The sequence below is a fragment of the Hemibagrus wyckioides genome, linkage group LG09 (genome assembly GCF_019097595.1).
Source record: "Hemibagrus wyckioides isolate EC202008001 linkage group LG09, SWU_Hwy_1.0, whole genome shotgun sequence".
NCBI lineage: Eukaryota > Metazoa > Chordata > Actinopteri > Siluriformes > Bagridae > Hemibagrus > Hemibagrus wyckioides.
The window spans coordinates 1,557,612-1,613,520 of record NC_080718.1 but is presented as its reverse complement, the minus strand read 5'-3'; the positions used below and the strand labels follow the sequence as shown (position 1 = coordinate 1,613,520).

Sequence of the window (55,909 nt, the reverse complement as noted above, 5' to 3'; positions counted from 1 at the left end):
ATTATAAAATACTAACAAAGTATAGAAATCTATAAACGAAAAACTATCAATAGTTATATTATTAAATATAGATTTAATAATATAAATTTTAAAAAAAGTTAAGGATATTCGGCTTTCGGGTGAAATTTCAGGATGCACCTAAAATGCACTATAACCTTTACAGGTGAACTTAATTTGACCACCTCTACACTTTTGAATGCACATGTCCAACTGTTCAGTGTTTCAGTACTTTTTGCATAACTTGCTGTTTTCTAACAAGGTGCTTAACGGCAAAATTCACAACTGGTGTTTGATCCATGAATTGACCAATACATTTTCTGGTTCAATTAGAATTGGTATTTAAACAGTCCTCTTCATCATGCTGTTTACATTTTGACATCATGAGACCAAGACCACACCTAACAATTGACCAACAGTACCTCGCCATTGCGAGGCTTCAAACAGGATGTTCTCAGAGGGAAGTGGCCACTGAGCTTAGAGTGTCACAGAGTGTCATCAGCAGGTTGCAACAGAGATACAGAGAGACTGGAAGAAACACAGAAAGGCATAGAAGTGGACGTCCTTTGTCCACATCCCACGTTGATGACCGCTTCATTGTGAACAGTGCCCTGTGGAACCGGATGATGAATGCCACTCAACTCCAGGCACATTTAAGGGAGGTAAGAGGCACCCAAGTGTCATGTCAGACCATTTGAAACCGTTTACATCAATGTGGTCTGCATGCTAGACGACCTGCAAGGGTACCTGACCACACCACCAGGCACAGGCATCGGGCCAGGGAGCATTTACGCTGGACAAGGGACCAGTGGACCTCAGTGCTGTTCTCTGATGAAAGTCAATTCACATTGAGCAGAAATGATGGCTGCCAACGATGTTGGAGACGTCAAGGAGAGCGCTATGCATCAGCCACTGCTGTGGTGGTGTTACAGTCTGGGCAGGTGTGTCTACTCAATACAGAACCTCCCTACATCTTGTGAATGGTACAGTGACAAGCCAATACTATCTGAATAACATCATTAATCCAGTCATTGTGCCCCTGCATGAACAATACAGGCCTAATTTCTTCATCATGGACGACAATCCTACAGCTCATCGAGGTCGCATCATTAGGGAACAGCTGCTGGAGGCTGGGGTACCTCAAATGAAGTGGCCTGCACTTTCTCCAGACCTTCTGGAAATCTAACAGCAGCAGACACTCCCCTATTTACATCAATGGGTCTGAAGTAGAGCGTGTCTCCAGCTTTAAGTTCCTGGGTGTCCACATCTCTGAGGATCTGTCCTGGCATCTGAACACCTCAACTCTGTTTCAGAAGGCACAACAGCATCTTTACTTCCTAAGGAGACTGAAGAAAGTTCACCTATCCCCCAAGATCCTGACCAACTTTTACCGCTGCATCATTGAGAGCATCTTGACGAGCTGCATCACAGTGTGGCATGGCAGCTCCACGATGTGTGAAAAAAAATCTCTGCAAAGGGTTGTGAAAACCGCCCAATGCATCATCGGCACCCAACTACCTGCCATTGGGTCTCTTCACCACAGTAGATGTCTACACAGAGCACACAAAATAATCAAAGACTCCTCCCACCCGAGTCACAAACTGTTCAACCTTCCATCCAGGAGGAGATACAGGTCCATCCTCACCAGAACCAGTAGGTTTAGGGCCAGTTTTTTTCCTTCAACCATAAATCTACTGAACTCTACACTACACCACTAGGACACTCATGTCTTTCTACACTTACCACTTTACAGTTCTGCTCCACTCTGTACATTCTGTTAATATAATATTTTTCACTGTTAAACATTCTGTTGTACATTCTGTTATAATATAATTTTTTCTCAGTGTGTAATATAATTATTGTACATATTGTCCATTTCATAGATTACACCTAGTATTATCTATTTGTCTATCTATTTATATACATTTACATATACTATATTTATACATACTATATAATATATGTATATTATCTGTTACTGTTGTACATACATTTTACATAATGCACACATTTTTAGCACAATTATAATTACACCTGTCACTTTATCTACTGTAAATATTACTTGCACATACTTCTCTATGCACACTCTGACATAGCCTTATTTATCGATGTACATATTTACATATTTATCTGCACCTGTTCATTGGCAGAATTTCTACTATTTGCACTTCTGGTAGATGCTAAACAGCATTTCATTGCTATGTACCTGCACTCTGCAATGACAATGAAGTTGAATCTATCTATCTATCTATCTATCTATCTATCTATCTATCTATCTATCTATCTATCTATCTATCTATCTATCTATCTATCTATCTAATGCGGGTTTCACGCTGTCCACCAGGCGCCTCAAAAGCGATGGGCCAAAACCTTCAGATGTGAACGTTTGTGTGCTTCGCTGCACGTCAAAGCTTTTCCATAGGACAGAAATACCTGTTCTCGTCTAGACCTGATCGGTGAGCAGTACACCCTGCATGGCTTGCCAGCTCATCACTGTGCAAACACATTCACGCACTCGCTCATACCTAATAGCAATTTGTTTCAGCCGATCCACCTACTGGCGTGTCTTTTGGAGGTGAGAGGAAACCGGAGAACACCGGGTGTACACACACGGGGACTCCGGACAGACTGCAAACTTGTGACCCTGCAGCTGAGAGGTGGGACCTCTTTTAAGTCTTTTGAGACAGTCTGTGCAGACATTCTGTTGATCTTAAAGCGAATTTGTTTAAACTGCTGTTTCCTCAGGTGTAACTCATCCGGAATTGCCGTAAATCGGCACTAGAGGCCAATCCTGGGTGCTGCACCCAGCCGCACGAGCCCCAGATACCTGTCTGCGTCTCCCTGGAGGTCTAGCGGCTAGGATTCAGCGCTCTCACCGCCGCGGCCCGGGTTCGATTCCCGGTCAGGGAAGCGAGCTCTTTTTCGTGCCCGGCCAGAGCTAGCGGCTGCAAGAGGCAGATGCACTCAAACGGCGCGCTTCCCGGAGGCTGGTAAAAGCCGTCCTTCGAGCCGGATTTGAACCGGCGACCTAAGGATGTCTATTTGTAAGCACCTACAGTCCTCCGCTCTACCAGCTGAGCTATCGAAGGGAGGGCGCAGGGCCACCTTTGGGCAACAACCTGGCAAACGGGACCCCTGGTGATTTTTGTCTGTTACGAGCCACGTAGCGCAGCGGTTTCAGGGGCCCTAGGCCAGATTTACTGGGGCCTATAAACTTTCTTGTCGATGTTGGACCCTTCTTCACCGTTACAATCTCGTTTGCAATCTCGGGTTTCTACGTGTGGGTGTCCTCGCCGGTGCGTTGACTTAAACTAAGTAAATAGAGAGGACGTAATGCGCAGGGTTTCACTCTGTCCACCAGGCACCTCAAAAGCGATGGGCCAAAACGGTCAGATGTGAACGTTTGTGTGCATCGCTGCATGTCAAAGCTTTTCCATAGGACAGACATACCTGTTCTTGTCTAGACCTGATCGGTGAGCAGTACACCCTGCATGGCTTGCCAGCTCATCACAGGGCACTGTACAAACACATTCACGCACTCGCTCATACCTAATAGCAATTTGTTTCAGCCGATCCACCTACTGGCGTGTCTTTTGGAGGTGAGAGGAAACCGGAGAACACCGGGTGTACACGCACGGGGACTCTGGACAGACTGCAAACTGGTGACCCTGCAGCTGAGAGGTGGGACCTCTTTTAAGTCTTTTGAGACAGTCTGTGCAGACATTCTGTTGATCTTAAAGCGAATTTGTTTAAACTGCTGTTTCCTCAGGTGTAACTCATCCGGAATTGCGGTAAATCGGCACTAGAGGCCAATCCTAGGTGCTGCGCCCAGCCGCACGAGGCCCACAAACCTGTCTGTGTCTCCCTGGTGGTCTAATGGCTAGAATTCGGCGCTCTTGCCTCGGCAGCCCTGGTTTGATTCCCGGTCAGAGAAGCAAGCTCTTTTTTGCGCCCGGCCAGAGCTAGCGGCAGCACACAAACGACGTGCTTTCTGGAGGCTGGTAAACGCCATCCTTCGAGCCGGATTTGAAACGGCAACCTAAGGATGTTCATTTGTAAGCACCTACAGTCCACCGCTCTACCAGCTGAGCCAAAGTTCAATAGTCTGCTTCGGGTGGGGAAGAAAGGAAAAAAATGGGGAAGGAGGGGAAGGAAGAAAAGAGAGAAGAGAGAAGAAAAGAAAGAAAGCAAAGGAGAGAGAGTGCCACATGTGATTTATATGCACCTGTTTTGTAATTTTTTTAATTAAAACAAAAACCTACCAATATTTATATTATTAAATATATATGTTGAAGCACACACCTAAATAAACTTATAATGATAAAACAAAGAATACATTCAAGTCAGGTCAAGAATCTTTTATTGTCCTTTTGACCACATATAGCTGATGCAGTACACAGTGAAATGAGACCATGTTTCTCCAGGACCCTGGTGCTACATAAACAACATAACATAATTACAAAACACAGAGCTAAGGACGGAAAGTAAGCTGTCCTAGCTTCATAAAGTACATCGTGTGTAACTTGGTGCAAACAGTGCAAGACAAAACACAGTGCAAAGAGACAATACAGTACGTATAGCAGCAGTTGAATAATGTGCAAATACAATTCAAATAATACATTATTTAATACATGTACCCTAATAATAAATACAAGTGACACATTATAAAATAGCAATATATTAAACTATAAACAAAACAGAAAAATACTATTTAAACATCAAATATTTAAATATAAAATACATGTAACTTTGTAAGAATACAAGTGCTATATGCAACATATCTATATTTTCTTTATTTTTTTGAGCAACTGCTGTTCTGTCATCATCTCTGTTACTGGACAATAAATTCTGGCCTTGTCTTGGCTATGTCCAGTTGCTGATGTCCTAGAACAACCACACTTTCTGCAAGTGTCGGCCTTCACCTAATGTATGCACGTGGTTGACGTGGCACAGGCGGTTGAAAAGTAATAGCACACATAAGCAGCATTTTAGCGTTGGAAACATTTTTCTTGCTATTACCGTTTACGCGATATGTTGCTTAAACTATTGCAAGAAATTCTGAAATAATATATAAATACAACTCTGAGCGTGTCTCGACCTGGGAGGCGGGCGCACTAACAATGTACCACAAGCAATAAAAGCTTTCGTTGGCAAGTAAACTTATTAAGATGAGGTTTACATCACAGCACGTAGCACTACACTCCGTTACAAATATAAAAGCTATACATGCTTAAACTATTGCAATACATTCTCAAATAATATATACAAACTAAAGTCACAGTTAAAATATGAAATCTAAACTAGTGTGTGCGCTGGGAACAGTTTAAAGAAGATGCGTCCTTTAAAAAAAAAAAAAAAACTCTTCCCTCACTCTCTCTCTCTCTCTCTCTCTCACACACACACACACACACACACAGTAGCGGTCTGAAGTACGTATTGCATTTAAAAATTAATATAAAATAAACTATAATACGTATCAGCATGAAAAGTAATAGCATACCTAAGCAGCATTTTAGCATTGGAAGCATGTTTCTAGCTATTACCGTTTAAGCGATATGTTGCTCAAACTATTGCAAAACATTCTCAAATAATATATAAATACCACTCTGACCGGGTCTCCAGCATGGGAGGCGGGCGCTCTACCAAATAAGCTAAACTGCAGCTTGTAATGTTATTGATATCAGTGGTACTAATATTTTACAATATTTTACACGGGTCTCCAGCATGGGAGGCGGGCGCATTAACAAAGTGCCACAAGCGATGCAACCCGGAGGCGGACGCTCTACCAAATAAGCTAAACTGCAACCCATAACATCATTGAGATACTAATACTTTACATGCATTACCACTAGCCACCATCAAGTACACAATATACGATATACACGCTAAATATGCTTAAACTATTGCAAGACATTCTCAAATAATATACAAACTAAAGTCACAGTTAAAATATGTCTATTATCGTATTATCAGGCGGTCTACCAAATAAGCTAAACTGTAACTTATAACACTATTGAGATCAGTGGAGTAATGTTTTACATATCTACAGATAACCAAAAAAAACCCTCATCCCTCACTCTAGCTGACGTGTCACACACACACACACACACACACACACACACACAGCAGCGGTCTGAAGTCCGGGAATAATACATTTACAAATCCATATAAAAAACTATAATACTTATCAGCATGCAAAGTAATAGCACACATAAGCAGCACTGTAGCGTTGGAACCATGTTTCTAGCCATTACCGTTTAGGACTAGTAACCTTTTACGTGCTTGTTTACGACATCTACAGATGCTCGTTTACAGCACCTACTGAAAATCTCAGAGAAAGACCGAACTGTACAGAAACCAGGAAGTGAAGTCTGTGAAAAATGCATGTACAAATTAATATAAAATAAACTACAATACTTATCAGCATGAAAAGTAATAGCACACTTAAGCAGAACATAACCAACATTTTAGCGATGGAACCATAATTTTAGCTATTACTGTTTAGGACTAGTAGCGAGTCCAGGAACCGGAATAATAATAATAATAATAATAATAATAAAAAATAGTGACGATAACAAGAGTGTGATTGCGTAAGCAATGTTGCAATGTTGCATTTCCAGGAGAAAATGCGAGTGTGATTGCGAATATGTTGCTTAAACTATTGCAAGACATGCTCAAATAATATTTAAAAGCTAAAGTCACAGTTTAAAAAGTTTAAGGTAGTTTATGTGGCTGTAGAGTAAGAATTCAAGCTGTAGGAACAGTTTAAAGATGATGTGTCCTTAAAAAACACCTCTTCCCTCACTCTAGCTGATGTCACACACACACACACACACACACACACACACGGTAGCGGTCTGAAGTCCTTGAAAAATACATTTAAAATCCATATAAAATAAACCAATATTTTTTTTTCACACCAATTTTTTTGTTACGTGTTTTTTAAATAAGAAAAATGTACTTTATAAATAACAAATAATGTATAAAACAATAATAATACATAATAAAAGAGAATGTAAAGAAATAAACTGGTTTTATTAAGTGTATTTACGTTGAAGATCAGACGAAGATGATGGTGGAGGTGGAGGAGATTGGAGGAGGTGGGTGGCGTTTTTCATTTCGTGCTCTATCACTTAAGTTAACTTACTCGCTACACACTTAATGCTACAATTAATTGCGTAAGCTCGCTCGCTCGTAACTCAGATCTCGGCTCATATCTTAAAGCAAAAAATTGAGCGAGTGACGGCTCGTATCTCGGAAAACTCGTAAGTTGAGTCACTCGTAAGTCAAGGTTTCACTGTATATATATATATATAAATATATAAACTGTTGCGAGAACTTGAAATAATATATAAGTACAACTCCGAGCAGGTCTCGAACCCAGGTCTCCAGCATGTGAGGCGGACGCTCTACCAAATAAGCTAAACTGCCACTTGTAAAGTCATTGAGATCAGTGGTACTAATACTTTACATGCACTACCACTAGCCACCATCAAATACACAATATACGATATACACGCTAAATATGCTTAAACTATTGCAAGACATTCTCAAATAATATACAAACTAAAGTCACAGTTCAAATATGTCTATTATCGTATTATCAGGCGGTCTACCAAATAAGCTAAACTGTAACTTATAACACTATTGAGATCAGTGGAGTAATGTTTTACATGCTTGTTTACAGCATCTACAGAGGAATGTTTACGGCTTCTACCAAGAAGCTAAACTGCAGCTTATAATACTACTGAGATCAGTGGTGTAATGTTTTACATATCTACAGATAACCAAAAAAAACCCTCATCCCTCACTCTAGCTGACGTCACACACACACACACACACACACACACTAGCAGTCTGAAGTCTGTGAAAAATACATTTAAAAATCCATATAAAAACTATAATACTTATCAGCATGAAAAGTAATAGCACACATAAGCAGCATTTTTAACCGCTCCGAATTTTGCGCCGCCACTAACGAGGTCAAATCCGCTTCCGGGGCGGTATCATCCTCAGAGTCCATGACTAGCAAAATGTTTGGCCTAAAGCTGCTAACTTGGCTGCCTCATCCGCTGCAGTGTTACCACTAGTTACGAACGAGCCGTCTGTTTTGTGTGCCGGACATTTGACTATGAGAAGTTTAGCTTCTTTAAGTTTATATAAAGTTATAGCTAAAGTTTAGGGTCTTTTCAGAAAATATTGTTTTCTTTCACTGCGGTCAATGAGCTCTGACAGAGCATGATTTCTTATAAGGGTGGGCGTAAATGCAGAGCCGCTTCTTGTCAGAGTTCACTATAAACATGTCACCATAAGCTCATGCCCTAGTACCGTCGTCTATTTATCGTCTTTTACCTTCCACCTGTGAGTGGTCGTTTCAACACAATATTTAACTTCATTTTAAATCGGAACCATTCCAATAACACCTTCAGCTTTTCTTCATTACCTCTACGATATATCTCCAAAATATACGTTTCAAATTCAACCTGTATACACTCCATACCCCGCAATGTATTTACACAACGCAAGAATTACCAGTGCAATCACTACTTCAATCCAGCTTCATTTCAAATGCAGCACAATCAGCAAAATATCACCCCCAGATTCAGATCACACTTCACCGTTACACAGTGATTTTCTCAGCATCCGAGAATAACAAAGTCAAGCGTGTACACAACTAGCCATACAATACCATCACCCAGATTCAAAGCCACACAGAAGTTCTCAGATACACCACAACAACAACAAAGACAAACACACCTTATTTACAACGGGGCCCCCTTTTTTTTTTACTTCCGTTTTTTGTCTTTATTTTTTCTCTCTTCACTATCACCTGGACCCGGGAATTTCTACTCAGCACTTTTTCTCTTTGTTTCTTTTCTCTTTCATCACTATCACCTGGACCCGGGAATTTTACGTCTTATTTCTCTGTATTTCTCTTTATTTCTCTGTATTTCTCTTTATTCACTTTATTTCTCTTTATTCTCTTTATTTCTCTGTATTTCTCTTTATTCCTTTCACTGTATCACCCGGGATCCAGGAATTTTTACTTGTTACACCTGTTACTTGACTCTTGATTTTCTCCCATTGACAGTGTTCTTGTTCACAGAATTTAATTTCTGCTACTGAACACTCTGTTTGCTTCCAAACAAGGTCTTTTTCACAGAACTTTCATACCACCTGGAACCCACCAGGACTTTCGATCATATTGAACCCTGCAGGGACGTTTTTTAGTTCTTTCACACATCTGACACCATCCAGTCTTTATCATGCATTAATCATGCAATTTTATCATATGATTTTATGTAACTTTAACTTACGATTACTCTATCAAGACAAAACAGAGCTGATCCGTCCTCGGAACGGGCGCCTCCACCTCCCCAGACCACACACAACTAATGCAGAATTTCCATTAAACAGGCTTCTGCCTTACCTTTGTCCTAGATGGCCAAGTGTCTGGTCTGTGGGTGGCAGCTGCAACCGCAGGTCCCAGGTCCGGGGCTCCGTTGTGCTTTGTTCCAGTCGCGTATATTCTATCACGTCGGGGTCACCAAAACAATGTGGAAAATATTTTTACCCCATACCCCATATTTTTTGTCCCATACTATAATGTACTACTTAACACTACTCCATTAATACTTCGCTATTATCTGACTCCAAACTCCACATTGACCCGACAGCTCAGTCAAGCAAGACTCTAACTAAAGAAGACGAATCATGCAGACTGGATGAATGCAGATACAAGGTTTTATTTGCGATCAGCGCTGCTTACAAGAATTGAGCTGCTCATGAATAAACATCCCAACAACCTCTGAAATAATCATCACAAAACATAGCCTTTTTATTCTTTTCTCTTATCTTTTCATAATATTCAATCCAAACCCTCTTCACTGAGAAAGTCCCACCTATTTTCTTTTTTGGAATATCGGGTTCTTTTTGGACACCATTATATCTTTAATTTTAACTCTTTCACATTCCATTATAATTGGACTTTTGAGATCAGTCATATAAAAAATAATGGGCATCTGTGCTCTTATCAGTGGCACTTTCTGGCTTTTTTCATTTAGCAGTTCACTCTGACCTCTGAAGACAGCATGGTTGAGTTTCGGGGCCTCTGCTCCATCTATGATTGCTTCAGTTTAATTCATTGCTCTATTTTTCTTTACATTTGCACCAGCCTGCAGTTTTAATTGCGTTTTCTCTCACGTACTCTCAGCCATATAGCGGGGCACGATGACCCTGGGCACAGCTCCAAGTTTCGTCTACCACTGAAAAGGCCTACCAAACTGATGTTACCCTCACTGTTTCTCATTCCATACCAGCTATGTAATCTCAGCCCAGAGTTAACAAGCATTGCCCAAACCCCTCATCCCGCACGTTTGTGTTAAACCCTACATTATTAAACCTGTAAATAGAGGTGATCAATAAATTGAGGTGGTGCCTGACAACCCAATCATGCTGTCCTCTGATTCTAATTGTTTTATACATATCCAAACAAGAATGCATTCATATACACCTTAAACACTCTAAACCATTCAAATACACTTTAAACACTCCAAACCACTTTGAACACTCTAAACCAGTCAAAAATTACTCCCACAAGATGTAGGAGACAGTGAGGTATTTAGCAGTTTCAGCACAAGGATCTGTAAAGGTGGTGTTTGAAGCTTCTAAAGTGCATGTCCTCTTTCCATTACAACTTTAAATAGAAGTAAAAAATGTGAACAAGTATAAGTAAATCTGCTTCTAATTCCACAGCCCATCCTTAGATTGCATTTCTGATCCAAATAGATTCATCTCCTGCACAGAGACACATGTAAAATTGCTGTAGCCCAATAGCAACATCAAAAGAAGTAAAATGCTCATCAGCCCAACCATAAGGAAGCAGAGATCTTACTATGATCCAGCGTGCTGTAGCCTTGCTCACAGATCACAATGTTCTCTAAAGAAAGGAGACAAAATTGAACGTATTCAGTGTGTTGATAGCAATGTACCATGGGCAGTATATTAAAATGGATTTGAAATTGTTATATGGACTCAAACAACAAACAAGAACCTCTAGATCCAGTATTATAGTAGTGTTTAGAACAAGGTCATCTGGCATTTAAAGAAACAATCATACAGTACCAGACAAAAGTAATAGAAAATGTAACTATCTCCATAATCTACTACAATAAAATATACCTTCTAAGGAGTCCGGTTGTCTATTGGCACTTGACCATCTTACCCATATGTGCTTTTTTGACTCTAACTTTAACTTTAGAGGAGATCTAATGGATACTGTTGTGCAGGTTGTGTCTATTTTTGATAAGACTTGCAATACTAAGTTAATGTTAATTTATTATCTACACAAAGACTATTCATGCTTAACAGACACACCTAAACAATGCACCCTTCTTGTCTTGTTAAAACCTTACTTCATCAGACCAAAAACAGAAATGGTGTTCAAAACTACTCATGATGCTACCTCATCGTTTTACAATGACACAAATTCATATAGGCCTAAAATATTATCCCACTCCACAGTGAGCCTGTTGCTTTTCCCACTGTTCTCTCTTACTTTAAGCTTTCCACTGAATCTGAAACCTCAAATTCAAGTCAGGGTTCCGTACTAAACACAGTACGGAAACTGCTTTACTGAAGGTCACTAATGACCAGTGGTGGGCAAAGTACACATTATTGTACACAAAGTACACAATAAAAGTACAGATACTCTAGTTAAAATGTTATTCTAATTTTTACTTGATTAAAGTATTTATCCCAGCTCTAATGTTGTCATTTTGTGTATGAACTATTCATTTTATGTCAGAAGAATCTGTCACTCTGCTCACACATGCCTGTTAATACAAGGTCTGAGAAATGATCATGATTCAGATGTCAGTTAACATTATTGTTATTATTGGGAACATGGGGGCTGTAGAACAGCAGGACTTTAGATAAGTTAGGTTTTCCTGTTAAGACTTATGTTATACTTAAGATAGTAACCATTAAAACATGATAAAACACTTTGCTGTTGAAATGTGTGTGTGTCTGTCAGTGTTTACAGGACACAGGTATTTGTGTCAGTGTTTACAGGGCACAGGTATTTGTGTCAGTGTTTACAGGACACAGGTATTTGTGTCAGTGTTTACAGGACACAGGTATTTGTGTCAGTGTTTACAGGGCACAGGTATTTGTGTCAGTGTTTACAGGGCACAGGTATTTGTGTCAGTGTTTACAGGACACAGGTATTTGTGTCAGTGTTTGCAGGACACAGGTATTTGTGTCAGTGTTTACAGGACACAGGTATTTGTGTCAGTGTTTACAGGACACAGGTATTTGTGTCAGTGTTTACAGGACACAGGTATTTGTGTCAGTGTTTACAGGACACAGGTATTTGTGTCAGTGTTTACAGGACACAGGTATTTGTGTCAGTGTTTACAGGGCACATGTATTTGTGTCAGTGTTTACAGGACACAGGTATTTGTGTCAGTGTTTACAGGACACAGGTATTTGTGTCAGTGTTTACAGGACACAGGTATTTGTGTCAGTGTTTACAGGGCACAAGTATTTGTGTCAGTGTTTACAGGGCACAAGTATTTGTGTCAGTGTTTACAGGGCACAGGTATTTGTGTCAGTGTTTACAGGACACAGGTATTTGTGTCAGTGTTTACAGGGCACAGGTATTTGTGTCAGTGTTTACAGGACACAGGTATTTGTGTCAGTGTTTACAGGGCACATGTATTTGTGTCAGTGTTTACAGGGCACAGGTATTTGTGTCAGTGTTTACAGGACACAGGTATTTGTGTCAGTGTTTACAGGGCACAGGTATTTGTGTCAGTGTTTACAGGACACAGGTATTTGTGTCAGTGTTTACAAGACACAGGTATTTGTGTCAGTGTTTACAGGGCACATGTATTTGTGTCAGTGTTTACAGGACACAGGTATTTGTGTCAGTGTTTACAGGGCACAGGTATTTGTGTCAGTGTTTACAGGACACAGGTATTTGTGTCAGTGTTTACAGGGCACATGTATTTGTGTCAGTGTTTACAGGGCACAGGTATTTGTGTCAGTGTTTACAGGACACAGGTATTTGTGCATGGACACTACAAAAGAAAAAGGACACATATAAAGACAGGGTCTATAGCTTGTAAATTGTTTCCTAAATAAAGTGCTTAAAAACAAAAATATATACATCACAACAGAAGGAAATAGTAAGCACTACAGGTGGACAGTCTGACTTGGTAACTCATAAAGAATAACTAATGTGTGCTGGACACTACTGTGTCCTGGGGAATCAGTTTTAAACAAATGACCAACGAGGATCTAAGCAGATTCACTTTAACAGAAACTTGCTGCTCTACAGATTCAGAGGAAAAAAGTTCAAATTCAGCAAAGTCAGTATTTCAGTATTTAGTAACTAATGCTTTGGTGTGTGATGGGCAATTACAGTATTTGTGCAGTAATTCTGCTTTACATAATAAAAAAACTATGAAAAAGGAATGTTACTTGGTGACTGGTCAAATATCAACAATAAAAGTTGAGTTATTGGGTTATTGGGATGCTGTATAACATCAGTAAGGTTAATATAAGCTGCTGCTCAAGAGCTACTGATTAGCTTACTTAGATAACTAAAGCGGAACTAGCCATACACGACATAATTAAGATAATGACAGATTTGTTCACATACACTAGAAAATCCTTCATTACTGAGAGCTAACATTAGATTCATATTAAAGAAAATGACCATTATGATGATTACAGCACGTGCTCACCTCTACATTTTCACAAAGATGATGTTAGTGAGACAGAGCAGGTATCTGAATATGAAAGAGTCTTTCTTCTGTTCTACATCTTAAAACAAATCCTGCAGGTCAGGTCATGGGTCATGTGTGTGCAGGTAGCGGGATGGGGTCAGGGTTTTTCTACCGAACCGTTAACACTCGCTGCATTTAATGAAACCGGAAAGATACCTAGGTTCAAAAACACTGCGCGCGCTGTAGCTCGGTTTGCTGTGCTGTGATTGGACAACTGCTTTTTATTTATTTTTTTCTAATACAAGTAACGAGAGATGTGGGATAATGTAGTGGAATAAAAAGTACGATATTTTACTTCAAAATCTAGTGGAGTGAAAGTAAGAAGTCTCAAAGAAATGTTATATTTTAGTAAAGTACAGATACTGGAAAAAGACACTTAAGTACAGTAACGAATTACATTTACTTCGTTACTGCCCATCACTGATAATGACCTCCTGATGACCCGCGCGGGGAGGGGGGGGGTCAGGTGAAGGGTGGGTAGTGGAGAGAACAGCATTGCTATGGCAATGACGGAACACAACGCATCATACAAAGAATCAGAACATGACGTAGTGTTGGTCAGCCACAGTCCAGAGCATCGGCAAGTTAGGAAAAGCAAGCAGCAGTTCACATCGCACCGCGAGAAAGTTTATTTCAGATAGAGCCAGCAGTTTCCTTGCTTTTATTATTCAGACTTGGTACAACGGTAAGTTGTAAAGAAATATGCTATGCTATGTTAATTAATAGTTTTGCTGATTATATAAATTAGCTTTATGTGCCTCAAGAGGCGAGTGCCGTTAAAGCTAACTCTTTCTCTAACTTTTTCTTTATTCAGTTCCAATCAGAGGCCATTTCCAACTTGCTGCCTACTATGGATCCTGAGTCCATGTCTGAACTACCACGGTGTCCATCTCCAGCTCCTGTGAAACTCACATGGGGTGAAATCATGGACGCCGAGGACAATGAGATGGAGAATGTAGAGCCTTTCTGTTTCTATGTAAGATTTGTGAATATGTTGGGCATACATAACATAAGGATGTTGTGTCTTTCATCCTCTAATTCTCTCTCATTTTTTGTTAAAACCAGAATCCCTGGAGCATGGATATCATCAGCCAGGTAGAGGAGCAGAAGGCAGAGGAGCAGAAGGTAGAGGAGCAGAAGGTAGAGGAGCAGAAGGCAGAGAAGCAGGCCAGAGTCCAGCAGCTGCCTGTTAGTGACAAAAAGCTCCCTAATGAACGCCTCTGCAAGAATAAAAAGGTACTGTAGTAAAGTCTGGCTGCAGATCAAGGCCTGAGAGGACATGCTTTATTTCTAGCTTTATTTCCATATAAGGACATGTTTGTGTGTCTCTACTTAGCATATAGTATTTGTATCAGTTATTGTTCAAGCTGTGCTATTCTGTTTTTTGTATGTTTTGTTTTTAATTAACAAATTGGCTTAATTAACAATCTGGATGTTGACTCTGCCCTGTTCTGCAGACAGTGAAACTACTGTTGAGGAACCTTGACTGCAATGTGGATGACAGACAACTACATGAGGAATTCCATCCCTTTGGAACTGTGATCAGTGCAGAGGTCAATTTCAATTACTACCTTCACCTCCCCATACTCCCTCTTTTAGGTTAAAATCACTGTGCACTTGTAGCACAAGAAGATGAGGGTTTTTTATTGCGAACTATTTAACCGGTTTATTTTCTGAATGTGGAAATCTATTATATTGTTACCATATAGTGCATGTAATGCTCATTCTTTGCTTTTCGCATCTCTAAATCTGTTTCCTCTGCAGGTCAATATGGAGAATGGCCATCCCAAAGGCACTGGCTTTGTCATTTTTGCATCTCCTGATGAAGCCAGAAATGCCATCATGAAGATGAACGGCAGGGTATTGGGAAGCAGGCCAGTGTATGTTAGTGTGGTTCAGAGCAAGGAGGAACATGGAGGAAGGCACAGAGAGAGGGCAGAGAGTAGCCTGAAAGAACCCTGTCCAAATCCACACCAGGCTCAAAAGAATATTCAGCCACAGAGTAAGTCACACTTCTCAATTTGTGTTAAGTTTACAACATTGTTAAGGCCTCAATAGGTCCCAATCATAATACTGATTGGATGATAAAGTGAAATGTTTGGTTGTGGCTACAGATGCATCTCCAGAATTGAGGAGAACCAACCAACAGGACAGGAACATATGCAGAGTGCAAACCACACTGCAGTCCCAGGATGCACAGGTATTTTTCTGATTATATTACAGGACTTTAATGATTTTTCCCATGTTTTGGTCACACATTTTTAGCTTAATGATTGTCTTAATACTGAGTGATGGATTACTATAAAATACTAAATCAAACGCTGGATGTTGATTTGCTCTCTGTTCTGTAGAAGAGTAAGGTGTTTATAAAACATCTGGACTACAGTGTGGACGACAGGCGCCTGCATGAAGCGTTCCTGCCATATGGAACAGTCATCAGTGCAAAGGTCACCTAAAATTACTAAACCCTACATTTTATTTCTTTTTTTTGTTTACTTCTCCTTACCTGCTCTATTATGTCAAAACCAGTGTGCACTTGCAGCACAAGGAGATGAATGTGTAGTTGGGTGTTTTTTTCGAATGGTTGCTACCTCAAATTACTATTAACACTGAAGAGATTCATATTGAATGTGCAATACCAGAACCCTGATACTAACATAATATAGCTATTTTCATTATGTTTTGATGTAATGACAGTGCTAGTTTTTCCTCAAGATTAGCCACATACAGTAGGTGTGTGTAATATTAATTTTTGTGCTTGCTGTATTTCCTTGCTGACCCCTACAGGTGACTGTGGAGAATGGCTGCTCCCGAGGTTTTGGATTTGTGAGCTTCTCCTCTCCAAATGAAGCAGAAAAAGCCATTAAGGAGATGAATGGAAGGATGATGGGCAGGAAGCCACTGTATGTGACTCTGGCTAACAACAATAAGCAGCGCAAGGCTTCCCTCACCCAGACTGAGTGTACAGGAAGCAGTGGTCCAACTGAGCCACACACAAGACCTCACAGATTCTTGCAGAGGGTCCATTCACATCGTGAGTCACAGCTGACCTTGTAATACAAGAAATTTAATGCAATAATAAAATGAAAAATATCAATAAGTGCAATGGTTATACAAACTATGATAAACTGTTTGAGAATTACTGTGATATATAACTGAATAGCTACACAATAATTCTGAACACACAGCGTGTATCTGTGACAGTAATAGGGTAATATGACTCTGCTTTTCTCTTTCAGGTCGTCCCTCTGTTGCACCGGCCGCCAGATAAACCTTTTAAACTTTATACTTCCTTTTATCAATATATATATATTGATTTATATTATTATTATAAATTTTGTTAAATTTTGTGAAACTCATTTGTTATTTTTGAATTTTTATATATTATATTATCATACTCATTGCATGTAAAAGCAAATGAACAATTTGGGGCGGGGGGGGGGGGTATTTCAGCAGTTGATCATGTTGATAACATGCAAATATAAAGCACACCAACACCAAAACTCATCAAGCTAACAGGGTTTGATTCCTTTTTACACTGAAATCTCAAATCCTTCAAGGTATTCTGTCAATAGCAATAAAAAGAACAGGAAAGAAATTAATTATGTACTGCTGCACTTAAAATACCTTTCATACTGCGTGTACTGTATGTACACTGAACTGAAGTAATTCAGATGACAGATTTTTAAAAAATTTATAATAAGAATAAAAAATATATTTCATTCATGAGTTCATAAGAACTTTATTTCTTTCCAGTTTACCCAATATTTCTGAAAAGAGGTAAGAAAAAAGAAGAAGAAAAAGAAAAAGACCAGATGCCCAGCGGTGCATGTGTAGGACACTGTGAGGTATGTAGCAGTAGTGTTACAAGGATCTGTAAAGACGGTGGAGGAAGCTTCGACAGTGCAACTCTTCAGTCCATTGCACCTGTAAATGACAAAAACAATGTTAACATGGCCTCTTTAAGAGCTGGACTACAAGTTAACCTACTAAGTAAAAAAAGCTTAAAGAACAAACTAAAAGCTTACAGTGAGGAGACAGTTGAGAGTGTGTTTGGAGCGTAGCAGTTGGTGTTCTGGGTGAAACTGTTGGGGATTCCACTTGAACAGGTTACAGAATCAGCACACCCAAAGTTCACATTCAAGATCTTAATAGTATTCACTCCTGCACAGATATACAGGTAAGCTTACTGTAGAGCAGCAGCAACATAAAAGTATTTAAAGTATTTAAAACTTGTACTGCAACTACTGTACGATGGCTGGACATTCCCATGGTGTTTTATATTTGCGTATAATTGTTGAACAGATGAATGTGGCACTTTCAGGCATCTGGAAATTGTACCCAAGGATGAAATCTTGGCTGATTTCTTTTGATTTTCCCATGGGGTCACACAAGGAAGTGTTTGAGGTGAGCCTTAAAATACATCCACGGATATGCCTCCAATTAACTCAAATGTTGTCAGTTGACCTATCAAAACGTCCATGACATCAGCATCTTGCATCTTGCTTTTTCAGCTGGGGCAGTGGCATCTCTGCTGCAGACAGGAAGAGACTGGAAAAAATCATAAAAATAGCTCTTTCATAGGATGCAGTCTCAACCCAGTGCAGATGGAGGGAGAAAGGAGGATGATGGTCAGGTTCTGGAAGACTCTGATGACTCTGGGCAGCTCCTGTAGTGGTAGGCTACTTCACCCCAAGTGTTTGAGAGAGTGGTACTGTAGGTCTTTCCTCCCTGTTGCTGTGAGACTGTACAACCAGCACTGCTCCCAGTAGCCCCTTCCACAAACTGGACAATATATTTTGGGATTTCTACTATATCATATGAGAATTGTGCAATAACACAAGATACTTTATCTTGATATTTTCTTTATTTTTTTAATCAGATTACAGTTTATTATTATTATTATTATTATTATTATTATTATTATTATTATTATAAACTAAACAAGATAAATAACTGAAATTGTATGAATGAATAGAATTGTAATGAAGTATACTTGTTATAACTTGATAACAGAAAACGTTTACAAAAATTGCCCCAGATTACTTGATGTCATTTCATCGATTCTCCAGCAGGTGGCGCAAAGGGATTGTTGGATTTGTTTTACAATTTCTCTGACAGTTAGTGACATGCATTTATGAGTACTGTGTTCATATTTACAAAGCTCTTCACACAGTTAGAGCAACAACGGTCTATAAGGAACGATCTAAGTAAGTATATATTGATATATGAGTGTAAGTAAATAAGTGCATTAAAGTGTATGTGTTAACAATAAGAACAATACAATAATAGTAATTACATTATTATTATAATAATTAATAACGATAACAAACATAAAATAATAATAATAATAATAATAATAATAATAATAATAATAATCATCATCATCATCATCATCATCTGCGTGACCCCAATCCGCATCTCAGGTATTCCCACATGGTGTCTCGAGCCGGGTGAATCTGTGCATTTTAGACGTCACGTGCGCGTGCGTATTCGCTTCTTTGAATAGTTTATTTGTATCTTGTGGACTATACAGTATGTAAACTCAGTGGCGGACCGTGCATTTCACACCTAGGCCTTCACTGGTGTCCTTCCTGAATTAATCCTCATCTCTACCATCATTATGACGCCACCATGAGCATCGCTAGGCCATTTTCTTCTCAGCCCTCAGCGATTGTCCATAAACTGTACACAAATTCGTGATCGCCTCAGTCCGCTTTAAGTTTCATATGAAAACTGCGGCAGACTTCGGCTCCTCCCCGTCTTTCAATCCGCAGAGCGAGGATCAGAGGACAAGTGTGTGTGTGTGTGTGTGTGATCAGGAAGACTAGTATTTGGCTTGTTCAGTACGTTATACACATCTATGCAATACAGTGGAATGCTGCAATAAGTTTACCATCCTACCCTGTTAGTCAAACCTTTATTTATTTATTTATTTATTTATTTTACTATTATACCCTCATTGGGGGCTGAGCCCCCCTTAAATGAAACTAGGATCACCCCTGGACGCCACGGCAATAGATACTAATCAACCATTAAATAACAAAGTAAAAAAGAAATTAGTCTACAGTATTTCACACCTCACAAGGAATAGTCAATTTTATTACAGTTACTTTTCTTAAAAAAAAACATTCTTGATGACGCATGTAGCAAACTGCAATCTCCCAAGGATCCGAAATGAGACGCAGAGAATATAGAAACAATGTATATGGGCGGTTCGCTGCCTCTGACTACTCCAATTATCCAATCAAAGGACGGGAAATTGCTGACGTAATCATATGCCTGCTAGATGGCCCCAGTGATCCCAACTCGAAATCTGATTGGTTAATGTAACAATTTCATTGCCACTTATTTTAAGCTACGGGCGCCTGCACCATTGATTCTGAAGGCCTTAAGGCAGATTTCTTTCACTCTGGTGACACATGATGTCTGCCACTGGCTGAAATATGATTAGATACATACTCTTATCATAAATATACACTACTGGAAACAGCGCAACCAAGAGAAAAGCTATGCAATGTAGAGAATAGACTATTGGGAATAATTTAATACACATTCATGGAAAAATATATTAAATATATTAAAATGCAAGTCAGTGATTCAGATCACTGCTGTTTAGGCCAGCAGAGAAGACCTTGCTGGAACTGACGGTCCACCACTGGTAAATACACTGTTTAAAAAAATTAAAGGAACACTTTGAAAACACATCAGATCTCAATGGGGAAAATATCATGCTGGATATCTATACTGAAATGGACTGGGTAATGTGTTAGAAATGAAAGGATGCCACATCATTTGATGGAAATGAAAATGATCAACCTACAGAGGGCTGAACTAATGTAGTATATTAGGATTTTCTCACAGGATTTGTTTTTGCAATCATGTCTAATGTTGTTGATGATCCTTGAAGGTTTAGTTTTCATATTTGTATGTAGTCATACATGTCTAAGTGCTCATTCAATTATACCAAACGAACAGGACATGGTGTATTAGGATTCTCTCACTGGATATGCTTTTTGAAGTCAAATGTATAGTTTTTATATTTATATGTAGTCATAGATATCAAAGTGCTGGTTCATTTATACAAAACAACATTCAATAAAATGCCAGTACGTATGTGATACTGAGGTGGAGGGAGTAACAATAAATCTTGCTGGACATTCATGGTCCTGGCATGATGAAAACTGTTTCATGGGGTTTCAGTGAAATACTTTATTAAAGCACACACCAAGAAAAAGATGCATGTAGCCATTTTATTGTATGATTTCATATTTTGTTAGCGCAGCAAGTGAAGCCTCTGAACAATTTCAGCACTTGTAGAGGGTGTTGATCCTCAGGATGTCGATGGCGGACAGTTCCTTTCTCTGTCCAATATTCACTGACGGATCAGGAATGGGAGTGATGGTGTCCAGCCCGTTAATGGAGAAAGCTGTTCTTCCATAGTGCATTACAGAGGAGTAGTCGTACGGAGTGTTGAGGTTGTTGGTGTTTTTCAGCTCGAAATTAGACTGCGTGGTTGGGTCGATGTTTTCCCAGTTGATTTTGACATACTTGTCACGGTCACTCCTAGTATGCTCGTGGTAGAAACCAAGTGCATGGTTCAGCTCATGCTCGACAATGCCATAGTAAACACAACCCAACCTGCTGAGAGAAACCACCTGAGCACCACCTGATCTGCCCACATTAGAGAAACATCTGAGAGAAAAAAGAGGGGAATCAACCATGTCACTTACGTCAAACTAAGGACACTGTACATTAAACAAAATTAGAGAACTCCAAATTCCATTTTCAGGTACAGGGATTGGTTCAGTGGTTCTCACCCATCTTTGCTCTCGATGCTAAGGTAGGAAGTTTGATTTGTCCTGGGAACGAAACGAATGCAGGTTTTGCTGTGGAAGGAGGCCATGGCATTGGCTATTACGGTCCTGTCAGAGAAAGCTGTAAAGAAAACGTTCAATACATTAACAAGTAATAAACAGAGATGTGTCATAATGAGGAAGTCTTTCACTTACAGAAAACACTGCTCAACGTGTAAGGCACCTCCACTAGGCCATTTGAGGACTTCTTCCAAAAGCAGCTGCTGTCGCTGCAGACCAGAGCATTCCTACCTCTTGGCAAGAGTATGTCTCCCTCCAACAACAGTTCACTGGATCCTTCAACCAGAGAACAAAAAGGGATAAAGACAGCAAAATCAATAAGTAGTAATGGTGGTGTCTTACAATTTCTGTCACTGGTGCCAGCAAGGAAACAGTACCCAAAAGAAATAATTACAAAAATCCTAATCTTAGAACAAGACAGGTTCTAGGCCCATATTTGTAGAATGTGTAGCAGTAATAATAGTGAGGTGTAGTGAGATCAGGGAGTTATCAGACCGTTGTTGATGGTGAGAATCCTTGACGTGATGTCCACATGCTCAGGTTGGTCGAGATAGAAAGCTTGTGAGAAGCCAAGCAGCAGGGCTAGAATGGAGAGAGACGCTATAGACTGCATGATGCTTCAGTGTGGGGAGATGATCTGGATGCTCCTTCACCGTAGCTCGGTGACTGCCAACTGTCATTTCTCACTTTTTATACACACTGACACACACAGAAACAACTTGGAGTAGCTTTCTGGGGATTAACTCTAGGCCTTAATGTCCACTGTCTAATGTGTGGAACTAAAGGGAGGATCCTCTGAACTCAACACTTTAGTGCCTCACTGAAGCATCATGAGAGTTAGGAGATTGGTTGGATAATCAGGAGTAATGGATGGACTTTAGCTGGACCATACCTCTTAATGACTGGTTGTTGATCTATGTCTCAGACAGGCTCTAGTTTTATGGAGTGCCTTGTATATTTGAAGGACTTACGAGTTAACCCAAGGTAAACATTCTCTGAATGAATATCTGAGCCATATGGCTGAAGGTCATGTGATTTGTATCCAAAATTTACAAATATGTGTATTTTTGCTCTGGAGAAGCAGGACCTGCAATTAATAATTGTTTGAGAATGCAGACAAATGACTATTCAGGAAAAGTAAGGTGAACTTGCTGTTTCATTTGGAATGAAATGTGTAGCGTCATTGGCCATTCTCAAATCAACACTGATCTGCTGGTCATCCCAGATGTTTTATCTCCAGCCCAGGATCTCGCAATGGCTCTGAACAACTCCCTGACCTGCCCTTTGGCCACTGCTCACAACCTTGGGGTAACCATGGACAATCAGCTGTCATTTTCCTCCCATGTTACTAATGTCACACGCTCATGACAGTTTCTTCAGTGCAACATCAGAAGGATTCAGCCATTTCTGTCCACACAGGCTGCTCAGGTGCTTGTTCAGTCTTCAGATAGGAGAGTTCAAAAACAGATGGCCCACCCTGTTCCTTGAGAGTGAAGTAGGTAATGTTTATTACTGTTCATGGTGTTTAATGGCTTGCAATTTGAATTTTCTAGTTATCCTGCATCCTTATATGATAGTAATTCTAATCCATTGTTTATTGTTTAAAATTTTCAGATAAATGCAGAGTTCTTGTGGATCACTACCAAGCCACTGCGATCGAAGTTCCTGTCACAGCAGGACCATTTCTCAGACAAACTAATACAGCAATCTTCAACAAGAAAGGAGGACTGAAGGGGCAGAAGATCAAGGATGTCCTGGATATCAAAGATCCTGTAAGTAAAAATCCATGGGAAATGCTTTCACTGTATTGAGGTGGTTATTGCAAGGTTTTTTGTCCTTAGCTGCTCATTTAAACATTTGAGAAATGGTAAATGGCCTGTTTATATGGTGTTTTTATCCAAAGCACTTCATTGCATTTGCATTTCATTCACCCAACTCGCCAACCAGACAACCAATGGCTTTAGACAGCCTGCTCTCCTCCCTGTTCTGCCATTGCACCCACTTCTGCTAAATTCTATCTTGATTGTTGCCCCTGCTTTAGTGTGACAGCATTGACATCAGGAGGGAATGCATCCTGAGGAGCCTTGTGATCTATCTCAATGAGGATCCAGACTCTTTTTTACAAGGAATATCTGGTAAGTTTATCACAATATACCTCCCATACGGCCTAACACAGTTACTTCGTCCATGACACGTTATTATCGAATCACATGAGTCATGAGTCCTAAATCAGTAAATACGCAAAGAAAAATTCTGTATTTGTATTCTGTAAATGTATTTTGTGGTTTAAATATAGATGATTCTCTCCACAAAATAGTTTTTTTGTACACAATATTATATATGTATTTAAAAGTATTAGCAATTTTCATCAAAAACATACAATTTTTGATGTATTTATATGAATAAAATACATATTTATATGTACATAACATACATACATACAATACATAACATATTTATATAAATAAAATAATGCTCCTCTTAGGTCCAAGACAGACCAAGCTGGCCATCGGGCTGTCGGGTTTGTACAATTGCAGTCCCGGGTCTTACACTTTTTCCCCTCTCTCACACAAGCACTGAACGTCCAGCCCTACATGTCTGTCAGCTGTTGTCTTTGCTCTGTGATCAAGCACCACTTGTTGACCCAGATGAAGACGATGTGAGACAGTAATTCTTTGGCGTCAACTTGGTGTGTCACAGCCCTTAAATTCACACTTTATCTGTAGCCTACCTCCTTCCTTTTCAGTCAGTAAAATAAGTGTAGTTTAAAAGGTGTGATTAATTGTGAACACATAGCGCCAGAAATAAGTGATTTACATGAATTATCATTTTCTATCAGTATTGCATTAGAGATTTTTAGGATGCTTTTAGACAACTCTTTTTTAAATATATATAATATATACTTAAAAAGTTGCTTTATTGACAAATTCAGTGTGTTCTTCTTCTTGATGCTTGGCTGTTGTTCTTTTAAATTACAGTTTCATGAAATCCTCTCATGGAAATGACTAAAGTACCAGGACATAGGCCGACTGTATATTTTTAGTTTTCATACATCCCTTAAAATTAAGAAGGCCTTGTGACCCCCTCTGAAACTTTGGCAGCCTCTAGTGAGGTTTAGGACCCTGCAGGTAGGGAACCTGTGCCTTAAATCACACACTTAAGTTGAACTGAGCAGTGACAGGGAGTCTCAAAACACCCACACACAAATGCAGTGAAGTTGACAAATAACAAGCACTTTGCAAATAAAGGTTCAACAGCTTATATATATAAATACATATACAACGTAGCATGTAAATATGTTTTTAATAAAAATCACAAATACTTATACAAGTTGTCAATTTCTATTATATACATTTGTGAATCATTGTGTGAACATTCATTAATATTGAGGGCTATCTTATTCCATACACTATAATGAGAAAATCCTATGACCACCATCCATACCCTTGGCTAGATGTTTTAGGCCAAATATTTCAAGCTATGGGATAGGTCATGTCTGCCTAGCAACTGCAAAAGAAGGTGATTTAGCATATTTCATAATATTTGCCCTGGCACCTGATGTGCTAAGGATCTAGTCTGCATCTCTAGCAGGAAAAATGGATAAGAGTAAGGATTTGAGCGAGATTGATGAAGGGCCAAATTGTGATGGCTAGACGACTGGATCAGAGCATCTCCAAAACTGCAGCTCTTGTGGGGTGTTCCTGGTCTGCAGTGGTCAGTATCTATCAAAAGTGGTCCAAGGAAGGAAGTGTGGTGAACCGGCAATAGAGTCATGGGCAGCCAAGGCCCTTGATGCACGTGGGGAGCGAAGGCTGGCCTGTGTGGTCAGATCCAACAGACAAGCTACAGTTGCTCAAATTGCTGAAGAAGTTAATGCTGGTTCTGATAGTAAGGTGTCAGAATACACAGAACAGTTTGTTGCATATGGGGCTGCATAGCCACAGACCAGTCAGGGTGACCATGCTGACCCCTGTGCACCGCTGAAAGCACTGACAATGAGCATGTGAGCATCAGAACTGGACCACGGAGCAATGTAAGAAGGTGACCTGGTCTGATGAATCACATTTTCTTATTTGCTTTTTAAAAAGGTGTTTTTGTTATCTGATGATTAGTGAGAGTTTCTTGTTCCCCACCAAATCTCTCATTCTCTCATTTGTCTGCAGAAATTAGAAACTTGTGGCAACATAGATAGATACAACTTTTTTGTCATTACAAAGTAATTTCTTTATTTGTTTTTAATTAAAAAAGATTTTTAAAAAAGATTTTAAATTAAGGCAGATGGTCCAGGAGTCTGGAAAATGATGGGATGATGTCTTCCGGGTGCTAACCATGGTGAAGCTAGAGGGGAAAAACAACTGAGCTTCAGTTTTATAGTGTCATTAATTCACACAAAAAGAATAGTTTAATGTTTAGCTGTGATTCAGATTAACATCAGTTTCATGAATGACATCATATTTCTGATTATGAAAGAGCCAGTGTAAAATATTAACTGAATGCTTGTTAGTGGTGAATTTAATTAACTAATATGAATGCCCAGAGTTTTTGTAGTAGAGCCCAACACTTCACCTTAGCACGCTTGCAGGGAAGTTCAAAACTTGAGCAGGTACTCAGTGGAGTCTTTCTTTTCCTCCCAGATCTTGCTTTTACTGCTGATGGACTTTGTGTCATCCCTTCAGAAGCAGGAGACTCTGTAAAGGAGAGAACAAATGCAGTGCAAAATAGAAAATAATAGCAAATTATGGAAAATGTACTGTACATGACAAAAGGGCTTTTTCATAATTGGCCCAAAACTTGACTCTGCACCCAGTTCTAGGCTTGTCTTGGTGAAAAAAATGCAGGTTTGATTACATATAGAGGAATTCCTTATTAAATGTGGATCAGCTTTGTGAAATGTGAAACAGCTTCTAAATACAATGATGGACATTTCTCTGGAAACAGCTCTCAAAGACCAACAAATATAATAAACTTTCAGAGCAGATATCACATTTCACACTGTGCATTGTACTTAGAAGTGATATCTGCATGCATGTGAAGGTTTGATTTTATTATTTAATTATTTATTTTTTGTTAACTTACCAAATGTTTCTAAATGGGTCTTTACACTGTCCTCCAGCCTCAGCTCCTCCAGGGCTTTGACAAGTAACTCGATCTCTTTCTCTTCTTTCTGTGAATGGAATATTGGATCTCATGACCTATCTGTTCGGGTTTATTTATTCTATCTATATGTTCTCTTAATGTGAATATAACAGAAATCAAGAAAACGGGCATCTTCTCTCAAGGATTAATGATGTAGTGGACGTTTCACCTTAAAACGTTTGCAGGGAGGTTGCCCAGCATCACTCCCTGAGTGTTTCCTCTTCAGTCCAGATCTCACATCAGCTGGTGTTGTAATTTCTGGGAGAAAAACAGTGCACTCTTCGCTGGACTGGGGCATTTCTGGCTCAAAGCTGGAATCTTCCTTCTATAAAATAAATATTAGTTACCTCAGCCTATCCCAGACTGTCTATTCCAGAGAAAACAGGAGCATCTTCACTTACGAATTAAAGATGCAGTAGAGTTCAACGTTTTACCTCCACACTACTGCAGGGAGGTTGCTCAGCATCACCTGAGCAGACACTCCCTGAGCTCTCCATCATCAGTCCAGGACTCACACAAGAAGGTGATGGAATCTCCTTCCCTTCCTCAGAAGCAGGAGACTCTGTAAAGCAGAGCACAAATAGAATTTGAGAATGCACTGGAGATAACTAAGGGTGTTGTTACAGTGGGCCTAAATACTTAGTTTAGTTTAGTTTATTTATATAGCACAATAAAACAACAATCATTGACCATTGTGCTGTACAAAAATTATAAGATCAAAATAACAGCAATCGAGACAGGAAATAGTACATATACAGGCAAAAAAACAAGCTCAGGTTGACTCAGATTTTAAAAGCCTTTTAACATAAGATGAGTTTTAAGCTTTAGTTTAAACAGAGATTCTGTAGGGATTATCCTAATAGATAAAGGGAGGCTATTCCACAATTTGGGGCCAACTATGGCAAAAGCCCGGTCTCCCTTTCTTTTAAGCCTTGATCTGGGACGCTTTAACAGTTTCTGATTTGATGACCTTAAACATCTAGCAGATATGTTAACAGTCACAAGTTCAGATAAATAAGAAGGTGCCAGACCATTTAAGACCTTAAAAACAAAGAGTAAAATCTTAAACTCTATTCTAAAATACCCACTAAAATAACCACTGCAGAGAGAGTAAGACGGGGGTGATGTGATCAAATGTACGTGTGCCAGTAAGGAGTCTAGCAGCTGCATTTTGGACTAATTGCAAGCAGTTCATATAGGAATGACCAATACCTATATAAATTGAATTGCAATAGTCCAGACAAGAAGATATAATTGCATGAATTATTCTTCAAACTCAGCAGGGGTTAAAAAACTTTTAACTTTGGCCAGTAGTCTCAACTGGAAAAAACATGATTTGACAACTGTATTTACTTATCAAATAACAGGGCAGAGTCAAAGACAATACCTAGGTTTTTAACAGGTTTTACATAAGCAGCTAAGCTGCCTGACACTTGATTTAAGCTACCAGAGAGAGCTAACAGACCAAACACAATTGCCTTAGTCTTACTCTCATTTAAGTTCAGGAAATTTATCTGCATAAAAATTAAAAAATACTTTGTGTTTTTATATATAAAGAAAGCATATATAAAGAAAACAGAATGGGGGCAAGAATTGATCCTTGGGGTACCCCACAGGTCAGATGTGCTTTGGAGGATAATCATCCACTTACATAAACAGAAAAGGTTCTATTCAAATAAGATTTAAACCAGTCCAGTGCTTGACCTTTGATACTTAAGTCTACTCCTTCACATAAAGTCTTATCTTCACTTAAATTTTTACCTTCGACTGGAAGAACAGTGCACTCTCTGTTGGACTGTGGCATTTCAGGCTCAAAGCTGGAATCTTCCTTCTATAAAATAAATATTAGTTACCTCAGCCTATCTCAGACCGTCTATTCCAGAGAAAACAGGAGCATCTTCACTCAAGAAATAAAGATGTAGTTGAGTTAAACGTTTTACCTCCACACTACTGCAGGGAGGTTGCTCAGCATCACCTGAGCAGACACTCCCTGAGCTCTCCATCAAAAGTTCAGGAATTACACCAGAAGGTGATGGAATCTCCTTCCCTTCCTCAGAAGCAGGAGACTCTGTAAAGCAGGGCACAAATGCAATTTGAGATTGCATTGGAGATAACTAAGGGTGTTGTTAAAGAGGGCCTAAATACTTAAGTCTACTCCTTCACTTTAATCTTCATTTAAATTTGTACCTTCGACCAGGAGAACAGTGCTCTCTCTGCTGGACTGGGGTATTTCCGGCTCAAAGCTGGAATCCATCAACTGTAAAACAAATATTAGTTACCTTAAACTATCTCAGACTGTCTATTCCAGAGAAAACAGGAGCATCTTTACTCACGAATTAAAGATGTAGTAGATTTAAACGTTTTACCTCCACACTACTGCAGGGAGGTTGCTCAGCATCACCTGAGCAGACACTCCCTGAGCTCTCCATCATCAGTCCAGGACTCATAGAAGAAGGTGAAGGAATCTCCTTCACTTCCTCAGAAGCAGGAGACTCTGTAAAGCAGGGCACAAATGCAGTTTGAGGAAGCACTGGAGATAACTAAGGGTGTTGTTAAAGTGGGCCTAAAAACCAGGACAGATTCAAGATTCATTCAAATGCTGCTGATGGAATTTGTTTTAATTGCTTTATCCTACATTTCTACTCTTTTTACTACTAATTGTATTCCTTCATTTTTTTAGTAGAAGATGCAGGACTCACTACCTGTCTTGGTGTTCTCCTTCCCATCAGAAAGTTGAGCTACAAGCAAAAATACAGGAAAATAAAGTTCTCCTATTACAGGATACATGGTGTAAAATAGCAGCTAATAAATTTCCAAAACAACAACAATGCAATAAAAACAATAAAAATAATTAATTCTAAATTTCCCTAACATGGGTAAAAATGCTCACAGTGTTTTTCCAAAAAAATAAACAAAATAAATATAAAATAGGAATATCTGATTGTAAAATCACATCTTTTTATCCAGATGGCTATTTTCCTACTACTGTATCACATTATGTAATTAACTATTCATTTTATGTGAGAAGAATCTGTCACTCTACTCACACATGCCTGTTAATACAAGGTCTTAGACATGAACATGATACAGATATCAATTAACGTTATTCTGGGTAGTCAAGGCACACAAGGGGAACATGGGGGCTGGAAAATAGCAGGCCTTGAGAACAATGAAGTTTTCCTGTTAGGATTTATGTTATAGATAAAATAGAAATAAATTAAAACCTGATAAAAACACTTTACTACACAGATGTTGAAGTGTGTGTGTGTGTGTGTGTGTGTGTGTGTGCCAGTGTTCACAGGGCACAGGTATTTGTGCATGGACACTACACAAGAAAAAGGACCATTATATAAAGACCGGGTCTGTGGCTTGTAAATTGTTTCCTACATAAAGTGCTTAAAAATGAAACATATACAGACAGCAGAAGAAAATATTAAGTACTATAGCAGGACAGTCTGACTTGGTAACTCATACAGAATAACTAAGGTGTGCTGGACACGCCTGTGTCCTGGGAATAAACAAGTTTTAAACAAATGACCAGAGAGGATCTAAGCAGACTTTAACAGAAACTTGCTGCTCTACAGATTCAGAAGAAAAAAGTTCAGATTCAGCACTAGTCAATATTTCAGTATTTAGTAACTAATGCTTTGGTGTGTGATGGACAATTGGGGTATTTGGCAGTAATCTTATTCTGCTTTACATTAAAAGAAAGAAGCTATGAAAAAGAAATGTTACTTGGTGAATATGAAGAATAAAAGTTGATCTATTGTGTTATTGTGTTGCTGTATAACATCAGTAATGTTAATATAGACTGCTGCTCCAGAGTTACTCATTACGTTAGCTTACTTAGCTAACTAAAGCCTAACTAGACATGCAGGACACATTTATTCACCTATACAATAAAAATCCTTCATTCTTCCGATCTAACATTAGATTCATATGAAAGAAAATGGCCATTATGATGACCACAGGACGTGCTGACCTCTGCATGTTTCCTCAAGTATGATGTTAATTCTTCTAAGAAGAAATCGTATGTTAGTGAGGCAGAGCGAGTAGCTACTTAAAACAAATCCTGCAGGTCAGACCACTGGTCATGGGTGTGCGGGTAGCGGGATGTGGTCAGGGTTTTCCTCCATCGTAGGCTACAGTATTTCAGGCTCGGACACTGCAGTGTTAATGCTCTAGAGAATTTGTGTACAATCACTGTCCAATTTAATAGAAACACCTGTACACCTGTTTATTTATAAAGTTATCCATTCAGGCAGTCATGTAGCAGCAGCGCAATGTGTAAAATCATGCAGGGCAAAAGAAACATTCAGAGGTAACCAGAATCTGAAAAGAGTATTTAATCACAGTTTAGTAGTGAGGACTTTATGAATTTCTTCACTGAAAAAAATGGTCTTGAAATGAATCAAGAACAAAATTGTGGATCTTCAGTCAAGTTTCAGGTCACACCATTGTACAGAAACTGTGCTAGTTAAAATCACAAATGACTTGTTTTTAGTTTTAGACCAAGGCTGGATCTCACTATCAGTTTTTCTTGATTTTAGCACTGCATTCGACACTATGCATCATGACTCCTATAGATTATGACAAAATTTCACAGGTATTCAGGGACAGGCATTAAGATGGTTTAGATCCTACCTGTCTGATCAATACCATTTTGTAAAATTAAAAGGGGAACTAGCCGGTGTAATGGCAGTGAAATATGGGTCATATAAAATTATGACCTAAATTATTAAATTCTGATAAGAAAGATATTACTATTCAGTCCAAAAAAAGTAAGTACTCTCACAATACTCCTTGCATTTAGACAGATGTACTGTTACTACTAGCTCGGCAGTGAAAGACCTTGCTGTTATATTAGACAGTAGCAAGTCTTTTGAAAATCATATCGCCCATATTACAAAAACACCTTAGACCTTAGAAATATTGCCAAGCCAATAAACATCTTATGTGTATCTGATGCAGAAAAGCTAATTCATGCATTCATGAATCACCTCCAGACTGGACTATTGTAATGCATTACTAGGTGGTTGTCCTGCATCTAAAATAAACAAGCTACAGTTAGTCCAACATGCAGCCACCAGAGTTCTTACCAGGTCAAGAAAATATGATCATATAACCCCAATATTTTATCATCCCTACACTGGCTACCTGTTAAGTTTAGAATCAATTACAAACTACTGCTACTCACATACAAGGCCCTAAATGGTTTAGCTCCCATGTATCCAACTTGTCTTCTAACATGCTACAATATGTCACACTCTTTGAAATCACAAAACTTTGAACAGTGTTCGGGGCTCAGATACACTCTCCCAGCTTAAATGTAGTTTAAAGAGTTTTAGCTCTTTAGCCAGGCATACACGTAATACATTCCATAACCTTCTGCTCCAGTACATCTGAAAATGCACATTATCATCTACTGCTTGCTAATAATATGAACAGCAGCTATGCTGATTCGTTTCATGTAGATTTTGGACATTCGAAGAGAAGATGCCAACCCTTTGAGGACTTTGAGGATAACAACCTTCTAATCAATACACAAAATGACATTCTTTAACATTGTACTTATGCTGTATTGCCATCATTGAGTTGGTGTTGAATCTATGAAGAACTCAGATGTTAAGCCAATTTGTGAGTAACCTCCAGACGACCTCATCCAAAGCGCATATATATATATATATATATATATATATATATATATATATATATATATATATATATATATATACACTACCAGTCAAAAGTTTGGACACACCTTTTAATTCAGTGTTTTTTGTTTAGGGATTTATTTTCTACATTCTAGAACAATACTGGAGATTTCAAAACTATGAAATAACACACATGGACTTAAGTAATCCATATGTAATAACAACAAAAAACAGTCAGTTGTTACAGTTTTTACAGTATTGTCAAGTGCATTTGCAAAAGCCATCAAGCACCATGATGAAACTGGCTCACATGAAGACCATCCCAGTAAAGCAAGACCAAAATTTACCTCTGCTGCAGAGGAGAAGTTCATTTAGAGTTACCAGCCTCAGAAATCACCAATTAACAGCACCTCAGATTAGAGCCGTCATGAAGGCTTTACAGAGCATCAGTAGCAGACATATCTCAATATCAACTGTTCAAAGTAAACAGTTAGAAACATAAACATCAGGAAAGACCATGGAATTAGAAGGTGTGTCCAAACTTTTGAATGGTAGTGTATATCTGGTCGAGTGCAAGTGGACAAGTAGATTAAACTTCCTACTGCCTCTCTGTACTTTCTTGGTTCTTTCATCATCTTCAGAATACTCAGGTTTCAGTTCACATGGAGTCTCTCTAGACTTGCAATTTTGCATCTCAAATCGATCTAGTATTTTCCTCACATATCTCTCCTGTGACATTTTAACTAGACCTTCTGCCTGTTCAAAATCTATCCCTAGAAAATATTTCAACCTACCCATGTCTTTCATTTTGAATCTTTCAGTGAACATTCCCTTTACACTTTTCACAACACTTTCACTGTTAGCTGCTATAATTAGGTCATCAACCCATATTATCAGGATTATTTTCTCATTCTGCCTTTCCCTTGTATACACGCAGTTATCAGCTGGGTTCTGTGTAAAACCATTCTCAATTAAACATACATGTACCATAGTGTTCCAGTTTCTGCCTGATTGCTTTAGGCCATAGAGAGATTTCTCTAACTTGCATACTAGCTTTTCACCCTGTCTTTTTGCTCATAACCCTCTGGTTGTACCAAGTAAATTTCACAGTCAATCGGTGCATGCAAATAAGCTGTCTCAACGTCCATCTGGTGTAAGACTAAATTTTCCTGTGCTGCCTTCTGCATGACCACTCTTACACTTGTCACATCTGACAAATCTCGCCTTGTATTTTTCAGATCCATTAATGTCTCTTTTAATTGTGTAGACCCATCTGCCCCCAACTGGCTGTTTGCCTGGTGGCAACTGAGTGAGTGTGAAGGTCTTATTCCCTTTCCATTAATCAAACAATTTTCTCCTCCGCAGCCCAAATTGACCCGGTCTGTTTTGATCACTTATAAAAAATGAGGTATGTATGATCACCTTTTTTTTTTTTGTTTCACCTTTTTAGTCAGCTTGTTTCCAACACATTAACATATATTTTGCACTTTTTTATATTTGGCAAATATTTGGTATGATAAACCTCATTTATGTAAAATTATACCTCATTTTTGAGTAAAAAAAAAACAGAAATTCTGAATTATTTTCACTATGGTAATGATCAGAGCCACATAAGTAGATGGAATATCACAGACTGGTATATGTCAATGTTTAGTCAGGATATTGTCTTGAAACCATTTCATTTTTTTTAATGGCAGCAAATAGTCACACCTGTTGTCCTTCCGGGTCAAACTGACCCGGTCTGATTTGACTGCTTATAAATCATAAAGTGTATAATGATCACACCATCACCACACATTTTTTTTTTTAACATTTTACACTTGTGATACCCAGCAGGGGGCAGCAGCTGACCTACCAACATGGGGCTACACACACACACACACACACACACACACACACACACACACACACACACACATATACGGGGTTGGACAATGAAACTGGCCAATTTAGTGTTGTAGGTTTCATGGCTAACTTTGACCAGCCTGGTGGCCAATCTTCATTGATTGCACATTCCACCAGTAAGAGCAGAGTGTGAAGGTTTAATTAGCAGACTAATAGCACAGTTTTGGTTAAAATATTGCAATGCACACAACATTATGGGTGACATATCAGAGTTCAAAAGAGGACAAATTGTTGGTGCATGTCTTGCTAGCGCATCTGTGACTAAGACAGCAAGTCTTTGTGATGTATCAAGAGCCACGGTATCCAGGGTAATGTCAGCATACCACCAAGAAGGACGAACCACATCCAACAGGAGTAACTGTGGATGCAAGAGGAAGCTGTCTGAAAGGGATGTCCGGGTGCTAACCCGGATTGTATCCAAAAAACATAAAACCACAGTTGCCCAACTCACTGCAGAATTAAATGTGCACCTCAACTCTCCTGTTTCCACCAAAACTGTCCATTGGGAGGTCCACAGGGTCAATGTACATGGCCGGGCTGCTATAGCCAAACCTTTGGTCACTCGTGCCAATGCCAAACTTTGGTTTCTTGGGCTGTGGACAATGTGAAACATGTATTGTTCTCTGATGAGTCCACCTTCACTGTCTTTCCCACATCCGGGAGAGTTACGGTGTGGAGAAGCCCCAAAGAAGCGTACCACCCAGACTGTTGCATGCCCAGAGTGAAGCATGGGGGTGGATCAGTGATGGTTTGGGCTGCAATATCATGGCATTCCCTAGGCCCAATACTTATGCTAGATGGGCGCGTCACTGCCAAGGACTACTAAACCATTCTGGAGGACCATGTGCACCCAATGGTTCAAACATTGTATCCTGAAGGTGGTGCCGTGTATCAGGATGATAATGCACCAATACACACAGCAAGACTGGTGACAGAGTGGTTTGATGAACATGAAAGTCACCAGATCTAAATATTATTGAGCCACTTTGGGGTGTTTTGGAGGAGCGAGTCAGGAAACGTTTTCCTCCACCAGCATCACATAGTGACCTGGCCACTATTCTGCAAGAAGAATGGCTCAAAATCCCTCTGGCCACTGTGCAGGACTTGTATCTGTCATTCCCAAGACAAATTGATGCTGTATTGGCCGCAAAAGGAGGCCCTACACCATACTAATGAATTATTGTGGTCTAAAACCAGGCGTTTCAGTTTCATTGTCCAACCCCTGTATATATATATATATATATATATATATATATATATATATATATATATATATACACACCACTCAAAAACATGGCATAATTTCATGTAAATAAAACTTCTTTTACACCTCTTATGCTTATTATTATATTTAATTTATGAACAATAAACCTCATTTACATGAAACACTGATATATGGTATATGTTAAACATTAGCCAGCATATCCCCATGTGAAAGCTGACTGATGCAACTGTATTCATAAATAAGTGAGAGCAAACAAATATGATTTGCAAAACACAACATGTATTTTATTTCAAAACAATTTTAAACATTGCAAACTAAAAATACAATGAACAGAAACTGTGTGTGTGTGTGTGTGTGTGTCTTCATTTGCACCCTGCTGGACTTCCATGACCATGCTGGCAGAGGCTGGCATGCAGGGAAGAACTTGGCATCGGCTTAAGAGAGGTGTCACAAGTTCTCTTCCAAGTTCCTCAAGGAACAGCCTCCTTTTGTGGCACTTCCCCTGATTCCAGCTTGGGTCCATCTCTCTCCACAGCACAAAGGAGTTGTATGCAGACACATCAAGCATGTTGTAAAACACTGCCAGGGGCCAACGGGCTGTCATTCATTTACAACTATACACACTGGTGACCTGCAACAAAAGTAACAAACAACAAATCAGTCAAAATTAATTTATATTTTCTTACACAAGAATGCAATGCATGGAGCTGAATGAAAAATATTACATGAAAAAGTGCAATACCTTGTCGAGGTTGTCGACTCCCCCTTTGTTTTTGTTGTAGTCAAGGATGATCTGGGGCTTTTTGTCCTCTTTGGTGCTAACTGCAGTGTCACGATGCAGAGTGCTCATGAGAAGCACATTCCTTTATTTGGGGGGGGGGGGGTAGGAGACAAGAGCAGTGAATACAAACTTGGAGGAGAATTTGGCCCTGTCTCTTGTCTCTGGTTTATTTTTTCTCACAGTTCCCACCATGGCCAGCTTCCTCCTTAGCAGCTCCTGGCCAAAGACATAGGACATGAAAAAGTTGTCAGAGGTGATGACGTGTCCTCAAAGACCCTCTGTCACCTCGAGAACCACACGCTGGCCATCCGCAGGTTTGCCGGTATACACCTGCATGTTCCAGGCATAGCTAGTCTGGGCATCGCAGGCTACCCAGATTTTAATTCCATACTAGGCAGGTTTACTTGGCATATATTGCTTAAACCCACAGTGACCTCTGAACAGGACCAGGCGCTCGTCCATGGTCACATAGTGCCTGGATTATACATTAGTTGCAGGCGTTGCACCCACTTATCCCAGACCTGTTGGATGGCAGACAATTTGTCTCTGGCACGGCACGCTGGTCTGGTGCTGCGATCAGCAAATCATATGATGCTTGAAATGAGCTGGAATGTTTTCAGTGGCATGGTGGCACAAAAAATTGCCCTCCCCATCTGAGCATGCCACAGGCTGGACGTAGCCTCTTTACTGGAGTGGTAGACCCCAGCAAGAATCAATAGACCCAGATATCCCTGTAGATCTATTTGATCTAATTTTTTCCAGCTGTCACCATATACACGACACCCCTCCTTGTTGGTCATGTCTAACACTGTCTTTTGAATATAAATAACTCAAAAGTTGACATTATGGTATCAGCACGAGAGACAGCATACCTTGTTGGCCCTTGGGGGCTCCTCTCGCGCTTTGTCCCCAACATGCGGCGTCGGTCACTTGGAGGGATGGAGGACCAGAGAATATTTCCATCTTTTGATTGGAAAATTTCTTCCGTTTCAGGAGGCTTCTCATCAGTTGATTCCTCCTCGTCTGTGGTATTTTCTTCCTCTGACACTTCCTGCTCCTCTTCTGCCGGTTCTGCCTCATCTCTGTCCTCCTCCAAAGGGTCAAAAATTAGGTCAAGGGCCTGTAATGCTGTGTAGGTCCTCTTCATTTTGCTGTCTTAGAGTGAAATGTGAAATTCCCCAAGGATGCTATAATTCAGGGTTTTTTTGTTTATTGTTATCTTGTCCCCAAATGGGTAAAGGCATATCTCATAGCTTTTGTTTGGTGGCCCAATGAAATGCAGTGCCCAATGCTTTGAACAGTGTTTGACTGTGTGTGTGTGTGTGTGTGTTTGTGTGTGTGTGTGTGTGTGTGTGTGTGTGTGTGTAGCCCCATGTTGGTAGATCAGATGTTGCATATCACAAGTGTGAAATGTTTACAAATGTGTAGCTTTTGTTTTGTCTGGAGGCTCAATGAAATGCAACGACCAATACTTTGAAGAATGTGTGTGTGTGTATGTGTGTGTGTGTGCGTGTGTGCGTGTGTAGCCCCATGTTGGTAGATGTGTGAAATGTTTACAAATGTGTAGCTTTTGTTTTGTCTGGAGGCCCAATGAAATGCAATGCCCAATACTTTGAAGAGTGTGTGTGTGTGTGTGTGTGTAGCCCCATGTTGGTAGATCAGATGTTGTATGTTCAATGTTCTGGAAAGCTCAAAAGTGTGACAATGGGTCACTACTAAATGTGGCCGGGTCAAATTGATGGTGTTATAAAAAATTATTCATACACACATAATTTAACAAAAATTTTAATATTTAATATTTTCAAAGAGCATAGTATTGAATCATCCATGTCATTTTCATGCAAGTATATGAAAGAAAACCCAAGTTATGACAATTTGACCCGAAGACAAAAGGAGGGCTAGTGATCGCATCTTTTTGTCCATAGCATTTTTCCATTGCCCTGACTTAGTTGATGTTATGGCATCCTGGTAGGTTTGAGGAATATCGCATATTGCAGCTTGTCCTCCATATCCTCAGTCTCAAATTCTCCTCTTGGCTCTTAGTGGGTTCCTTGATTCCAGTTTCAGTAACTTGACCTGGCTGTTTGCATTCACTCTGTTCAGGCATAGTCTCAGAAACACCACTTTGAATACCTTGACCTGGTACATTTTTCACATTTTCATCAACATTTCCTTCAATGTTATTGATTTTAGGATATACAACTTTTTTTTAGGATTTTGTGTGTGTGATTCGGGTGTTTGTGTTTCCTTTTTTCTAGTTGTCCTAGCTGTGAATCTCACCAACCTATGCTTTTGAACCTTCTCTGTGTTAGGATAGTACACTAGATAAGCTGGGCTGTTTTTGTAGCCAGTGAAAATACCTTGCTCACATCTAGAGTCTAATTTGCTCCTCTCTCGTTTGTAAGCAAAACATACTGATCCGGTCTTCTGCATTTTAGAAATGTTTGGCATCTTTCCTGTGAACAACTCGTATGGCGTTTTCTTGGTGCGTCTACTATAGCACCTGTTCCTCACGTAAGCTGATGTCTGCATAGCGTATTTCCATAACTTATCTGGTAACTCGCTTTCAGTCAGTAGGCACCTGCTCATATCATAAAGGGTTCTCCAACCTCTCTCTGCTGTGCCATTCTGGTGGGGTGAATAAGGTGCAGACGTTTCGTGTCTAATCCTATTTTTCGTTAACAGTGCCTGAAAGTCTCAACTCAAATTCAGTGCCGTTATCTGAACAGATGCACTTGACCTCTCCATTAGGTGCTATGTCTGCTAGGAACTTTTCTGTGGCTTGTACCGTGTCACCTTTAGACTTTAGAAAATACACTAACATGGTACCTGAGTAGTCATCTGTATAAGACTTTGTATATCTGTACCCTTCTGTGCTCGATGTTGGCATGGGGCCGGCTAAGTCAGTGTGGACTAGTTCTAAAGGTTTCTTTGCCTTTCTGTCTGGCTCCCTATTTCTCGTCTGAGTGAATTTTCCCTGTGTACACACTTCACATGACTGATTTGGTTTGACTGTGGTCGCTTTTATCTCCATACCTCTCACTACACCTTGAAACTTTTGTAAATCTTTATAGTTACAATGAATCTGCTACCACCTTTGGTAACCATGTGACTTTTCCCCCTTTGGAAAGTGATTGTTGCTCCTCCATTTGTTGCCCTTGCCACTGAGAAAATGTCATGTGGGTAAGAAGGCATCATTATGACCCCGTGACATTTTCTACTCAGCCCTCCTAAAATTCTGTGATTCTCCATAAACTGTACACAAATTCGTGATCTCCTCAGTCCCCTTCAAATTTCATATGAAAACGGCAGCAGACTTCGGCTCTTCCCCGTCTTTCAGCGCGTTCTTCAATCCGCAGACTGCAGCGTCACAGAGTGAGGATCAGAGGACAAGTGTGTGTGTGTGTGTGTGTGTGAGATCAGGAAGACTCGTATTTGGCTTGTTCAGTACTCAAATGTCATACACATCTGTGCAATACAGTGGACTGCTGCAATAAGTTTACCATCCTACCCTGTTAATCAAACCTTTATTTTATTTATTTATTTATTTTATTTATTTATTTTTTATTACACCCTCATTGGTGGCCGAGTCCCCCTTAAATGAAAATAGAATCGCCCCTGGACGCCATGGCAATAGACACTAATCAACCGTTAATTAACAAAGTAAAAACGACATTAGTCTACAGTATTTCACACCTCACAAGGAATAGTCAATTTTATTACGGTTACTTTTCTCAAAAAGACATTCTTGATGCCGTATTCAGAAAACTGCAATCTCCAGAGGACGCAGCGAATATAGAAAAAATGTATATGGGCAGGTCGCTGCCTCTGACTACACCAACTATCCAATCAAAGGACGGGAAATTGCTGACGTAATCGTATGCCTGCTAGATGGCCCCAGTGATCCCAACTCGAAATCTGATTGGTTAATGGAACAGGTTCTGTCAGGCATGCATTTCCGGGTTCCGTGTGGCCACTTCCGGTTCCGGGACGCAACTTCCGGTTTCGCGATCTCATTTCCGGTTTCCGCCATTTTATGCTCCTCTGCCCTATATAAGCTAGCGAGCAGTCCATGCTCCTTGCCAGATGGTCTCTTCAGTCAGCCTTGAGCTCCTGAGACGGCACCCTGCCCTTTTCTTCTGTTCCTGTCTGCCTGGTAATGTCTCTGCCTGTACTACGTTTAACCTGTTCTCTGGATTTGGATTATTGGACTGTATGCTGTTAATGTCTCTGCCTGTCCTACGTTTTACCTGTCCTCTGGATTTGGATTATTGGACTGTATGCTGTTAATGTCTCTGCCTGTCCTACGTTTAACCTGTTCTCTGGATTTGGATTATTGGACTGTATGCTGTTAATGTCTCTGCCTGTCCTACGTTTTACCTGTCCTCTGGATTTGGATTATTGGACTGTATGCTGTTAATGTCTCTGCCTGTCCTTCGTTTAACCTGTCCTCTGGATTTGGATTATTGGACTGTATGCTGTTAATGTCTCTGCCTGTCCTATGTTTTACCTGTCCTCTGGATTTGGATTATTGGACTGAATGCTGTTAATGTCTCTGCCTGTCCTACGTTTTACCTGTTCTCTGGATTTGGATTATTGGACTGTATGCTGCTTATGACTCTGCCAGTCCTACGTTTAACCCGTTCTCTATTGAAGTTGACTGAGAACTCTGCCATTCTTTGTGCCGTTTTTAATAAAGACTCTAAGTTTGAACTCGGACTGTGTTCTGCATTTGGGTCCTCACCTGCCACCCCTGACAGTACCATCTGGCCAACATGGACCCAGCAGAGCCACAGAACATGCAAGCCCTTCTAAGCTCCTTAGCTGAGACCTCCACCTCTCACGAACGTCGTCTCCAGGATCTCGCCTCGGCTACACACGAACTGATCTGTCGCATGAATCAGCTTTCAGTCACTCCACCCTCTTCAGCTCCCTCGGCGACAACGACACCCACGAGTTCACCAGATCATCTTCGAGAGCCACATCTGCCTCACCCCGAACGCTTCTCCGGTGAACCAGGACTATGCCGTGCATTTCTGATGCAATGCTCAGTGATCTTTGAACTTCAACCCTCTTCCTTCCCATCAGACCGCTCCAAGGTAGCATATGTCATCTCCCTGTTGTCAGGCAAGGCCAAGCTCTGGGCAACCGCCGAGTGGGAACGTCAGTCTGTACTCTGCTCCTCCTTTGAGTCTTTTTCCAATGAACTCCGCAAGGTCTTTGACACCTCTGCTCCCCAGCAGGATGCAGCACGCTCCCTCTTTGAAGCCTCACAAGGGAGCCTAACCGTGGCGGAATATGCGGTGGATTTTCGCACTTTTGCCATCGACAGCGGGTGGAATGCCACCGCACTCTACGATGCCTTCTATCGGGGGCTGGTTTCTGAAGTTAAGGATGAGCTCGCTGCCCGGGAGCTACCAGCCGACCTCGACGGCTTGATCGCCCTGGCTACCCGCATCGATCGACGCATTCGGGAACGCCAAACTGAGAGGTCAGCCCGACGTCTTGGTCAACCCAACTACCGACCCACTGTCTCTCGCCCCCTGCCTTCTCCTACCCTCCCTGTCTCTGCATCCAGGAGCCTTCCTCTCTCCCATGCCATGGAGATCGGTCGTCGTCACTTATCCCCTGCCGAGAAGGACAGGCGTCGGGCCTCAGGACTATGCCTGTACTGTGGAGAGGCTGGACATTTTGCCGCTTCCTGTCCAGCAAAAGGCCGGGCTCGTCGCTGAAAGAGGGGCCAGCGGCGAGCCTACGACCATCAGTCCCTTCCAAGCCACTGCTCAAGATCCACATCTCAGTTGACCAGCGAGGCTACGACCTATCTGCCTTTGTGGACTCCGGAGCCGACTCTGAATTTATGGATCTAAACCTGGCTAAACAACTAGGCCTTGAGACGGTGCCTCTGTTCTCGCCCCTCCAAGTTCGGGCCTTAGACGGCCACGTCCTCCATCATGCCTCCCAACGCACTAAGCCCTTGCTTGTCACCATCTCTGAACATCACCAAGAGTGGTTGTCCTTTCTTCTGATCCCTTCACCATTTGCTCCTGTTATGTTGGGTTTTCCATGGCTCCGGAAGCACAATCCTCACGTGGACTGGACCAGCGGCCGTATTCTGGATTGGGGCACCTACTGCCTAGCCCATTGCCTAGGATCTGTACCTCCGACCAAGGTGTCTGACATGGACGAACCACCCCCTGACCTCAGCTTAGTACCCTCCGATTATCATGACCTGGGGATGGCATTCAGCAAGGTCAGAGCCTCCTCTTTACCCCCTCATCGTCCATATGACTGCGCTATTGACCTCCTGCCTGGCACTACCCCTCCCCGGGGCCGGCTCTACCAGCTTTCGGGACCCGAAAGAGAGGCTATGACCCAATATATTCAAGATTCCCTCGCGGCCGGGATCATTCGTCCGTCTTCCTCACCTGCTGGGGCTGGGTTCTTCTTTGTAGGGAAGAAGGATGGGTCCTTGCGTCCATGCATCGACTACCGTGGGCTTAATGCCATTACTACCAAGAACCGTTACCCATTACCCCTCATGTCAACTGCCTTCGAACTCCTCCAGGGAGCCACTGTCTTCACCAAACTCGATCTCCGCAACGCCTATCATCTGGTGCGTATTCGAGAGGGTGACGAATGGAAGACTGCTTTCAACACCCCAACAGGCCATTATGAATATCTGGTTATGCCGTTCGGGCTCACGAATGCCCCTGCTGTTTTTCAAGCCCTGGTCAACGACATCCTCCGGGACTTCCTAAACCAGTTTGTCTTTGTGTACTTGGATGACATCCTCATCTTCTCCCACTCCCTGGAGGAGCATGTTCACCATGTCCGGTCGGTGCTCCGTCGCCTGCTTCAGAACCGTCTGTATGTGAAAGCCGAGAAGTGTGAATTCCACACCTCCAGCACCACGTTTTTGGGTTTCATACTCTCGGCCGGTAGCATACAGATGGATCCCAGGCGGGTGGAGGCTGTGAGGGACTGGCAGCGCCCTGAAAGCCGTAAGCAGCTCCAGCGTTTCCTAGGGTTCGCTAATTTCTACCGGAAGTTCATCAGAGGTTACAGTGCCGTTGCGGCACCCCTGCACCGACTCACTTCCTCGCTACACCCCTTCTCATGGACTCCAGAGGCTGAGCTAGCCTTTGCCCAACTCAAGAAGCTCTTCACTACTGCTCCCGTCCTGATTCTTCCGGACCCATCGCGCCAGTTTGTGGTGGAGGTGGATGCATCTGACTGTGGGGTGGGGGCCGTCCTGTCTCAAAGGGCTTCTAAGGACAACCGACTCCACCCCTGTGCCTTTTTCTCTCACCGCCTTTCCCCAGCTGAACAGAAATACGCCATCGGTGAACGGGAGCTTCTGGCTGTGAAACTGGCCCTGGAGGAGTGGCACCACTGGTTGGAGGGCACTGAGCAGCCTTTCATTGTATGGACTGACCACAGAAATCTTGAATACCTTCAGACAGCCAAAAGACTCAATCCTCGACAGGCTCGTTGGGGGCTGTTTTTTGGGCGTTTTAACTTCACCCTCTCATTCCGCCCTGGTTCTAAGAATGGTAAACCGGACGCCCTTTCACGACTATTCACCCCCGATGAGGATGACCCAGCTCCCGAACACATCCTCCCTTCGTCGGTAACCATCCGTACTCTTCATCTGGGGATCGAAAGGAAAGTGCAGCAGGCCATCGCAGGGATACAGATTCCAGGCAACTGCCCCAGGAACAGACTCTTTGTCCCTGATCACCTTAGGTCTCAGGTCATCCAGTGGTGTCACAGCAACCGCCTTTTTTGTCATCCCGGGGTTTCCCGTACCTTGTCTACTCTCCGACAGCGTTTCTGGTGGCCATCACTCAAGCACGATGTCCAGAGATTTGTGGCAGCCTGTCCCACCTGTGCTCAGCAGAAATCGTCCAGGACCCCACAGGCCGGGCTCCTGCGCCCCCTTCCGACCCCCAGACGACCTTGGTCCCACATCTCCCTGGACTTTGTCAGCGGACTACCTCCTTCGGCCGGCCACACTACCATCCTCACGGTGGTGGACCGATTCTCGAAGATGGTCCATTTCGTGCCCTTGGCCAAGCTTCCCTCCGCCAAGGAGACTGCCCAGATGCTACTACTTCATGTCTTCCGCCTACACGGATTACCTCGCAATATTGTGTCTGACCGGGGGCCTCAGTTCACCTCGAGATTCTGGAAGGAGTTCTGTCACCTCCTGGGTACCTCCATTAGCCTTTCATCTGGCTTCCACCCGCAGACCAACGGCCAGACGGAGCGATTGAACCAAGAGTTGGAGACTGGACTCAGAATCCTCTGTTCTGAAGACCCTACATCCTGGTCATCCAACCTCATTTGGGTCGAATATGCCCACAACTCTCTTCCCTCGGCTGCCACAGGCCTCTCTCCTTTCCAGGCCGCTTACGGCTATCAACCACCTCTGTTCTCTTCCCAAGAATTAGAGGCCTCGGTTCCCTCTGCCCTTGCCCTGGTTAAACGGTGTCGTCGGGTCTAGAGGAGGACCCGCTTAGTGCTTCTCCGCTCATCCAAAAGCTATGCTCGATGGGCTAATCGTAAGCGCCACCCGGCACCCCCTTACCATGTTGGTCAACGTGTTTGGCTGTCCACTCGGGATCTGCCCCTGAAAATCGCCTGTCGGAAGCTCGCTCCTCGCTTTGTTGGTCCGTTCCCAATCTCTAAAGTGCTCAATCCAGTGTCCGTCCGACTCAGGCTGCCCCGGGCCCTTCGCATCCACCCTACGTTCCACGTCTCCAGACACAAGCGTCGGCTCTGTACATCCGACATTAACACTATAAACTTTTTACGTAGAGTGCATTGTATTATGTAATGACATCACACCCAAATGAACCGTAATACATTCAATAAAACAAGAGTAGTTCGGCTGATGCTGTAATCTAATGAGTAAGAGTGCAATACTTAACAATAAATATGAAATGATATGATTAGAAATATTCCCTTTGTGTGCTATTTAAATTAATGCAATTAAAACAATTTAAACTGTGTAATCTGCATAGTAAAATGCAGTAAACTATAACTTCTTTGCACATTATTTGATTTAAGTTGATCAATGGAGATTTACATTACTTACTCTGATGTTTAATTCGTTATCGATAATTATCACTCTGTTATCTATGAAACATTTAGATACCTGGATGCCTCTACCACTGCAGCTAATCCTACTGAAGAGACATTGTTAAAAACATTCATCTAATTTCAGCTTTTGTGTACAAGCTCTTTTGCAAATTTTGAATTGCTGCATAGACAGCCACTGAATTCTGCATCCCATAAATAAGTGCTTGTTGTGGGAAGTGGTAGCTCAGTGGTTAAGGTGTTGGCTCAATGATTTGATTATTGTGAAGTCAAATTTCAGGATCACCAAGTTGCTGCTGCTGGACCCTTCTGCAGAGCCCTTTACCCCTTGCCAGATGGTCTCTTCAGTCAGCCTTGAGCTCCTGAGACGGCACCCTGCCCTTTTCTTCTGTTCCTGTCTGCCTGGTAATGTCTCTGCCTGTACTACGTTTAACCTGTTCTCTGGATTTGGATTATTGGACTGTATGCTGTTAATGTCTCTGCCTGTCCTACGTTTTACCTGTCCTCTGGATTTGGATTATTGGACTGTATGCTGTTAATGTCTCTGCCTGTCCTACGTTTAACCTGTTCTCTGGATTTGGATTATTGGACTGTATGCTGTTAATGTCTCTGCCTGTCCTACGTTTTACCTGTCCTCTGGATTTGGATTATTGGACTGTATGCTGTTAATGTCTCTGCCTGTCCTACGTTTAACCTGTTCTCTGGATTTGGATTATTGGACTGTATGCTGTTAATGTCTCTGCCTGTCCTACGTTTTACCTGTCCTCTGGATTTGGATTATTGGACTGAATGCTGTTAATGTCTCTGCCTGTCCTACGTTTTACCTGTTCTCTGGATTTGGATTATTGGACTGTATGCTGCTTATGACTCTGCCAGTCCTACGTTTAACCTGTTCTCTATTGAAGTTGACTGAGAACTCTGCCATTCTTTGTGCCGTTTTTAATAAAGACTCTAAGTTTGAACTCGGACTGTGTTCTGCATTTGGGTCCTCACCTGCCACCCCTGACAGGTTCATTGCCACTTATTTTAAGCTTCAGGTGCCTGCACTTTTACTTCTGCAGGCCTTACGGCCACTAGATGAAATATGGTTGGATAAATACTCTTATCATAAATATACAATACTGGAGCAGCGCAACCAAGAGAAAAGCTATGAAATGTAGAGAATAGACTATCGGGAATAATTTAATACACATTCATGGAAAAATATATTAAATATATTAAAATGCAAGTCAGTGATTCAGATCACTGCTGTTTAGGCCAGCAGAGAAGACCTTGCTGGCCCTGACGGTCCGCCACTGAGTTCAGGTGCGCAGATCTTTCAACACGTATATGAAAACAAACAAAACATTACACGTCTCATTATCAACTTCTTTGGAACATTTATTAATAAACTTGAACAAGCGTCGGCTCTGTACATCCGACATTAACACTATAAACTTTTTACGTAGAGTGCATTGTATTATGTAATGACATCACACCCAAATGAACCGTAATACATTCAATAAAACAAGAGTAGTTCGGCTGATGCTGTAATCTAATGAGTAAGAGTGCAATACTTAACAATAAATATGAAATGATATGATTAGAAATATTCCCTTTGTGTGCTATTTAAATTAATGCAATTAAAACCATTTAAACTTGACTGTGTAATCTGCATAGTAAAATGCAGTAAACTATAACTTCTTTGCACATTATTTGATTTAAGTTGATCAATGGAGATTTACATTACTTACTCTGATGTTTAATTCGTTATAGATAATTATCACTCTGTTATCTATGAAACATTTAGATACCTGGATGCCTCTACCACTGCAGCTAATCCTACTGAAGAGACATTGTTAAAAACATTCATCTAATTTCAGCTTTTGTGTACAACCTCTTTTGCAGATTTTGAATTGCTGCATAGACAGCCACTGAATTCTGCATCCCATAAATAAGTGCTTGTTGTGGGAAGTGGTAGCTCAGTGGTTAAGGTGTTGGCTCAATGATTTGATTATTGTGAAGTCAAATTTCAGGATCACCAAGTTGCTGCTGCTGGACCCTTGTGCAGAGCCCTTTACCCCTTAACTGCTCAGCTGTGTAAATGTGAGTTGCTCTGGATAAGAGTGTCTGACAAATCTTGTAAATGTAAATGCTACTGTTTGTTTGCAGTCAAATAAATCTGTATATGCCCTAGACATGCTGGATGGGAGAGTATGTGATGATAGGATGATATATTTTAGTTTGTAGTGTTTCAGTTAGAACTCCATCACCATATCACACAAAAATAATAATAAACATAATTTATTTAGAGTAAGCGCTCTGTGTGCTGCCATTGTCCAGTAAAAAGTCCATTATGATTAACTCATGTTAATAATAAGAATATGAACAATAAAATAATTACAACACAGGACAGCTGTTCTAACTGTTAGATAAGCTTTATTTCAACTCCACTGATCAAAATGTTTGCTTACAGTTGCCTTTTAGTCCTACTGCCAACACGATTTTTCCATTTTCAGACAGTTCACATTTATCTATGACAAGAAGCAAGATATGCCACAAATGATCTAAAACCACACCATCAGACTGAGCTTTGTCCAGCAACTTCCATGTACATTAGTGTCTTAAAAATCAATTTCAGCCACAGCAGTATGTCAGAGCTTGAGATGCATTTCCTCAAAACACCTGGAATCAGTTATAAATGTTGCCTGCACAGACAAAACAAGGACATTTTAAGACACATTGAGGCCATTTCTGTCATAAATGAACACACTAGCCTTCAAAATAAGGAATGTACAAAACAGAAAAGAAATATATAAAAGGTGGACACTTTATAGCCTTGCTAAGGCCATAATAAAATATATAGTGGGGTCCAAATGTCTGAGACCACTAGGAAAAATGCTTCTTTTTTGCATTTTTTTCTAATTTAATACATTCATTTGTTTTACAGATTATATTATTTGACACCAACTTGAAGTAAAATCTTTAAATTTATGCATGATGCCTTTCTGAGTTTCTAGCATTTAGCATGTTGCCGTTTTTGCTTTAAATGAGTTTGTGCATTTGAGCTGCATGGACACCACAAGTTTATGCAAAACCTTACAAGCCATTTTAGATTAAATGCATCAGTGTCACTTGAACACATGCTTCAGTAAAAAAGATCAGACATGAGGAAAATCTCACCTTTAAATAGACACCTAGAAAGAGTACAGAATCTTAAATTAACTATTGTTTATTTTCTATATTTTAAAGAGGAAAAATGCAGTTGAAGAAAAATCCCAGATTATTAATGTGGTCACAGAATTTTGGACTCCATGCGTAGATTTGTTGTTTTACCCGAGTTGGTTTCTTCAAGTCTTTTGTTTTGCGGTGATTGAATGAATCTGACATTTGACAAATTCAGCCTTTCAGCCTGTGAAATGTTAAAAAAAAAACCCTGTGAGGGTGGATTATTGCAAATTTTGTTCGTCCAAAATTAAGAGATGACTAGAGCACAAGCCTCCATTTAAGAATATTGAGGATTAATAAGAGCTTAATCCTAGAAGGAAAACAATGTTTTCTACAAATAAAGTTTAAAAGCTTAGGTTTATTCTGATTTCAGCTGATTTTCTTTTGAAGTGGACATAATCAATACATTTATCACATTACAATTATTTATGTGAGTAATAAACCATATAAACATACTGTGATAACACTTTACATTAAGGCTCTGTTAACTTACTTTATTTACTGCATTAGTTAACATTAAAGAAATGCTTATATGAAAGCTTATACCGTCTTTATAACAGATCACCTTAGACCCTGAATCTGTTCTTGGAGCTGGATTTGATTTGTATTGTGAAATGTGAACTGACAGAAACTTCTTAACAATTACTGGTATACTTATGAAGAACAATTTACTTTAAAATAAATAACAGAACTGTAGGATGGGAATAATGAGGATTTAAGTGTTTTAAACCTAAGTGCCAGAATCTCTTCACAGAGCTTTAACTATGCGGTATTTCAAGATAATTGCAGCCACATACAGTGTGATGAGATGAAATAATAATTCTCTTGGACTCAAGGTCTAAGACACATGTATGACATTCACAGTGCTGATGAGACATATATAAAGTGCAACAGGAATAAGAAGCATGCAGGGAGGGGCTACAGTAGGGGTAAGTACACACATGGGTAGAGTGTAAGTATAAGAGTATAGAGTATAAATACTGAAATCACAAAAAAGCACATTTAAAATGAAAATAAGACATTATAGAAAACACAGGGTCCAAAGTTTTAAAGTGCAGTAATGCTTGTAAAAGTAACCTGAGATGAATGAAATTTAAAGTGACACAGTGTGTAGTAAGGTGTTAAGTCAGTAGTCTGTGTTATTCCTGCTGCCACCTCTGTATGATGGCCTTCTGCCTCTTTAAACAGCTGAGCACACAGACCCTCAGCCAAATATGGCAATTCTGTAAACTTTTACATTCATCCTGAAGGAAATTTCAGAGTGCTTTAAGTGAAGGAAAGTGCAGGGACAGGCCTTGTTTTCTTTCCACATCCTCCAGCTGAACTTAATCACCAGACCTAACTTATAAACACTGATTCAGATGTTTGAAACTGAAAAGTGTTTAAAAAAGAAAAGAAAAGCTATTTCATTCAGTAAATTCATTCTGACATTCACTCTTCTGATCTGTAAGCTGTGTAACGTGTGGGTGACTGCTTCTGTGTTATAATCTTGAAAACTGATGAAACCCTCAGATGAAAGGTCACTTACACTGACTACTAGCTGTAGTTAACTGCAGGAACTGCACAACACTAACTTGGTGTCACAAAACAATTTGTTTAGAGTTTAACCCTTTTTATCATCACACCGATGTTCCTTCTATTTAACTTATCAAACATTTTCAATTAATATAAACAAATGAATTATTTTCTCGCTGCAAATCCGTTCCAAAATTAACCACCACTGTGGAGTGTAACAACACAAAATAATTCAACACTGAACCCCCAAAACAAACAGAAATTTTCCTCTTGTAAGCTGTAAAACATTTTTTCTAGGGTGAGCATATATAGTGAGGAATGATTAACTGCCTTTACAGATGAAACCAGATGTTTACATACACTTTATAAAAAGACACATAACCTTTTTTCTCACTGTCTGACATTAAATCAGACTAAATGTTTCCCGTTTTAGGTCAGTTAGGATTACCAAAATTATTTGTATTTGCTAAATAAATGCCAGAATAATGAGAGAGTGAGTGAGAGAGAGAGAGAGAATTTTTTTTTTTTACTTTCTTCAAAGTCAGTTTTGTAGGCCGCCTTGCTCCCACATGCCTTTTCAGCTCTGCCCACAAATTTTCTATAGGACTGAGATCAGGGCTTTGTGATGGCCACTCCAAAACATTGAGTTTGTTGTCCTTAAGCCATTTTGTAACTAATTTGGTGGTATGTCCATTTGGAAGACACATTTGCAACCAAGCTTTAACTTCCTGGCTGATGTCTTGAGATTGCTTCAATATTTCTACATAATGTTCTTTCCTCATGATGCCAACTATTTTGAGAAGTGCACCAGTCCGTCCTGCAGCAAAACACCCCCACAACATGATGCTGCCACTCCCGTACTTCACAGTTAGGATGGTATTCTCAGACTTGCAAGCTTCCCCCTTTTTCCTCCAAATGTAACGACGGTCATAATAGGATTACCAAAATTATTTGTATTTGCTAAATAAATGCCAGAATAATGAGAGAGAGACAGAGAGAGAGAGAAATAGAGAGAGAGAGAGAAAGAGAGACATTGTTACATTTTTCCTCCAAATGTAATGATGGTCATTATGGCCAAACAGTTCAATATTAGTTTCATCAAACCACAGGACATTTCTCCAAAAATGAAGGTCTTTGTCCCTGTGTGCATTTACAAACTGTAATCTGGCTTTTTTATGTTGTTTGTGAAGTAATGGCTTCTTCCTTGTTGAGTGGCCTTTCAGCCCATGTCGGTACAGGACTCGTTTCACTGTGGATAATGACACTTTCTTCCCAGCTTCAGCCAGTATCTTCACAAGGTGTTTTGTTTTTGTTCTGTGGTTGATGCACATATTTCGCACAAAGCAGGTTCATGTCTGGGACACAGAACCCATCTCCTTCCTGAGTGGTACAATGGCTGGACATTCCCATGGTGTTTATATTTGTGTATAATTGTTGAACAGATGAATGTGGCACTTTCAGGCATCTGGAAATTGTACCCAAGGATGAAATCTTGGCTGATTTCTTTTGATTTTTCCCATGGTGTCACACAAGGAAGTGTTTGAGGTGTGCCTTAAAATACATCCACAGATGTGCCTCCAATTAACTCAAATGTTGTCAATTGACCTATCAACAGCTTCCATGACATCAGCATCTTGGCTTTCCCAAATTGTTTAAAGTATAATAATCTTTGTGTATGTAAACTTCTGACTTTGAAGAAAGTAATAAAAAAAAATTCTCTACAAAATTCTCTCTCTTATTATTCTGGCATTTAGCAAATAGGAATAATTTTGGTAATCCCAACTGACCTAAAACGGGAAAGGTTTAGTCTGATTTAATGTCAGACAGTGAGAAAAAAAGATTATGTGTCTTTTTATACAGTGTTTGTAAACTTCTGGTTTCAGTGGTAAGTACCTGGGTGTTCATCTCAACTATAAACTGGACTGGACAGACAATTCCACTGCACTTTACAACAAAGGTCAGAGCAGATGGTGGGAGAAAGGAGGATGATGGTCAGGTTCTGGAAGTCTTTGATGACCCTGGGCAGTTCCTGTAGTGGTAGGCTACTTCACCCCAAGTGTTTGAGAGAGCGGTACTGTAGGTCTTTCCTCCCTGCTGCTGTGAGACTGTACAATACAGTTGGGGATTTCTACTATATCATTTGAGAATTGTGGAATAACACAAGATTAATTTTTACACAAGATACTTTATCTTGATATTTTCTCTATTTTATATTCAGATTACAATTTATTATTATTATTATTATTATTATTATTATTATTATTATTATTATAAACTGAAGAACCCCAGCCACTAGATGTAGTGCCGATTTTTTACACTTAATCATGCTAAGTCTTGTGCTAGCGCGCTGACGGACAATTTTAGTTAACCTGCTAGTGAACTTGTCTGCCGGTTTAAATTACACTCTAAAACCCTCAACCGAGTTGATTAGCTTGGCTAACGAGAAGTTATTTCCACAATATAATATTTATTTCCATTAATGGGTCACTTTTAACAACCCTGAGTACTGGTTTTACACTAAATCATGATTGTGATGACTGGTTCATTTTTGTTAATTCATTTTTTTATTGTATCTTGTGGACTATATGTAAACTTCTGTTATGTAAAGGCAGAGCTAAATAAAAAAAATGCATTGTTTATGATCCCTCTTATTATTTATTTGTTTGTTTGTTTACATTTTCCATTTTCTGCTAGTACTTATGATGTCAACTGCATTAGTCTTGGCAATTTTATATATTTTGTAATTGTAGCATTAGTAGCTTGAAGCTGGGGAACAATAGTCTGTTTCGGTGGGGAAGAAAGGAAAAAAATGGGGAAGAAGGGGAAAGAGAGAAAAAGAGAAAAAAAGAGAAGAAAAGAAAGAGGAAGAAAACAAAAGAGAGACAGAATGCCACGTGTGATTTATATACGCCTGTTTTGTAATTTTTTATTTAAAAATGTGTTTTTTTACAAAAAAATCAGTAAAAATTCAAGTCCCCCTCCCATCCACAGCGACCAGGCTCGAATCCCACCTCAGACAAGGATTAAATATTGCATTCTGTTTTGAAATGGCAACTGTTAGTCTACAGAAACAGTCCTGCTATCAAAATGAGTCAAGTTCTAAGTCCTGTGTAGTTAGTTGACTTCGATTATTTAATTATCTGCAAAATATGGCTTCTCAGTACGACCTACTGTTAGAAATATTGTCTTTTTTTTTTCAAAGATAAGAATAATACAGCCCAAGACACACACCATAACAATATACATAAGTGATAAATTATTATAAAATACTAACAAAGTATAGAAATCTATAAACGAAAAACTATCAATATTTATATTATTAAATATAGATTTAATAATATAAATTTAAAAAAAAGTTAAGGATATTCGGCTTTCGGGTGAAATTTCAGGATGCACCTAAAATGCACTATAACCTTTACAGGTGAACTTAATTTGACCTTCTCTACACTTTTGAATGCACATGTCCAACTTCAGTGTTCAGTGTTTCAGTACTTTTTGCATAACTTGCTGTTTTCTAACAAGGTGCTTAACGGCAAAATTCACAACTGGTGTTTGATCCATGAATTGACCAATACATTTTCTGGTTCAATTAGAATTGGTATTTAAACAGTCCTCTTCATCATGCTGTTTACATTTTGACATCATGAAACCAAGACCACACCTAACAATTGACCAACAGTACCTCGCCATTGCGAGGCTTCAAACAGGATGTTCTCAGAGGGAAGTGGCCACTGAGCTTAGAGTGTCACAGAGTGTCATCAGCAGGTTGCAACAGAGATACAGAGAGACTGGAAGAATCACAGAAAGGCATAGAAGTGGACGTCCTTTGTCTACATCCCACGTTGATGACCACTTCATTGTGAACAGTGCCCTGCGGAACCGGATGATGAATGCCACTCAACTCCAGGCACATTTAAGGGAGGTAAGAGGCACCCAAGTGTCATGTCAGACCATTTGAAACCGTTTACATCAATGTGGTCTGCGTGCTAGACGACCTGCAAGGGTACCTGACCACACCACCAGGCACAGGCGTCGGGCCAGGGAGCATTTACGCTGGACAAGGGACCAGTGGACCTCAGTGCTGTTCTCTGATGAAAGTCAATTCACGTTGAGCAGAAATGATGGCTGCCAACGATGTTGGAGACGTCAAGGAGAGCGCTATGCATCAGCCACTGCTGTGGTGGTGTTACAGTCTGGGCAGGTGTGTCTACTCAATACAGAACTGCCCTACATCTTGTGAATGGTACAGTGACAAGCCAGTACTACCTGAATAACATCATTAATCCAGTCATTGTGCCCCTGCATGAACAATACAGGCCTAATTTCTTCATCATGGACGACAATCCTACAGCTCATCGAGGTCGCATCATTAGGGAACAGCTGCTGGAGGCTGGGGTACCTCAAATGGAGTGGCCTGCACTTTCTCCAGACCTTCCAGAAATCTAACAGCAGCAGACACTCCCCTATTTACATCAACGGGTCTGAAGTAGAGCGTGTCTCCAGCTTTAAGTTCCTGGGTGTCCACATCTCTGAGGATCTGTCCTGGCATCTGAACACCTCAACTCTGTTTCGGGAAGGCACAATAGGGTCTTTACTTCCTAAGGAGACTGAAGAAAGTTCACCTATCCCCCAAGATCCTGACCAACTTTTACCCCTGCATCATTGAGAGCATCTTGACGAGCTGCATCACAGTGTGGCATGGCAGCTCCACGATGTGTGAAAAGAAATCTCTGCAAAGGGTTGTGAAAACCGCCCAACGCATCATCGGCACCCAACTACCTGCCATTGGGTCTCTTCACCACAGTAGATGTCTGCGCAGAACACACAAAATAATCAAAGACTCCTCCCACCCGAGTCACAAACTGTTCAACCTTCCATCCAGGAGGAGATACAGGTCCATCCTCACCAGAACCAGTAGGTTTAGGGCCAGTTTTTTTCCTTCAACCATAAATCTACTGAACTCTACACTACACCACTAGGACACTCATGTCTTTCTACACTTACCACTTTACAGTTCTGCTCCACTCTGTACATTCTGTTAATATAATATTTTTCACTGTTAAACATTCTGTTGTACATTCTGTTATAATATAATTTTTTCTCAGTGTGTAATATAATTATTGTACATATTGTCCATTTCATAGATTACACCTAGTATTATCTATTTGTCTATCTATTTATATACATTTACATATACTATATTTATACATACTATATAATATATGTATATTATCTGTTACTGTTGTACATACATTTTACATAATGCACACATTTTTAGCACAATTATAATTACACCTGTCACTTTATCTACTGTAAATACTACTTGCACATACTTCTCTATGCACACTCTGACATAGCCTTATTTATCGATGTACATATTTACATATTTATCTGCACCTGTTCATTGGCAGAATTTCTACTATTTGCACTTCTGGTAGATGCTAAACAGCATTTCATTGCTATGTACCTGCACTCTGCAATGACAATGAAGTTGAATCTATCTGTCTGTCTGTCTGTCTGTCTGTCTGTCTGTCTGTCTGTCTGTCTATCTATCTATCTATCTATCTATCTATCTATCTATCTATCTATCTATCTATCTATCTATCTATCTATCTATCTATCTATCTATCTATCTATCTATCTATCTATCTATCTAATGCACAGGGTTTCACGCTGTCCACCAGGCGCCTCAAAAGTGATGGGCCAAAACCTTC

The 55,909-nt window shown here is 40.3% G+C and overlaps 2 protein-coding genes, 1 non-coding gene and 1 pseudogene across 3 annotated transcripts; 1 reads left to right on the top strand and 3 right to left on the bottom strand.

Annotated features, from left to right (window-relative positions):
* Positions 1-2,997: 2,997 nt before the first annotated feature.
* Positions 2,998-3,086, bottom strand: trnay-gua (transfer RNA tyrosine (anticodon GUA)). Its single transcript is given in 2 exon segments — positions 2,998-3,033; positions 3,050-3,086. It is a non-coding gene; the product is annotated as a tRNA-Tyr (tRNA).
* An 11,210-nt stretch (positions 3,087-14,296) lies between these two features.
* LOC131359414 (polyadenylate-binding protein 1-A-like) lies at positions 14,297-17,061 on the top strand. The gene is made up of 9 exons (XM_058399286.1): positions 14,297-14,374; positions 14,605-14,766; positions 14,856-14,885; positions 15,248-15,343; positions 15,555-15,792; positions 15,905-15,990; positions 16,142-16,237; positions 16,578-16,824; positions 17,030-17,061. The coding sequence occupies exons 1-9, from the start codon at positions 14,297-14,299 to the stop codon at positions 17,059-17,061; spliced, it is 1,065 nt and encodes a 354-aa protein (XP_058255269.1).
* Positions 17,062-21,097: 4,036 nt separating this feature from the next.
* On the bottom strand, positions 21,098-22,280 carry LOC131359537 (hatching enzyme 1.2-like). The gene is made up of 4 exons (XM_058399477.1): positions 22,163-22,280; positions 21,803-21,943; positions 21,611-21,728; positions 21,098-21,485 (listed from the first exon to the last, which is right to left on the bottom strand). Exons 1-4 carry the CDS (start codon positions 22,278-22,280, stop codon positions 21,098-21,100), a joined length of 765 nt encoding a protein of 254 aa, XP_058255460.1.
* A 4,051-nt stretch (positions 22,281-26,331) lies between these two features.
* Positions 26,332-37,515, bottom strand: LOC131359413 (piggyBac transposable element-derived protein 4-like; annotated as a pseudogene).
* Positions 37,516-55,909: the final 18,394 nt, after the last annotated feature.

Excerpts from the sequence above, each read along its gene's own strand:
- LOC131359414 (XM_058399286.1), top strand. The coding sequence starts at position 14,297 with ATGACGGAACACAACGCATCATACAAAGAATCAGAACATGACGTAGTG. Across the intron at positions 14,886-15,247 it reads GCATGGATATCATCAGCCAG|ACAGTGAAACTACTGTTGAG; the intron begins GTAGAGGAGCAG and ends CCTGTTCTGCAG. Across the intron at positions 16,825-17,029 it reads GCAGAGGGTCCATTCACATC|GTCGTCCCTCTGTTGCACCG; the intron begins GTGAGTCACAGC and ends TTTCTCTTTCAG.
- LOC131359537 (XM_058399477.1), bottom strand. The coding sequence starts at position 22,280 with ATGCAGTCTATAGCGTCTCTCTCCATTCTAGCCCTGCTGCTTGGCTTC. Across the intron at positions 21,944-22,162 it reads GATTCTCACCATCAACAACG|GATCCAGTGAACTGTTGTTG; the intron begins GTCTGATAACTC and ends CTCTGGTTGAAG. Across the intron at positions 21,729-21,802 it reads CACGTTGAGCAGTGTTTTCT|CTTTCTCTGACAGGACCGTA; the intron begins GTAAGTGAAAGA and ends TTTTCTTTACAG.